We start from the raw sequence: 72089 nt of genomic DNA, 5'->3' as shown, positions 1-72089 counted from the left end.
AAATCACAGTCTATGTTAACAATGTTGTCAAAATTAGAGATTCTTAGAAGGTATATGTAAAATGTATTTATACTGGTATTACAATTCTTGATGCAAAATAAAGTTCACAGATTACCTAATTTAATCTTTGCATTTGTATTATTTTCAGAAATAACTATTTTTACTACCTACTGATTGCAGAAGGAACGGCCAAGCTGATCTCTCTCAATGAGCCTTATTCTTTGGCGGGTAAGTTACAAAAAGATTATTCTTTCAATGCTATATGTAAATATTTGTATGACCATGTTCCACTGACCCATCAGTCCACCCTCAGATTTGGAGAAGAGAATAAACACATGTATCACTTAGCTAAGAGAAACATGCTGAAAAATATTTTCATTACAATGTGGACCAGCATATCTAGAGAAACATCTTGCTGCCCTTGAACAGAGTAACCGACCGACATTGGCCCAGATAAGTGTTTACAGCTTTTCCTCAGTTTACAAGTGTGAAGTTTATAATTTAAAAAATTCTAATAAGCTGAAGTCCCAGTTCTGCCTGGGTTTCAGGAACATTTTGTTTCAGGCCTAAACAATGTGCGGGCAAGTGTCTATGAAAACATGTTCTCCACAGATTTTGGTGTTTAAAGCCTTCCAATCATTCCAGTGATGCAGTTGGACTACACAGTGTGTTAACTTTTGTGCACATACCCATTTAGATGTAGCTCTAGATATATAAAAAGTCTTTGCCAGATTAAAACTTCTAATCAATAAAAGCATCAATCCAGCCTCTATTTCTAGCTAAACCTTACTAATTTTTTTTAAGACATTGCTACTGAGCAAATTGATGCAGAGGAAGTTCTCAGACAAGTGAGATGAGGAAAGCAAAGGTATATTACGTATTTTTAATTCTTTACATGGATTAGACAAGAAAGACCAGATTTTAAAGTGTTTTTGTTGGATCCAGAAGTGGGATTTCACCTATCTCTGTGTGTTTGTTGAGGCAGGAAAGAAAACCCTACTTGAAAAAGTACTTTTTTTTTCCTTATGTCTCCAAAGGTATTTTGTAGTCACCTAAAGTCTCCATTTTAGACCATTGTTCCTTATCTAAAGTATATTCACAGTTCTTAGTATGAATTCTCTTAGCTGAAAATATTGTTTATATCATTGTCTGAAATAGCATTAATTATGAATTAAGTATTTAAACCTTCTTCAGGTTGCCAAATTGTTGAGGAGTCAAAGAGTAGAAATTTAGAGGTGAGCTTTTTTACGCTACATGTAAAAAAGTACACAGCATTCTGTCTTATGAATGTGCTTTGAATTGAAAGTCAAAGAAATACTTCTGATACCAAACTGAGGGAAAGAAAAGTTTTGAGATTCACTCATTCAAGAGTCAGTCAATTTTTTCTAAGACTACCCGAATTTGGATATATTGGGTAATGGAAATTCCAAATACAGTGTAAATATGATGATTAGTTTTAGTCATCTGGCATATTATGGTCAAATCTTTGGAGCCTAGTGTCTGGGACTTTACAATGTGCTAGATGAGGGACTTGAAGGAGAACAAATGTGTCTATGGTAGTTTGGAATGTCTTGATCCTGGTATTTCTTAGATGTTGGTTAGACTTCAGGCATAACCAGACATGAACAGGTTCTTTATTTGAAATATTAATGTGAATACTGACAAAACTGGGCCTTAAATTATTAATAACCCATTGAGTTAATGTGTTAAGTGATTCAAAATTTTTAACATAAGGCCATATCATATTTGTAATTTGGCTTACTAAAGGTTAATTAAAGTTTCTATTGAGGAAAATATTGAGATATGTAAAAATAACAAATCCTTTGTTAGATTCTTCTGAGACATCTTGGAAATTTGGCATGGGTTTAGTCATTTTCTGATAGAAAAGAAATTTTTGAGAAAGAAGAAACTCACAAGAAACAAACTCATCAAAGATGGAAGTGGTCATTTCATGTATTTTTGACAGACTCTTAAGCGTAATAAAAGAAAGCAACTGCTAAAGAAAGTATCTTTATAAAATGGAGTCACCAGCAAGTGAATGCCTCTATTGTAAAATATTTTTAAAATTTTACTTCAGAAAAAATTTGGTTGTGTTTGAAATAGTATTTTCTCATTGGAGCAGCTATTTAACACAAAGGGAACTTAATAATTAGCTTTAGTTGCTAAATGTTTTTCTTTTCTTTTTAGACCTGTAACTACCCTGGTTCCAAGGTGAAACAACTTTCAGAATTACCAAGACATTTGGAAGCTCCAGAACTTTGGGACTTAGTTATAAAAGCTCAGCATTCCCAAGTATGTACTCTTTCTTCCACTATCCTAAACAGAAGCTGCTGATATGGAGTATTGCAAATATTTTGACACATCTGTCTTTGCATTCCATTTTCATGCTCCTTTTAGCACTATTAGCACTTCTTGAAGCTACAAAATTGAAAAATCTAGTAGTCATTTATTATTAGGAGCCACTGTTGTTGAAAGATTCTTCTTGCTGCCCTGTCCTTAGGTCCCAGAGTTGACCAATAATTAAAGTACTGAAATAAATAATGTTAAAATAGTATTAAACTTCAAAAAGAATTTCAAAAGTGATGTAAACCCAGAATTAGAATGTAGAGTATGTAATTATATTGCAGTCCCTTTTGGCATATATATTACACATCATCTGAAATTACATGATTAGTTTTTTTAATGTATCGTGTACACAAATCTGACAATGCTCAGGGAGTGATTTAAGATTATGCAGTGAGATGATTATCTGTAACACCTACATCTGATTCACTGCAGGAATTGTAGGATTGGTAAAGTAGAAGTTTGCAATAAGTATGTGAAACACTTGAATGCTATCATGCAAATTAATTTCAAATTAATTTCTTCCGTGGGTGATCATTCAGTTTTACTCCACAGCTGGTAAGCATGAACCTCAAGGTTGTGAAACTGATCTTGTAGCAGCAGTGTCAGCAACAGTATGTACATACTCAGATACATACTCATGCCTCTCACCTGAGGGCATAAAAAGTGAAAACATTCCTTATTTCTTTCGTATGACCAACAGCAGCAAAATGAAGCCCTTAGAGTGTCCAGCTGCTTCTATGTGCTATTAATAATGCTAGTTAACAGCTCTTTTTTGTCAGCCAAGACAAGATTTATTTGATGATATGTTAATTCCCCCGGTGTGCATGCACCCATCTTTTATGCGACTGATGTGGTGTACTAATTAGATGTAAAGATAAAGCTTTTCCACCTGCCCCTTGACTGAATTAGTCATGAAAATTTTAAATGACAATTTAGAGTATTATTGCAATGCTAACCTTTCTGTTTTGATTTTTCACTCACTTCAGTGGGAATTAGCTATGGCCTCAAATACTTAGTTACTTCACTAGCAGACAAATGAGAAGTCATAGTCTTTCCATGTGAATTCAGAATTTTAAGTAACAGTTGCAAAAACAGGGCTGTTTTAGAGCTATGTGTCTCCTGTCTTTGTGATCTGCTTCAGACAGTGATCCCTATTCTTGTGGCCAGTTAGTTGACTGGTAGGTCATGGTAGCTTTCTCTTTGGGAAAGTCAGTTTGGGGCAGAGTCAGAATTCATGGCACTGTGAAACGCCAAGATACAGTACATTAGATTTTTTTATAACTTCCACTTGAAGTGGAAATGTGTAAGCCTTCATTAATATTTATCTTTAAAATGTAAATGCTTAATGTAATAAGATACAGATTAGATAAGTATACATACTTAGAGCATAAATGAAACCATAAGGAAAAAGTGATTTATTTTACGAACAAATTTGAATTCTCACTATAGAAACATTTTAAAAATTTGATAAGTGGCTACCCCAAATTACTTCCTTTATGCTGTTGAATCAATAGGATTGCATTGGTACAGAAATATATAGAAACGAGTGGAACAGATTCCTAATAGTCATGTGATCATAGTTACCACCAACATAAAACAATCACTAATTTGTTACTAGTATCAGATACTCTGAAATCCTGACTTTTGATCCATTTTGCATATTAAGGTGTTATTATTAATCAAAATAAAAAATATTTTTATAACTTTTTTGCAAATTAACCTATCATTAAATACTATTACACAGACTGAATTTCACAATCTATGTTAAAATAGTTACTAACTGATAAGACTGAAGGATATTGTAAATGTTATGTCCCTTACCTACTGCATTTTTCTGAATGAATTCTGACTGCTTCAAATTTATAAATGAAGGAAACTGTTAATTCCTGTCGTTTGTCCAAGTCCAAATACTGTCAAGCTGATAAAAACAAGTTGTGCAGAATGAAGGTTAGATTTAAAATTCAGATTGTTAAGCAGCCTTGACAAACTCTATGTCTAAATAGTGACCTGTTGATAGTACTTGCTGCAAAACATATGTGTGCATGAATGTAACATTTTTGAGAAAAAGTGTTTAAATACAAACAGAAGCATGCTTGTTGAAGTTGACAGTGAAATATCAATATGCAGAAGTAAGGACTAGTCCTACAAAATATGAAAATTCATAAATTTTTTGCATAAAACCTAATATCTTGGCACTCAAAGAATGGCTGTAGACCTTACTATTTGCACTGGATAAAAATATCATATGGGTTTATAATCTACAGCTATTCCTATTGAGGCATTTGTAATACACTGCCAGAACCTGATGTAGCTTTCTGAAACGCCACACCTGTGTTTTAAAAAAACCCCAACTTTGGAGGACTGATTTTAAAATTTTGTTTATTTGTGTTTAAATATGGACAAATGTACCCAGATAAGCAAGATGCAAGGAATACAGAAATCCTGTTAGCACTTCTGCACACAGTTCTGGCACAGTTTGCAATCAATGCTTGCCTCCTAATGTAAAAGGAAATAAATTAATCCAGTGTCTTCATCTGCTTTGTTGTTATGGTTATTTACAAAATTTCTGTTCTTACATATTTTTAAACTATGTAATAAATGTAATGCCACAAGTGTGACTTGCTGTCTTACTAATTTTTTATACCTTCATGTTGTGTTTTAAACTTTAGGTATTTAGACTTTCAGTCTTAGGTTTACTGAAAATTTAAAAAAACAGTAAAATGCTGAGAACGTTGTGGGTATCTGGCAAATGCAGATCAGTCCTTATATTTTGATGAACAAATGTTGAGGTACCCAAAGAAGCTGCTTTTGTTCTCAGTAACAGTTAAGCATTTCCCCTGCAAGTTTTTTTCCTTTCGGTACTTCCTTAAACTGAAAGAAGTTCCTATTTGCTTGTGGAATTTGTTCCAAATTGAAATCCTTGTACTTTTTGCCTTTGTCTAGTTTTGGTTTGTTTTGTGGTTTTAGAATTTTTTAAATCTCTGCATTCAGTGTAATTAATATTTTATTGTTGTTTTGACAGAAAAATGTTCTCAAAGTTTGGAAAAGTTTGTTTCTCTCAAAATCATCTATTGCAGTGTTTCAGCATTCTTTTTGATGGTGGTTTCTCCAAAAGTTTAATGTATAAATTAATTTGAAGCATTCTTAGATCTGTTATTATCAAACAAATAAGCTGCACATTCTGCAAGTACAAAAATGCAAGTGTTTTACTGATTTAAGCTCCACTGCATCAAGTGTAGGCCCAATACTTAACTTTTCATGTAACTTTAAAGAGCAGTAGTTGAACATATGAAGAACTAATTTAGTTAGCAGGTTTATGCCATGAAGCTTAAAATAAACTTTTATATCAAATTGACTATTTATTTTACTTTGCTTACTTTGTGTAATGGTGTTAGGGTTTATAAAAGGTATGAGTTTGGAATATTTAGGTTAAGAACGTAAATCAAGTGTATGGATTCTGTTACCTTAGGTGATCACTATGTTCTTTATTAAGAAGAGAAAGAAAATATTGATGTGGCAGGAGATTGTGATTATGTACACTGGCTTTGATTCAGTACGGTGCTTAGATTCCGTCTTTAATTGTTAGCTGATAGACTTAACATATGCTTCAAATAATGCATGTTCTTAAGTGCTATTCTGAATCAGGAACTACTGCAATATACTAAAAAAAAATCTGTTAATATATTTAGAAAAACAACATATTGGAGTAAGAGGTGGAACTAATTTAAGAATATGTGTTTCAGTGGTATTCCTTTGTATTGTCAATACCTCACATGATAGTATAGATAACCATGAACTTATGTCATGCATCAGTATATTAGCACACAACTATACCTGAATTTATGCTGATACCTTCTTCCTGATTTTTTTTCCCCTTTGAAGCCTAACCAAGAAGATCAATACCACTTATCAATACCACTTGTTTGACAGAATTGCAGAGTTTGTGGCACATTTTATTTTTGTTCCCGGGGATGCTAAAGATGCTTTTTTTCAGGCAACAGTACAATTCGCATTTTCAGTGATATATGGGTAGATGCTGTATTTCAGCTTATAAAAGTATTAATGTGTCACATAAACCAGTTTTCATGTATCCAGATTGGCACTGTTTGGCTCCAAAAGAGAGCTGGAAGCACACACATGTAAGTACCAGAGAGAGAACAATCAGAAATGGTGAGGAAAAGCTAGAAATTATCATGGGCAATCAGAAGTTAGGTTTTTTGGCTCATATAATGTGTGAATAGTAAAATGTAATGATAATATTAAAAGATGCAATTTTTTTAAAAACATCTTGTTTTTCATTAAATATAATGATTAGTAAAATATTAACAAATAGTACTTTATTCTGCATCCTAATTTTAACCCTAAGTGACTTGTTCAAAGTATGTAATTAGTTGAAATCAGCATCCTCCAGTTCAGGCTTAACTGGGAACTTAGACTTATACATTGATTAAGCAAATTTTTGAGAAGTGAATTCCCCTGTTGGTGATACAGTTGCCTAATGTTTCACACAAATAATAAAAGGTTGTACTATTTTTGTTTTTAGCAGAATGGCTTTGCAATTACTACGGTTCACTTAAATATTTTTACATTAACTAAGAAAATTGTAATGTGAAATATCTTTTGTAGCCTTTTTAGATACAGTATTATTCTTATGTTGGCAGTTATTTCCTGATTGTTTGTCACAAGTCATTTGTGTCACTTTCTATGAAGCATTTCCTGAATCTATTACATGTTTTGATAATTATTTTAACGATAGATTGGTAGACTTAATTTTTCAGTGGACATCAGGTACTGGTAGGTTTTTTTCCTTCTCCCTGAGGCATATTTTGTCCAGACCACCAAGTCTACGTTTCAGTGAGAATCCATTGCTTTTTCCCCTAGTAATTATATACATATATAAACATACATAGAAAATTGAGTACTAGGAATATTATTGTCAAAGCTGGCTTTCTCTGCACAATAATAATGATGATGATGATATCTTAATTCTGATTATTGGTATATAAATATGGATAAATAGTTTAAAACTAGCCTGGAAAGGAGACAAAGAATCTGAGCTGACTGTCCATGGCCTTATTTCTCTTTAAGGAAAGGTAAAACTGGATCGGACATTTCAAAATGTTTTTGGCAAAAGCATGTCAAACACAGTATGTAACCTGCATTAACTGTTAAACTATGCCGTATAAATCTGTCCTGACAACCTGTTTAGTATCCCACAGCTGACACAGTGGAAGCATACTGCATTCTAATTATTTATTTGTGTAGCAAGATTAGCTGGACTGGACATCCCCGTGTTTACTAATGATAAAGTCTTACTGCAAATATGAGACATTACTGACATTTCTGACAACCTGCTTGTGTTTCTATCTTTCTATCGTGATACATGTTAGATCCAGTTTTGGAACTGTTCCTGTGTAAGATGACTAAGGATGAAGCTAGACTGGCATTTTTCAGTTGAATTGAATTAGATATTTTTCCCCATTAAATTAAGCTCTGATGTCACAAATGTAAAAGCTTGTATGCCTCAGAGTTTGAGTGGATGGGAACTGATTAATCTCTTTAGAGTTGGTATCAGGATGATACTGAATAGGAAGTATTGTATTTTTAAGACTATGTGTAGGCTCTAATCCAGTCCAATCATTGCCTTATTGCAGTGACTCCGTTCTGTAGTAGCTCTATTAGCTGTAAAAGTGCTTGTCTATTTTGGAATTACCCAGCAAGTATATAATCATACCCAGAGACAACTTATAATTGAACTGATGAATGCAGATTTCGTTTCACTGCTTTCTTTGTGCTACTGTGTAGGAGAAGTATTCTGGAAGAATCTATGGTAAGCACATAAATGCAGTCAGGAAGGAAGTCTTACAATTCAAGCCCTAAGAAAAACTATACTAGTTCCTGGAGAAGCTGCTGAACATAGTGAGGTTGGGTTTTTTTGATTAAAACAGAAGACTAGGAGATCTTCCCCAGTAACTATTTGTAGGTGGCCTTGAAGATCTCTCTCTATAAAATATGGTCACTTTGTATAAATATTCTTGCAGGATTTAGACTGAACCTGTCCTAGAAGTTTCTATTGGAAGTAGTATTATATTACCATTAAATATCTGCATGTTTTAACAGTAACAGTTTATGATTTTTAGATTGTATATGTCATTTAATATCCATTTTAAAACTTAGTTTTAGAGCATATTTCTATCTTTAGTGTTCATTTACTTAGATTTCATGACAATGTGGATTTCATTATGTTGTATGTTGAAGCTGATTGACAAATGCAATAGAAATATGTTTTTGAAGTAGATATAAAATACAGAAATATTTCCTCAAAACCTTTCTCTGTGTCAGTCACTTTTGTTGGGCAGAATTTTCTTTTTAGTTCCAGAGAAAATTGTATGTAGAAAAATCACCCTGAAAAATTTAATTTAGAGAAGGTTTACATACTTCAAAGTTATATATGCACCAAACTCCAAATGGGCCTTTAACTTGGAAGAGCTGGGTAAACCCACAGTCCACAGTATACTCTGTAATGTGTAGCCGCTATAAATAGATAATGGATAGAATTAACTGAAATTTAGTCAGACCAGAAAAAAAATCCCAAGAAACTAGGAGACCACTGCTATGGCATAGATTCTGTATCTGCATGAAATTTATGGTGTGAGAGCTGTGCAAAATTCTACTGGAATGAATATTGAAAACCACTGAATAAAGTAAATTATGTATTGCTGCCAGAATAATTCACAACCTCAACAAACATATGCAAATCTATTAAATTACCAGTATTGGAAGAACCACAAAGTAAGGATATTCATCCATGTGCAAAACCAAGCAGAAGCAGGAAGGGAGATAGTGAAAACTGTCTTGGTTGACTTTAAGTATATGAATATAATTATTTCAGTTAACAGGCTTGGATCCCAAGCCTAAAGTTGACCATGGGCATAAAAATCTGCACATTGGAGACAGGAAATAAAACAATTTTTATTTCATTTGGGAATATTCATAGGGTGATCTTCAAAATTAACATAAACATTTTTCTAAATTAAATTTTTTATTTTCAGGTCTAAACCCAAGGAAATGTGTATGGAAGAAATGGAATCTCAAAAACTTTAAGGCTGCCACAGTAAATCATACTAGTAAAGATGCTACTGCTAACATATAAGCTAGTGCATCTGCCAGTTCTACAGCAGCCAGTAAGTCTTGTAAATATTTTTAAACATATAATGCACATTACTTTATGCATTTTGGAATGAAACTTATAGTACGTTGCAAAATCTAATTGTCAACATAAATTATTAGTAATATTTTCAGTTTGTTTTGCACAAAATCAAAATGTTATAGCAATTAAAAATGAATTGTGGATTTTGATCAGATAATTCCATTTGATTAAGCTATAACAATATTACAAGGTATTTAAAGAAGCTACTGATACTCTATCTCATAAAATCTGATGGTTTTGATTTGTCAGTTCCTCTAATACTAAAGACAGCTACTCTTTTTTCTATTCCTTTCTCTGGCACCTGGCTCCTGCTTTCAGTATGTCTTGCATTCTGGCCTCTAACTTCTACCCCTTTGTCTTCTCTGTCCTGATGGATCAGATCTTGACTTTTATTCTTTCATACTAGCCTACTGTTCTTTCTCATTGCCGCTATTTTAACATCTTTTCTCAAACTTTTTGGGCTGATGTTGCTTCTAGCCTCTTCCTTTTCTGAACATTATCCAACGTTTTGTTTCTTCACCAATATTTTGTTTCTTCACCAATATTTTGTTTCTTCAGGCTAGCCAGCTACTTCTCTCTTCTCCCTGCCTGAAATTTACTGTTCTCCTTCTAACAACTACAGCCATAGTTTTGTGCCACCAATCTTCTCTTACTCCTTTTTATATTCCTTCTGCCCCAACCATAACCAACTTTTCCCATCCTTGCCTTTTTTTCCCCATACTTTTTTCCATGGACTTACATGCTTTTTCTGGGTTTAGATCATTCCCCATTCAGCAAGGTAGGAAAACCTTATTTTTGTTGCGAAATAATTCAGAGTAAAACATCTGGGAGAAAACTTATAAATTTGCATCATAGGTGTCATTTAAGGCAGTGAAGTCTGTGATTCTTTGATTTTCCATTTTCTAGTGTATAACTGGTTATATAAAATAGGGATAGTCATTGCCAGTCTTAAAGATAAGCTGAAGAATGATTTTTGAAATTCTTTAGTGATGGAATCCACCTGAAAGGGAAAAGATATCTCTGTGCAGATTTTCAAGGCTACTCACCCCACTCTGCTGATAACAGTCTTCCCACTCCCCAGCCCCTACCATTTTCAATGATACCACTCTGACACGTTTTCTCTACAGTTATGTTAATGCTTAGGAAAAGATAGAGGGTTGTCTCTTTTATCTGTTAATGTTAAGGAGAGAAGGTTTGGAACATGCTGTACTCAGGAAATCCTGACTTACTGTGAGTACTGCAGACATGTCAGAGGAATGGAGGTGTTCTGGCATGTGCCATGATTCCCACAAAGCCTTCTCTTGTAATGTGGATGTGAGAGAACTGCGTGAGGTTTTCCCAGTGGAACAGGATATCTAAGCAAAGAGGAGAGTTGCTCTTGAGACCTAGCTGAAGGATTTGGTCTCTACAAATGAATACAGCTTTGTAGAATCTTTGTATGGATTAGCTATGCACATCTGTGGCTTAATAAAGTGAACTATGTTACTGTCCTTATGTATTGCCTGTTAGCTTTCCTGAATAATTTTCCTTTTTAACTTTAGTATTTCTTTTCAAGTACAATTAAAAAAATGAAATATGGGTTTTTTTAAAGTTGAAAGTCAGTGTTAATTTCATCAGGTTGCAGTCTTGAAAGGAAATTCTTGTTTCCAGAATCCATTTTTTTGTGTGTTGCTCAGTTTGCGGTACAGTTTTTAGAAACAGAAATGTATCTATGTTTTTGAACAGAGGAACATTTGGGTTTAAGAAATAATACAGTTTTACAAAACCTAAAACCAGTGGAAACATTTGCATGATTTTTATAAATTCCAATGGTTTTGTTGTGGTATAATCGTATTTCCTTTTGGATCTTGGCCATTGTATTACTTTACTAGTACATGAAAACAAGAATATGAAACTGAGTAGAAAGTGATTATTTGTGAAGCAGGTTCAGTAAATCACCTCAGCTGTTGATTATAATAACACTTCTGACCTAAGGGAGTCTGGTTTAATGACAGTAATTTCTGAAGTCACTGAAGCTATTGTTATCTTGATGTTTCACTCCAAGATATAATGACTTGCTTTTTCATATGACAATAAAATAAAAGGGAGAAGCCTTACTATTTTAGATCTTCCTGTTAATATCTTATTCTGTGAGCTAGTTTATTGCTTTAGGCTTGCAGGATGCTCACAGTTCTGTTCAATAATCACTTGTTCTCTTTTATGACTACTGAGAAGTTAGTTGCTTGTCCAGATCCAGTTTGGTGCGTAGCTTTTGGTGAAATCAATAGGAATAGGGTGTATAGGCAAGTTAGCTGTCATATTAATGTGTCGTTTCTCACAGAAGAATTGAGTGTCCATGGTTTCCAAATGTTCCCTTTCCTCTAAAGGGTCTCATCTGGTGTTCCTGTACTGTGCAATAATATCACAGCAACTCATATAGACATAAACAAGCTAACCTTCTTAGCTAGCTTGAACAGAGATAACAATCTAACTGTGACAGTATGGAGTCCTGTGTAGCAACAGAAGTCACCATGAGTATGGGTAGAAACAGCTATATCTCCTCTGCTGACCTGTGCCCTGTTGTGGTTAGTCCGGTAATTTAAAGCTAGTGTGGGTGTACATTTAATGTTTCAGCAGCATGTACCAGACTTGGACTTCTTTTTCTTACTTATTGAATAGGACGTTGAAAGTGGCTTGCTTAAAGTTATATAAGAAATCTGTAGCAGAACCAGGCTTCAAAGGCCAGTAGATGAACCATGAAAACTCAGCAGTCACCAGCTAATGACTTGACTCTTGTTCATCAAAACTGGTGCTGTCCAAGGTAACAGTAAATTGTGTTTACGCTTAGACAGCCAGCCAGTTGTAATTGTAAAGAGAGTCAGTCCTGAATTCTGATTAAAATTATACTACATAACACTATTATTATAAAAACATTTCTAGTGGTAATAAAGATATTGCTGAATTAGTTGGTAGAATAGGGGGGTGATTCTTCCCCTCTACTCAGCACTGGTAATGCCACACCTGGAGTACTGTGTTCAGTTCTGCGCTCCTTAGTACAAGAGACACATGGACATACTGGAGAGAATCCAATGAAGGGCCACGAAGGTGATTAAGGGACTGGTGCATCTCTCCTGTGAGGAAAGGCTGAGAGAGCTGGGACTGTTTAGCCTGGAGAAGAGAAGGCTCAGGCGGGATCTTATCAATGTATATAAATACCTGAAGGGAGGGTGCAAAGAGGACTGAGCCAGGTTCTTTCCAGTGGTGCCAAGTGACAGGACAAGAGGCAATGGGCACCAGCTGCAAGACAGGAGGTTCCATCTGAACATCAGGAAATGCTTTTTTACTGTGAGGGTGACTGAGCACTGTCACAGGTTATGCAAAGAGGCTGTGGAGTCTCTCTCCTTGGAGATATTAAAAAAAATGTCTGGACATGGTCTTGGCAACTGGCTTCAGGTGGCCCTGCCTGAGCAGGGGAGTTGAACCAGATAGCCTTCAGAGGTCCCTTCCAACCTCAACCATTCTGTGATTCTGTGAATAAAGTGAGACAGAGATTCTTTTAAATAAAGGTGGAACAATGAAACATCTTTGATTGGGGTTCTTCCCTTCAGGAAGAGGGATATAGGCTAGAAATAGTGCCTTTGCTGCTGTATAAAACCAGAAATATATAAATAAGACATTACATAAAGATTCACATGAGTTGTTCAGTTAGCATCACACCATATCTCAGTCCATTGTTGGCACATGGTCAGAAAACAGAGGTGCATACCAATGAAGACAGGTCTGTAGAATGAGCTGTTTTCAGTGTTTACCTTGCAAAGCTAGAAAAAGATTTTTTGTGTTTTAGTCTTACAAAATTCTGAACATCCAAGTGACACAAATGCTTCCTAATTTCACCGACTCTGTTAGCTCCAGAAAGCGCTTAGTCTGCAGAGGACTCGGCTTAAACTTGACCAGCCTAACTCCACAAAGGTGGGGAAGCTGTTGATATATGTAAAGTGAACTTGTAGTGAGTTTCACAAAGCTATCTGGGTACTAGATGAGGCAGATACCTACTTTCCTTATGTAGCTGAGCACACTAGATATCAACTTCCTTTTGAAATCCATTGAACTTTGGCAGCCTACTTAACCTGACAACTTCAAGTTCTCACTAGGTACCCATATCCACCTTTTAGGTACCTGGTATCCTTTAAGATCTGTATTTCATTGAAGAATGCTCAGTGTTCAGATCTTTAACCATCTTCACTAAAACACTATTTTAGAAATCATCTTAAAAGAAAGGATTCTTATCTGATGTTGGACTTCAGTCTGAAAACACTGTAACCTTTATGTGACAAGTTTATGCATCTTCATTCTAATTCCTTCAGCTTTTCTGGTTAGCACTGAAGGAAAATAGTTTATTCTCATGAAGTAATTTCCTCTGAACTGAGTTCTTTTTTTCCCCTCTGTGTCAATCTTTTCAAGTGCCAGACCTCTAAATAAAAGAGTTTTCGTAATGAAACAACCAATCTTGGTAAGCCAGCATCTGCCTTCCAAACAGAATTGAAGAAAATTTCCCTTTTTAGGTCTGGAATGTAAGCAGTTACAGAATTTCAGTGTCTGGAATGCTTGAGATTTACAAGCTAGCTTTCCTCAGCCAGGTATTGTAAAGTTATTTACAGAGTTCAAGTTTTAACACTTGGTAGTTTTAATACTATATGTTTGGGTTTTTTTAATTTTTTATAATTAAATTTGCAGTTGTATTTTAGCTAAGACTATGAATTTAAATGTATGGTGTTAAAAAGCTTTTTTAGAAATTTTGCTGTGTGAATATCATTAAAGTGAATATAAATGTCATGTTAAAAACCTCATGCAACTCCTTGAATATTTTCCCGTCTGAGTTTCTGCTTTAAAGACAGTTCTAATCTTCAGAATTATTCTACTAACAGCACAGAGAAGTTAGCTTTTTTTTCAGCTAATAAATTCACCTTCTCCCCTATTTTAAGTAAACATGTGATTTAAATAACTGTTACCTTTTAAACTTATCCAGTGATGTAAACAGTTGAATTTTTTTGTTGTTGTTGTTATTAAATGTTAGTTAAAAAAAAGTATAATATTAGTTCTAAGTATAGATCTCACCTCTCATGATGACTGTTGGGGAAAACCATCTAAACTGTCACTTTCATTTTCTACATATGTTAAATGTTATGAAATTACTATGTGTTTTAAAAAGTTAGTATTGAGGAGTTAGATTGCATAGGCTTATGAAGTATTTAGACTACTCGGATACTGGTCATTGAGTCCAGTGAAATACTGTTGTTGTCTTATTAACTTTATTGATTTAATGTTAACTTACATTTTGCTTCAGCTCATTCAAAAAGAATATACATCTTTTCTTCAAAAAGTAATTTAAAACACAGACAAGTGTATTTTAATAATTACTCAATTGATTAATCATTTAGTAATCTGATTATTACAGATGCTATGCACAGTGGTGTTTTAAAGTACTTGCAACAGAACTAAAAGTGAGACCATATTGTACCATATCATATCTTTTAAAGGTCATGGAAATTGTCTAATTGGCTTTTTTTTATTGTGTTATGGGATGTATTTACACCATTTTGCATACCTTTAATGACATACAAGTTATTATAGATAAACTGAGGCAAATGTGTAATTATCCCCCTAACATGGAAAACGTGTTTGTGTAGTTGTTCAAAGAGGTTAAACTGCACTCTAAATGGCTGTTTTAAGAAAAATAACTTGCATATGGAATCCTAGACTCGTTTGGGTTGGAAGGGTGCTGCAGGTCTCTTGTCCAATGTGCTGCTCAAAGTAGGGCCCACACTGATTTTAGACTAATTTGCTTAGGGCTTTGTCCAGCCAGGTCTTGAAAACCTCTGAGAATGGAGATTCTGCAGTGTTCTATGAGATTCTCCAGATGAGATTAGCTCATTTCTGTGTCACAGAGTATTTATCAGCACTAATACAAAAGATAAGTAAGTAGAACCTTGTTAATTAAATTTAAAGAGCCTGCGTAATGGAGCAGTTTCTGGGAAATGTGAATGGTTGTTGAAGGTGGCTAAATAGAATGGCTATTTAAACCACCATATTTCAGTTCTAAACCACAGTCTATTTACATTTTGTAGTATCTGTGGTAAACAAAGAAAAAAGCTATATGAAAGCCAATGCATCTGAAGGAAAAACAAAGAAATTACAACTGAGAGTGGCTTTTATAGCCCACTTTGTTTGGGTTTTCTTGAACTTTTGGTATTATAAAGGTTAGTAATGAGCCATATCCAGACAGATGTATCTGTTTCTTTTCATATGAACATGTTTTCCTCCCACATGATGTATTGCATGATTGATGTTAAGATTGGATTGTGATGTAATTGATCTAAAAGGCTTTTGTGAGGATTTCCGACATCTATTTGAATAACACCTGTTAAAATCTAATAGATTCTCTTTTTTCATCCTTTTAATAGTTTGCTACTGTAGATCGTCACTGTAAATTTTCTTATTATTATTCTCTGGTTTTAGCACTAAACTGTTTTTTTTTTGAGACAGCTGAAAAGAAATATATTTTATTTCATTTCTAAGTTAAAGATACATTGAAAATTGCTCAACTGGGTCGATCTGATCTTGCTTTTCTGTTCACCTTTTTCATTATGTACTGGAATAGAACAACCCAGGATATATTCTAACATTTAAGTCTGTCTGGCTATTAAAATGCCAGAAGAAATGAAAGAGAAAGCATGAAAGAAAGGCACAATACTGATTTTTCTCAAATACAGTGCCTCCCCTGCTAAGTCAACATAAGGAAGGTATTGCAACATGTAAGGCCATATGACTGTGCTATTGAAGGACTGTATCATTTGCACTCAGGTGTCTTTTTGTGAACCATTCACTCATAGGATGCATTTCAGATATGACAGCTGCAAAACGTAAAGCAGCCTTGGCTTACCTGATAATGATGGTAATATAGTGATCCATTAGATAAAGCATATAGCAGGAAGGGCTAATTACTGTTGGGGTTCAGGAATTGTTTGACTAAGTTTCTGTATTCTTGAATTACATAATCAAAATATCTTTAGAAGAGCTTGTCTGTATCTGGATTGTTCTCTTAATTTTTATTCCAAAGCTTCAACTAACCTAGTTTATATCTAGAAACTTTTGCTAGTATCTTAATGTTGATTGTGAGTGTGAACTTTGTTTCAGTGTTTATATATTCACAGAAAGTAGTGCAGACAGCTATCAGTGAAAAAGCTTCTTTGATAGTAGTCTATTGTGTTCAGTGAACAGTAATAGATAAACTAGCAAAAGCACTGATATGCTGATATAGCTGTATTGACAAATTTTTCTGCATAGACCCATTTATATCTACACTTTGATGTTGGATATTAGCAAGTCAAAAATCATAAACTATTTCCAAATTATAGTATTTGTTAAAAAAGTATTTTTTTAAAAAAACATTTGTTAAAGACCATTGTTGCCATTTTCTGTGAGTGTTGTTATAAAGAAAGTGTCTCATGTAGGAGAAAATTATTGATTCTAGGCACTTGTAATGAAAAGTAGAGAGCATTTAGGACCATTAGTAATTAACTTGACTCCATCCCAGTCATCTAGCAGCTGTTTTAGCTAATTTTTTGGTGATTTTTATCTAAGCACAATTATCACAATACTGAGAAAACTTGTAGGCAAACTGAACAGAATGAAATGGTACGATGCATTAGTCATGTAGGGCTTAGTTGAACACTTTAATAGCTAGAAAATTAAGATGTCTTTTCTTCATCAGGTCACATTGGCTTTAGTTGAAGTTTCAGACTAGTCATATAGACTCTGACATATTTCTGTATCTCCGAGTATAGGTTCTACCATCTGAGGATTAGTTCCAGTACCTGCTGGAACTGTAACCTTCTTTTACCTGGTGTAATTCCAAGCATGCTAGTAATTCAATTAGCAAGAGTATGGGGCAAAGATTTTTTACATTTTTGCATTGTTTCTTTTGAGATGTCCATTGTGCGATTTGCTGCAGGCTGTCATTTTTGTCTGCCATCCAATGTATGTTGGCAAGAGGGTTGTGTACTAGTCTTTGTGTCTGGTCACAGAAAAAAATTCATGCGTCTCAGCCAGACCATTTTGTTATTCCTTTAGAATTAAAAGCATATGAAACAGATGCAGCTTAATAAGTTTTTTGGTTTTTGTTTTTTTTTTTTTTATAAATAACATTTAAATAACTTAGAACAATAAAGTTCAAATACAACTTAAAATAAAGTTTAATGCTGTAACAACAGAAGAAGCATGTATAAGGATGGAAAAACAATATTGAAAGCTGTATGCCCTAACAGGAATTATACAAAAGATAGGATATGTTACATAAAAAACCTTAATATGTCTGAATTTTTGCTTCATCACTATATAAAATGTTAATTTGTGAAAAGTGAGATGAAGTACATTATTTATTCCTATTCTTATTTTACATACACTATTTGAAACATCTCTTAGAGCAGCATTAGGTATTTGTTTCATTAATAGATAGGAACATTTTGTAGTAGAGTAAACTTAATTTTTCCAAACTAACTCTTTTATCTGAATACAAACAATAAACATTTACAAGATTATATTTTTTTTTTCTGATCATATAGTTTATGTATAGGATATCAGTTTCTCAGGGGAAGTATTTAAAATACTGCTCAGCCTCCACATTTACTATTGACTTGATAATCTGACAACTCATTCCAGCAGCCTTAAAGTCTGACATATTTTACACAACATTATCATCTGCTTATTATTATTATAGCAGCCATATTTAAGAAGCAGATAGGATTTTTTAAATAAAATATTATCAGATAATCAAGTAATGACTTATTCTTCAGGGTAAATTAATTTAAGAAACTACCCAGTTACAATGACTAAGATAATGATTGTACAACTCTTTAGAATTTTTTACAACTTTTAGTTAGTAAATCTGGTTTTGTGTATATTTTCAAATCTTTTTCATGTAGTCTCTTAAAAATAAACATAAATGCGCAAGTCCAGCTTGTTCAGTTTCTCAGTAGTATTCCAGCCTCTCTTGATATCTTGTCAAATAGTCTTCTTAAAAATAATCTTCCTGCTGGAACTAGTTCTTTATAGATCATTTGTGATTAGGATATTGCCAGAGGAAGAAAGTGGGATGCTCTATGTTCTTTCTTTGTTTTTTTACCTTTCATGGGGACCCCTTTGTGGTTTAATGTAACAAACATCTCCTTTCCTTTGTGTGTCCATTTTGCAGAAGCATATGTATTATAATGATTTTCTTCAATCAGTTCTATGAAGTTGCAGTCCTCATTGCATACTTTCTGTTGAGAGTAAATAATAAAATAGAGTAAAATAAGTGCAAGTGTTCTTTTAAATACTTAGATTAGGGAAGATGGGAGAAGAATATGCATTATAAACCCCATATAATATTATTAATATTTTTAAGGAATAAATTGGACTTTTGAAATCTGAGTATTGAATATTTTAGTTTTGTCTATTCCCCCTTAGTATTCCACATTTTTAAAAGGTATATAAACTCTAATCACTGAATTTATTAAATGGACTTAAAAGTCTACTATGGGATGTATGGGATAAGTACAGGATATATTTTAATTTGTTAGGAATCTATGTTATACAAACTATACAGATGCTACATCTAAAAATACGTATCTTTAAGATTGTATGTGATGATTGTACACACAAGAGAAGTTTGCATCCATACCTTTCCATAGAGTCTTCCCGATTTGTTCATTGCCAGAAAGTATTCACTTTCCACTCCTTTGATTGCCACTATTCCAACTGCCACTGTTCGGATTTCTAGAATACCTGCAAAGGCACACAGTAGGGCTGTAAAATGGTTGTTTGTTCTCCTGTCAACTTAGAAGGTTTAGTTGAACTAATATTCTGTAATACTTCTGTGTTTATTGAAAATCTGCAGCAATCATTCTTAAAAAACAGAAAAATTATGTATTTATACATGTGAAGAAAGGGCTAGACTTTAAAAATCATCTGTATGTGATCATGTCTGCACACAGCCCCTTAAAAAATTGTATGGTGATAATTTTTAAGTCTATACTGAAGTTGCTATGTTAGTACAAGTAACTTTTCTGTTTTCAAAGGATCAGCATATCTTAGAATTTATCAGGCTCAGGATTTAATTTGGAAGAATTATATACATAGCCATCAAGGTTCGCAGAATCTGTGTAAAGCCTTGATTTTGAAGGCTTGTGTAGCAGTATCATCTTCTTGAAAGAGTGTTAGAACTTGCGAGTGATAGAAAACAGACCACAGTGTCTTAAATAAGATAAAGTATTTGCTTGACCTTTGTGTGCTTTTATGACTGATTGGAGCTGTAAAGATACGTGTATTTGAAAATCATTAAAAGCTGCTCTGAGAACTTATTTATTCAAAACCAGAAAACACTTAGAGTTGTTTTCTATAATTACTTTGTTTTCATCTCACTGATATATATCTGCAATAGCTTTCTGTAGTTGCTATGATACATTTAAATTATCTGCAACATAAAAAATATTCTCATGTTAATAAAAAAACCACTGAGTAAAGGCAGGAGGATGGTGCGAGTTATTAAGGAACACCAGATTGTTTTCAAGCTTAAATATTATTGGTTTTAAGTAATATTTTAGAGTTATACTTCTGAGTTGGAGCAGTTTTCTTCCATATTGAGTCACCTACAGAACTGTGTGTGGCAGCATCTGTACTGTGACTTGTTCTGCAAAATGGGGTCTTTCAAAGCCAGCCAACTCTAGGCAAATTCCAATAGCTAAGCATGGGGGAGACAAGTGAAGGAGGGGGAGAGAGAGGCTTGTGTTAGATTGTCACCTGAAAGATGACCTTCCTCTTGAACAAAACATTTCCTTCTTTTCCTCTTTCAAGTTTGTATTGACTCTTCACAGCCACCACACATGATAATTGTTTTTCATTAATTAGTTTTTTTAGAAAGGCATTAAATATCTATGGTATTTCTCCTTCCCTATACTTTTTTTAATATCCTGATGTCCTTTGCTTTCTTCACTGTTCTCTTTTGCTTTCTTCCCTGATATTACTGATGTATCCATCCTAGCCTGTATTGCTTACTTTTTTCTTCCTATTTTCTCTACCAGTAGATCAGTTACCTCTTCTCATGGTACGTGCCCTGCTGGGCGTTCATCTCTGAGCACTTACACTTCTGTACTTCTCTATAATGCTAAGCCAACTTTACTTAAAGCTTTTAGAATTCTCTGACAAGTTCCACTCTGCTGCAGGCCTAGCAACAATTCTTACAAAGGGTAATTTCTAACTGAAACTTACAAAAATTTTATTAACTTTCATTTAAATTTCACTTTAGAAAAACCACAGTGAGTCTGAAAAACAGATGAACATCTGCATCTAGCCAAACAAAGAACATAACAGTGGAAGGGATCTCTGGGTCATCAAGTCCAGTGCTCTGCTAGCCTGGGAATTGCATCAGATAATTCTCTTTTCATAAACTTTGCCAATACTAAATTGGAGTTGTTATTTCTTTGCCCCCAGTGTTTCCGCCAAAGGCTGTTCCAGAGTTTGATTTATTTTAATGGCTAGAGACTCTGTAGTAATTTGCAATCTGCATTTTTTCAGCGACAGCTTATATCCATTTGTTCTTTTGCCTGTGCTGGCCATTAACTTAAGGAGAGGGTTTTTTTTTAAATCTGTGTTTGAGTTTTCTATTTATACAGAATTTAAAAAATGAAAGATTCAAAATGACTTTTTAAAACAAGTCATGCTAATAGGAATTGAGATTTCCTTGAGTAAGCTGATGTTGGCTGAAGTTACAGTAACTACTACTTTTAAAGAGGAAATGCCGAAAGCTTTTGTCCAAGGCAATATTATTATTAGAATTTTTACATTATTTTTCAGCTTGGGGTTTTTTTTGAAGTAGATGGTGACATTCATACTAACTTGTAGGAATTATTTTACATGTGATAGATTTATAATAATAATTTATAATTCTAATTTATACTAATATTCAGATCTTTACATGGTTTTTCATCTTATTTGTTAAAATCCCATTATGCATAAAAAGCAATGCATTTTAATTAAAGACAGATAATTGGAGATTCATAGACTGTTATGCATATTCGGTACTATTTGCTATATTATTATGTGCTTTTCATGATTTTAAGCCATTATGTACCCCCAGAATTAGGGCTAGCTCTCACATAAATAACATTTGACACCCTGACTCAGAGGTGATATGAAATCCAAAGAATATTTTAGGTCTTTGAATGGCACTTTTCTAAACATACTGTGTCTGTGCATCTCTCCATAAAGTTTAGTGAGGGAACACCACATAAACTCTCCAATAACTATGTCACATTAATAATGTTGTATTAGCAATGTTAAAGAGGAAGAAAAAAGACCACAGAGAGTTCAGTGGAAATAGAACTTGTGTATTCTTTATTCCCTGCTCAGAACATGTCTATCTCAGAATTAAATGGCCTATCATAGACTGCATGTGCTGGTTTTTCTATTCCCAGTTTTAGATCGTGTCTCATCTGTTCTGAAGTGTCTTAACGTATCCCTGAAAGAGAAACAAAGCATGAATTTTCCCCTTTTCAGCAAAGCATTTATGTAATTTTGGTCTCTGAGGCAGCATCTCACATGTACTTTTGTATTTGATGTGCAAGTGATTCATCACTGAGTTTCTCTATTTTAAGGCATATACACAAGTTCCTTTAAGCAATAAGACAGCATACTGTAAGCTCCCTTTTCTTTTTCTGGAGGCTGTTCGTCAGTAATTCTTCTTTATTTTAATTTCAGAAATGTATGTTTGCTGCAATTCATTACATATTTTTTTCTTTAAATGAAATAAATTACATAGGAAATGGAAACACGATTTTTAGCAAACCGGGGAAATTAAGACTTTACCGTGTAGTTGGAACTGTGATAGCTGATTTTAGCCACAAATTGGATTTATGATATTTCAGTATATAGTCTTTTGTATGGAACTCACTTGTTAGTACATATATGAATTTAAAATTTCTTCCTTTATGTACAGAACCTATGGAAAGAGACTATTAAGGTTGAGAAGTCATACACTGAAAGTTTATTAGTTTATCAGTGTCAGCATTGCAGTTGTATCACATGCTTACATTTGGTATCCAATATCAGAGGCCTCTCACAGACCAGGAAGAATGATTTTTGAGTAGTATTCAATTTAATACAGAGATTTCGGTACTTTAACTGTTTTACAAGGTGCTTCTGAACATAGAAGATTTATAAGGTGAACAGCTTTTTCCTGCACACCTATTATGCGCTGCTTAATTCTCAAAGCACAAGTTCTTTGATGAACTAGTTAATGGAATCTTTAACACTTATAAACTACATAATCTTACTGTGAAAACATCTAAACTACTTTTCTATTTTTTTAATACTCAGCTTGATATACAAAAACTCAACACAAACTTTGAGATTAAAGAGACGTGTTGATAATGGAAATCACTGTCTCTTCCAATCATAATTTATAACATATTTAAATATAAAAATGAGGTTTTATATTATACTTGCAGCACCAAAGCAGGAAATTCCTAAAGGATATACCAAAAAAATTAAATAATAAATCCATAAAATAGAGAAAGTAAGTTGTATTTTTCCCTCTTTGTATCATTTCCTTTCAGTATCTCTATTAAATCAAGATATCACATTATGTTACACTATATGACATTATAGTCATATTGGTCCGTCTTTATTTTGTATGTGTTCCTGGTACTCAATTGCTGTAAGAGAAATTACATAATGGTAAACAGACATTAGGATGTGTTGTTGCAGATGGGAACCTAATCCATCAGTAGGTGTCAAGAGGTGATAAAACTGTTCAACCAAAATTTTGGCCAACTGCAGATATTTCCTGTTTCTTCTATACTTTCTGTAATCATCTGATACTGACGATTCTTGCCAACAGGAAGCTGGGCTAAATTAAATTTGGATCTGAGCTGATATGGTTATCCTTATGCTCTTAGTGTATATGGTTTGTTACACAGTTGTGACAGTTGCATTCAGCCATGTCTGTGAATGTCGTCTTTTTAGTTAGTTTGGTTTTGGTTGTTTGTTTTTTGTTTTTTTTTAAAAAAACTCTTATTTTTTCTCTTCTCTTTCATTTTGAAATTCTGCATCACTGCAATGTCTTTAATAACACTAGCCAGGAACAACATTTGGTGTACTGGAAAGTAACCCAATAATCTCATTTTTCTATAAATGCAGGAAGAGCTTTGCTTCTGAGTAATTGGTGGTATTAAAATCAACAACAAAAGAGTAATTTACTCTAAAGATTAGCTTTATAAGGATGGTAACCTGATTTAAGCAAAACTCACCAAAGCTAAAGAATGTCTTTTCTAGTATACCATTTTTGACTGCATTTAAGACATGAACTGAATTAAAATGTACTAGTTTCGTTACTCCTCTACTGTGAACCTAAGTGTACCTGAGCTTCAGTGTTCATGCTAATTCTTGTTAGCTGGTTCACTGGAAGGAGGTAAATCTCTATATCCATAGAAAAATGGTAATAGAAGTAAACGTACTATGTTGTGTTATGTTTGTAGGCTATTTTATACATAAAGGCAAAAATTCTGTCCTCATTAAAGTGAATAGTAAGATTTCATCTAACTCAGTAGAGCCAGGATTTTATCCCTATGGTATTTCCTTCAGTGAGGCAGGAGAGGTATATTAAGCTAAAATCTTTTCAGAAAAAAACCCACACAGAAATAGAGAAAAATGCTGAACGGGCACACATGTGAGATTTGTCTTTGCCAGTTTCTAAGTGTTAGTTTATGTAGCACCAGATACTTCAGAGAAATGATAAAGAACTAAAATCTACAGTCAGAAATTCCACTAAGGAAAGCCTCTTCTCCTCAGTCTAATACTATACCATTCCTTGTCTTATATTAGCAAGTCCATTCTTTTGTGCTTCCTTTTGAAGTAGAAAGTTCTAATCCTTTCAATATCTATTCATGAAAAGGAAAAAGTCACCAAGCTAGGATGGGAAAAAGAAATTTCTTATATGTAGATTGTTTCATTTAAATACTCTTTTAATACTCTAATAACCAAAATTACTTTAAAGACATGCTTAAATTGATAAGATGTTGATGATGAGAAGTTCAGAAGGCCAAACTTCAACAAGGTCTTAAATATCCTTGGTTTAAAAATGAAAATGTAAACTATGTTTTTCAGTTACTTTATCTAAAGCATCCACATAAAATTTCAGAAGAGGTTTAAGAGAAGACTTGAATATACCACAAAGTAACTGGAAAAGAAATTGGATTAAAGCCAGAAAGTGAAAAAAAAAAAAAACAACCTGAAAATGGGCATACAAAATTGAAAACAACTGTAATTTCTATAAAATCAGCATGAAATTCCAAACAATTTTATATGGTTGCATGGTCAGTGTATCAAATGTAGCTTAGAATTCCTGTAGTGAATAAAGTTTCCTACAGAGCTGAAATTCTGTCCGGTGTACGTAAAAGACACTCAGCTGAGATGGGCTATAGTTTCTCATTAGAAGATGACGACTATGGATGCTGGCAGCAGTCTTTTTAACCACTTGGTTCAAATTAAATAACAGACAGTTGATATAAAATCCAGTAGAAAAATACCAAAGAAACAAAACAACCCTTTAGGTTGACACAACAGTTTCAGTGGGTGAAATATATATCAGTTTTTGGAGACAATTTACATAATAAATGAGATGAGTTTCCTGGCATTCTGGTCTAGAATGACAGTTGCTCAGTACTTTACAAGTAGACACTTTTATGTCTGGACTTATTCTGTAACTGTGGCCTGGAAGACAGGACAGTACTTCAGGCTCGAAATTTATGTAGAAAAATTGTCATTTAGCTACATCATTGATATAAAATTGAGCATTCTCATGTGAGATAATTCTTTCCTGGCAAGTGGTATTTGATAATTTTGTTTTTAATCACCTGATATTAAGTATCTTTTTCTGATTTAATTAATATTTTGCATTAACAATTTTCATCTTCTTTTTATTTATTAAACTTTTTTTGCTTTTACAACACAATAATACTGTGACATTTTATTTGTTTTAACAAATCTTTGCTTTTATTGCTATACAATCTGTTTACAGATTATATTAAACTGATTTCTAACTGTATGCAGCCATAGCTGAATAGGCAGAGTTTCTTTGTGTTTGCCCCGATATCCTCAGATAACAATATCCTATCTATAACAAAGTAGTGAGACCCTTGTGATTTAGCAAAATTGGGGCATTTTGTCTTTAATCATTTTGCAGGCAAGAGGCTGAAAGAGCAATTGCAATTCTTGCTTCTAAGAGCTGTAAGGAAACCAGTAAGTGCAGTACATTACTGAAGATCCAGCAGGTGGTAACAACCTGTCCAATGGGTCTTTGGAAGAGAAGAGAGAGTGGAACCACTGGGCTAGCGATCTTCTCACATGCTAGGAAACTGCCCCAATGTGTCAGGTAATAAGACTGCTCAGAAAGATTTTGGAAGAGGTTTTAAAGTACACATTGTGTTCAGTCCCTCATCAGCTGGCTCTTTTTCCAAACATTTCATACATTGCCAACATCCCCTCAATATCTGTCACATAATGTTTCTGGTCACTGCTCCTCGATTTGTTAGTATCAGAGTTTCTGTAGACATGAATTAAAAGAGAAATTTTGGCATCCATTATATTTTTCAGCAAGGCTGACAGCAATTTCATCCCAGTATTTTTCTGTTCTGTCAGGTACACGTGTTATAAGAAAATGTTTAAGGGTAAGATGAAAACTGCTAAGAAGACTTCTGTAGTCTTCTAAATGCTGGGAAGAAAGGAAGAGGAAGAAAAAAAGGAGAAGTATGGTTTTTAAGGAAAGAAAAGTAAAAGCAAATGTCCAGAAGCTAGTTGATATTTTACATTCTTATTTCCTTTTAAAACAATAGCTAACATAATATATCTAATGCTGATTTTAAAAATATTCTAAATTATTTACAATACCAAATTTTGCATGATATTTACAGCACTTTATTTCTCGTGGGCTCTCTGTGCACTGAAATTGAAAAAAACAGTCTGCTGCTGATTTTTAAGGGTAGGGAGGCTGGCACTGACAGTTAAGCACTTGTGAGGAACGTGTTTGTGAAACACCCTTTCCAAGGCAGACTTGTCTCATCGTAGAGTATGTGGAATCTCAAATAGGGAAAGAGGGGGCAGAAAAGACTTGGATGGAAAATAAGTCAAAACAAAATGAAACTTCTAAATTTCATTAACTTGTGTTTCTAATTAATTAAATTTGGAGGACATATTTATGAATTCAAGTGACCTTTGCAGATGATTCAAGGCCAAGAAAAATGCTCTTGTCATTGCTTACAAGACAGTGTTTAATGGTATTTAATGTAATTTGTTCTTTTGTTCTGGGATTTAATAAGTTAATGTTTGTGCCTCTTAAAGCAAGAAAATACAAATTACAATCGTCAATCATACAGTATTCTGGAAAACTTTCATAGTGTTATTAGTGCATGCATGTATTTGTGAGCCAGCACAGTAAATACATTCATTAGCTGGCTTATTACACTTGAAATGTTTTTCCAGAGGAGTCTATCAGTATTTGCTTTCTGAAAGTAAATTAATACTTTCATTGGTTAGTTTTGTAAGTCACTGGTTTCAGGAAACATTACCCCTCTCTATCTCTTTTTAAAGAATAGCGTGTATATTGTGAAGTATTTGTTTGTGCTTAAGTTATTTTGATTCTTAATAATATTTTTTAATGGACACGTCCTAAAGTTCATTTTTAGGTAGAGCAATATGTGTGCTCATTGTCTCTCAAATATAAAATCTAATGGTAAAAAATTTACTGCAAAGAAAGGTACTAATTTAAAAGATATTATATTATGATTTAATTCCTTTTTTACCCTTCCCCATTACTAAATTACAGTTGATAGAAAGTAGAATTTGCATTTGTAGTTTGTACTTTTCTTATCAAGAGAGTGAAAGAGTTTCCCAGATGGTACCTCATAGAACTTATGTTCATAAGCTTTGTAAGTAGAAATATACAAGTATATGGTTGTATGTTATAATGGCTTTCAAAGCAGAGATGGGATTGTCTCCACCCCAGAAATTTTCTGTCTATGGACATGATTTTAATAAACAGTTAATTACGGTAACGGAAAACAAGTTGGTACATACATTCACTATCACTTTCTTTTTTTAACTGTCATATATTTCTTTCTCCTTGTGATGCTCAGAATTTGGATTTATGGCATAAACACATATAAAATATATTGTTATTTACAGTGTGGACCAATATGAAAGGCTAAAAAAGCTTTTATTTAGAAGCTTTTTGCTGTATCTATGCATGCATTTGCTGTGCATGTGTAGACTATCTGAAGCACTCTAGATATGAATATGACTGTAAAAATGATCTGCACATAAACAATGGATCTGTCAAGGATTTTTGGTAGAACAGTTGAAGCTACTGCTTCAGTGAGGTGCCAGACATCTGGATATCATGGACAAATATTCAAAGCACTCAAAACTCCTGGTTTTGTCCAGTGTGTAATTTCCAAGCAGAAAAAATTGTAGTTGTCTGAGGAAACATGATTAACAATAGAGAGATATTCCTTGAGGACTTGATGCAGCATATTTTTCAAGCATCCTCAAGTAGCAGAATTTGCTTATAAGATTTAGTCTGTGTGCAGAACACGTTTGATTAAGCATAGGTAGCTGATGTTTAATCACCTTCTTGCAATTCATTGGCAGAAAAACAGTAAGCATACTGTATTAAAAAAAATCAACTAACTGCTAAACAAAAGTCCATCAAAGTATTTTTTGTACTTCAGTGGATTTTCATTTATTTTTCATTTATTGATCATTTAAACATTTCTTACTTGACATTACATTATCCATAGATTTCTCCACTGTTTGCCAATCCTACGAACTGATTAATACATGCATTGCTAGATAGAACAGCTTTATAATAAACTGTTGTCCTGGTGGTATTCAACAGTCGACAGATAAGTTAGTTATGGAATTTGAGCCATGTCAAGGTTTCTGAAACAAACTGCTAACTTGATAACTCTGTGAAGACAGTATAAAGAAACGCAAGATGATAACTAACCAGAAGAGAGAAGATACGACAGAGAACTAAAATGACTGTTTAGAAGTGCTGTTATTTTACTTACAAGATCTGTTCTTTGCATGTGTACTTGGACTTGTGGGTGTTTACCTTTATGACAGAAAAGGAAGGAGTAAGCCGCATTCCACCCTTAAGCCTGCATTGTTCAAAGTATTTACACACATTTCACATGCATCATTAAATGTATTATCTGGCCTTCTGAATATGTATTACTGGGACAACATCATGAAAAGAAGAGTCTGGTTTGAACTTCCAGATTGATGTTTAGGAAATACACCTTCCTTTTTACTTACAAGCTTACCACATTTGATCTGCAGTAGGAAATTTTAAAAGCCATAATACCTTTTCAAGTTATTTTTCAAAGTGAATAAATGTAAAGCAGTGCTTATCAGTTTACAACACCCAGTGAAGCCTACCTCCACTAATTACTGTAGTGAGGGTTTCAGTGACCATTTTGCAATGAATTACTGCTGAGGAGAAATAGCTTAGAATTTCCAAGTATTTTTCCTTATTGTACAACCATTTTGGCCTCAGTTTTATATTAACTCTCTGCTGATATTGATGAGTTAGATAGTTTTGTAAATCAAATGCTTCATTCTTCATTGAAAATGGTAGTGTAATAGGAATTGGTCTAGGATATTCTGACTCTAAATTGCCTTCTCTCCTGTGTATGTCTCTTTGGAACATGAGCACTTTGGACCACTGTCTTTCCCATATTTCTCTTGATTTGAACTTCAAAACCAGAAGGATGTGACATTTTTCACTGAAGTAGATTGTAAAACTATGGAACTTTCTAGTTTAGAGGTCTGACTTGTGAATAGCAATATAGAGTAATGACTGAATAATACTGCCCCAGGCAGTCATTCACTTGTGAATTTCTCATTAAGCTTATTAGAACCCTTCACTTTGCTGATCTCCACTGTGCATTTCATATAAATATTTTCTTGATCCGCCTCTTATACAGCATGTAGGCATTTCTCATTTTTGCAGGAAACTACATTTCCCTCCAATAAAAATAGCCTTGGAGCTAAACATATGGTTATAATGAAAACTAATATTATTTTTCAGAACTAATAGTGTCATGTAAAATCCAAGTCTTAATCCTCAGTCTGAAGAAGTGCTCTCTTATTACAGCATTAATAATTTACTGATATTAAAAATGGAAAAAAAGCATGGAATGACTATTTACAAAATATAATTATTTCCAAGCGGTAAGAAAATTAATGATTTAATAGTTTAGAGCTAAACTTGTCCAACAAACACTTTCCCTACAGCTCAGATGAAAGATATTTCTAGTATTTAAATCTTCTGTGCCATCTTCACTAGAATAAATTGTGTTTTCAAGCTTTGCAGACTTCCAGCATCTAGCTTCAAAATAGCAAAAGTAAATGTAAAACGCTGCTAATTAACCTTTTCACAGCAAAATAAGATACATCCATTTAGTGGTACAAAACTTCCCAAATTTAGAGTTTCAGTGCCTACGGCCATTTTGATTACCTGAAACTTGGAAAATTCTACATAGGACCAGAGCCTCCTGTGTCTCCTAGTTCTTTCATAATGCAAAAGTCTTTAAATATATTAATTTGTTCTTTGATATTTGTTACTACACTATTTTGTGTTTTGATCTAGTAAAGAGCTGGTGTTTTGGTGTCTTGCCCCAGCACCATGGCTGATTAAATTTCCTTCCCCCTTTCCTGGGTAGAATTAGCGATCATAGTTGACATAAAATTAGTCATGTCATTTCTATGGAAGGCTTTGTCTTCTGTTTTTCTAAGGAAAACAGGAGTGCATATTCACATACCTTTTCTGTGTATAAGAAATTGGCTGATTCATTATCTGAACTGTGTTCTGAAGAACTTCAGTTCCAGGTGCATTTCATGTGCTATTATGGCTTATCACCTGTATAAACTGACTGCAGGCAGTTGCAAAGATGGCATAAATATAACACGGCACTGTGTGCCAGACTTAATGGGGGCAAAAATACATCTAAGGCAGAACCTGTTCTTTTCTATATGAGGTATTCCCTCACCCTCAAGGTCTAGCTGTTTTGTTCTGCATATTGTACTGTCTCCAGCCATTCCTGTGGCAGCTTCTCTGGTCCCTGAAACAGGCTTGACAGAAGGAATAGCAGAGCCGTATTCTGGGGACAAACTGAACCTACGAACTGCCTTCCTGTTCTTTCAGGGTAATTTAGAATTACACATTGTTGACAAACATTACTAAAAGGTATTGTTAAATGCTCATAGAATGATCATAATTACATTCTCAGTGCTGAAAACTGTATTATCAGTTTAAATATAAAGTAAAATGCATTTTTAATAGTGAAAATGTTCCCAGATGTAGCTATTAACCCTATTTATTATTTAAAATAAGTAAAACTCAGAAAGTAGATGCATAAGAAAGAAGGTGGCTGCAGTATTCCAGAGCTTGAATGTATACTTAAGGGCCTCTGGCATAGGAGCAAATAGTTTTAAGTACTTTGAAATTTTGGACAGTAAAATTTTGTTTCACACAGTTAAGAGAGCATTTTGTTCATGAACACTGCAATCCCTATTGCAAGAGATAGACATGTTTTCCCTCTCTAAGTAGTTACGTAAAATGTAGGGCAAGCACTACCCAACTGAATATGCTTTAGTTCAATTTCCAAATCAGATCCGCTACTTGGTGCAGGAACAGTTGAAGGCAGACATCTAAATATACCAGTTACAGCATCTACAAGAACACAAGCAGGCAGGACGTAATTCCTTTCAAGGTACAAAATGCAAGAAGCTGCTAAGAGAATCATACTAACCCCTTGCTGCACCACGGAGTGGGAATTGATAGAAACCATCTGGCTCACTCTTTCTGCCTTCAAAACACTACTGGACATATATTTATATGATATGGTCTTTCAAATTGTTCTGGTTTGCTGCCGACAAATAATTTAGATTTAGTTAAACTTTCAAAATCTGTATTAGACCAAACACTGAAATGTAAATTCATAGAAGGAGAAAATTAAAAACCCCTCAAAATCAAACCCAATCTAATTATTTAATCCAATTCTGATAAATAAATTAGGATTTTTTTTACCTGATGTTTTTCATGTCTTGCTCAGTATATGGATCAAAATGTGTGTCAATTATCTAACAATCTTTTTTTTTTAATGTCTTAATAATTCCTTGTCTTAATTTTGCCTAATGTCATTAATTTATTTCTAGTTACACACTGTTTTTACCAGACTAAAAATTTTGTCCAAGATGAAAGCCTGACTTTAGGGAAATCAGTAGAATATTTGCCATTACACACAGGCAGCACTTTGAAACCTCTCTCTTTGTTTACATGATCAGGTATTTATAAATGTGTTACTGTCATCCGGTTAATCTTTAGTTCTCTTCTAGCTTTACAATTCCATATCAAAACTGAGAAAAACAGCAGCATCAGCAGCAGTGGAGAAAATTTTTCCTCTGATTCAGGACCAATTGCTATTACTAGAGCAAATATACTATGGGAACTGTAGCCAAATTTCTCTTTTATTTTGTATTTATTTCTGTGATTTTTGATCTGCCTTTTTTAATTCAGCTGAATTATCCAGTTTGAAAATCAGGGGGAGTTTTTCAGTTTTGACTTCAAATGCTAGGATGTAGGGGAGGTCGGGTGTTAATGATTTTGAGTTTGATGATACAAATTTTCGTGCACACAGTTTTGCCCATGTGCATAATATCAGAAAGTCAGTGAGAAAACTATTGCAACTAGTGTCATGTAAATCTTTTCTAGAGTCCACAGATTTTCTGTGCTTTCCTTTTCTCAAGTGTTACATAGAAATAGTGTCCTAGCTTTTTAGTGAAAGCTACTTGTACCCTAAAAGTAGAAAGAAGGAGTCTAGAACTAAGGGATGCACACATTCCAGTGTGTTGTGTTAGAATAGTATGATGTTATCTTCTGAAGAGAAGTTATCAGTCATAGCTAAAATGTAAAAAGTCATGGAATAAAGATAACAGTACTGAACAGTTAACAGAGCATAGGATTAGCCAAATTATGTGAAAAGTTTCTTAAACTTTTTTAAGTTTAACACATTTTTATTATTTGTCATTGGTTTGTACACAACCCAGTTTCCTATTGCTTTTGTTCTAATTTTTATATCCCCATGTGTGAGTCAGTGCAGTTATGTTTATTTCAATTAAGTTATCATTGTTTATATCAGATAAAGGTATGTAAAGGGGACATATAAAAGGGAAACTATAAAGTTAGAAAGCTGCTTTGGGTTGTTATCCACTGTTCTTCTGCATTATCACCAATAACCCCAACTACAAGCTAGTTTAAAAGGAGGATTTTCATATATATCTAATGCTGCTCAAGTCCACCTTTAGTTACTGAAACATTCTTAAAAACCTAGCCTTTAGTGACTTAGAAGATCCAGTCTCTTAAAAAGATTCTTTAAACATTTTGACAGAAATTGTGCTAAAACAATTAAATTTAAAAACAGTAATAAAATCAGTATGCCATAACAGTCATCTCTCAATTAACCAGAGGCAAGTATTTACAATGTGATAGAAACTACTATACTTTCTCTAACAACTAAGGAAAGTTTCCTGTGGCCCCGAACTGCATAAGGAAGGACACAAGGTCTCCTGTGCCTGTCAACTGCAGTAGATAGTTTTCTTGGCTGTCAGAGCACACAGGTACTACTAAATCACTACATGGTGACTGTTTATAATGAAGTTATCTGTGACCAGTCTGTTAAAGGATTTAATATCTTAAATTCAGATCCATCCTGGCAGCCATATTATATATTGGCAGAATTCCAGATTTCTATCTCTGACAATAATCGAACAACCTGTTTGATAGACTGCAGTGCAGTGCACTGGCATAAGCATAAAGACATACTTTTCTCTTGATCTTGAGACAAATGGAAGATTTCATACCACTCAAGCATTTGATAACAGCTTCAGACAGGGGCCTTTGGGAATGCTTCACTTTTCGATTTCTTTGCTACAATTCACGTAATTCTTATTTTGCTTTTATATGTATTGGTGACCTGAAGTTTTGATGAGCTCTATAGAAGTAATACATAAGCAGTCTGTAGCAGAAGATATGGACCCCCTTAAAATCTGGAAAACAGCTGGTCTATGATTCGTAGATGTTTGAAAACATGTATTTCAGCTAATGGGCTTAAACAAGGACCTTGTTCAAGCAGAGAAGAGTAAACTGTTCTCTGTTAAGGAAGCAGAGTAACATGGTAGAGATTTCTTCCATAGGTTCATAGAGCTAGAGGACTCAGATAAAGGTTAATGGGGTTTTAATATTAGACTACGGGCTGGGCAGCAGAAGCTATATGTGCAAATAAAGGGTTTGCAGCTCTTACATTTCTATTTTGTGGAGGATTTGAATTAAGCTTGTATAATTTTGTGTTTGGCAGACTCAGCATGCAGGCCTTTTTTTGATTCTGCATTGTATTTATGATCATTTCTATTCCTTATGGTACTGTTCTCTCCTAGTATTTGTAACATAAAAGTAAAAGAAAAGTTACTGTGTAACACTAAACTATTTTAGAGCTGCCTTGAAGACCGTAAAGTTACAACAGCACAGAGCTTGGCTGTTCCCATAATGGTATGTTCTAAAATATATACAAAAAACCTGTTCTTGGTAAAGAATTTGCTATGCTTTTTGCTCTGACTGAAACAATTATGGCTATTCCAAGCACTTAAAGTGGTGAAGAAACCTTTTCTTTCTTTGCGTAAAATATTCATGACTTCAGCTGTATTGCAAAAAGGAGCTGGAGAAAAAGTACCAAAGTTGATTGAAAAGACGATTGTTTTTTACCATACAAAACAAAACAAAGTACTTTTCTTGTTCTTAACTTGGTCTTTTAGTGCCACAGTAATTCCTCTATGACTATCAATGTATTCTTGATTCATATGTGAATGCAAACGTTATATGGTAGAAAAAAGTTTACAAAAGTAGATTATATTTCTACTATTAAATATATATTCAGTATAAATAATGAAATCAGTTTCTACTCAGTATAGAAATGTGGATCTGTGGTTTTAATATAGCTCCAAAAAACTTAGAATAAACTTCCATTTATCTCTTTCATAGAGCAATATAAATTTGCAAATGTATTTGAAAAGTAATAGCTAACTATTTTTCAAGTTGAATATCCTAAATTGGGTATATTCTGGTGTATTGTGCTCTTAAGCCTGTATCTTGAGTAGAATAAATAGACATAGCAACATTACTCCTAGATAGATGTTGGTAAGATACAGAAAAGTCATTCTGACTTGAAAGTCAGGAAGAGATTAATGCTGGAACAGGAATTTCATTTTTCTTTATGCCCAGTCTGTATTACCAATGTTATGAAACCATATCTTAAAGTAAAAGCACATGGATTTGCAGAAGCAATAGTTACTATTTGGCATCTTTTTAAATTAACTCTTCAAGCCATTGATAGGCATCAGTAACAAAACTCTTACTGATTTCAGTAGAGCCAGGCTTTTACAAACGGCATATATTTGTCTCTTTCCTAATGTGGGTCTTTCAACTCTTGAGCAAACTTTTCCTAATGAATCATAGGGTTAGATAGCTTTTCCACTAGTCAGTAACTTAACTCCTCCACAGCTGTGCAATATTTTTTACTCTCAACAGCAGCTATTTAGACTAGTTCTCTATAGTTCATCAGTAAGTCAATATGAATAGAACAGCCATATTTTGACTGTATGTTGAAAACAGAGCTAATGCTGTACTTCTCAATGATTACTTTCTCATGTTGATTACATCTCTGTGTTTTTGAGTATGTATTTCAATCAAATACCATGCACACAGAGAAGGAAGTTTTTTTTCATGTAGAAATCTATGTTAATGAAATAAATATGGCACTGTCTGCCAGGGTTCAAATTGGACTTCTTTGTACAATACCACCTGTGAGGTAAATTGCAGCACATGTGATTACAATAGATGATGTGTACATAATTCTTTAGGGATATATTAACAGAGGCTAGTTTGGGATGCAGCTGCCAGATAGCTGTTAAGAGGAAAACAAAGAAACCATCCCACTGTGATGGGTCTGGAGCTGGAAAAGAGTGAACTCATGAAATGGGAGCTGTAACTAGCAATTCTGCTTTGCTGAGTTCAACTGAAAGTACCCATAACTGTGTTGTTGAAGTATGAATGAGAAGACAATATAATAAGTTGTGATCCAAAATCTTCAATATTTACAGTGCTGTATACAGGCAGAAATATCCTGCATTTTCCTGCATCACCTACATTCTAGTTTTGGAATTCATGTAGTTAATTGTTTGGGGAAATAAGCATGATTACTTCCATGTACAATTTGTACAAAACTAATGTTTGTTAAATTTTGTCATATGGATAAGAACATCCCAAACAAAATGGTATCACAGACAGAAAACAGTGAACAGCTAATGTGAAGAGGGAGAAGGGGAAAAAAGATTATTGTAATGGCAGTCATATATTTTAACTTAGCCCTAGCAGGGGACAAAAATTGTGTATCTTATGGATACAAGACAATCACTTGCAAATGATTAGCAGAAAGTCAGGAAATATGGGTTCTATTATTTATTTTGTCTCACACCGTTGCATAACAGTGGCTACTTGCACATTTTTTAAAATATCTGAAGTGATTAAGAAATGCAAGTATCATATATATGCTGTGGGGTTTAGGCTTAAGTATTGCTTTTTGAAATGTAACTTGAAATGTCCCTTGAGTACTTGTCAGCACTTTTAGAAAATTGTCTCTGGGATGTCTACAGATCCTATCTGAAAAGGGCAATGTACAGAATACCTACTCATGTTTTTGAAATATTTTGTTATATAAGAAGAAAAAGTGGGATTAGTATTTAGACTTATTTTGGCAAAGATAGGTATTTATTACATTCAAAATGTTTAACAGTTCTGAATACTTTCTCCAATAATTTCTCACAATAATTATGATAAATATATCTTTTATTACTAGATCATTTTCTGCTTAAATGATATAGCCATTGGAACTCATCACATTCTCTTAAATAATCTGGTTGGATCAGAGCTAGGCTATTAACCACCTTACTAAATTAGAGGGTTTATGCCTCATATGTTATGAATCACCTGAAAAATTCTGCGTTTGGACTAATGCTAGTTTTATGATTTTGGTATAGACCGATGTTGCCTCCAGTATTCCTTCTGGATGAAAGTGCCATTTCAGAAATTCTCATTAAGTCATTCAGAATGTGTCCTAGAACAATATGGTTAAAATAGATTAATTCAAATTCAAAACACTGAATTACTTAGCTAAAAAAATTAACAGAACATGATTTCCTTGAAAGATGTGGTAATAGCTTCCTAGAAAGATGTGGTAATCTTTTTTTGTTTTTTTCCTCCTCGTTTAATTTTGTTGCATGACAGTTGTGTTCAGTAATATAGACTGAATTTCCCAAGTCACACAAAGATGCAGTCAGAAATGAAGGCATATTAAGTAATTTTAGTTTGGTAATTATAATCAAGTAGCCTGAGCACCAGTTTGCTAATTTGAACATTCTAATTGAAATTGGGGTATAATAATTTAAAAGAATGGTTTTATTAATAGTTGTATTATTTTCATTGCTCAACTTAAGAGGTGTTTAAAGGGACAAGTATAAGTGGCCTAGGACTCTTGCTGTTTACTTTATAATTTGAACAGACTCTCCTAAGGCTACTCTCAAAATTCATGTAACATTTGGTTTCCTTTGAACTAATAAATATTAACTACAAACTCCAATATCAATTCACCCAATTATGTGGCTGTTACACTGTTAGTAAGGTAGGAAAACATGCCAGACTGTCTTTTACAGCCTCAATAAGAAAACTTCCCTCCTGACTGCTGAAACATGCTCAGACACAGTGCTTGGTGCTCTAAAACATAGTACCGATACAGTAGGGATGGCAGGATGCAAAAAAGAGCAAGAGGCTTGAAACACCTGTGTAGCTGATTACTTTAGTAAGTGGGAGGAAGGAGGGCACAGTCAGCCCCTTGTAGCTGGCCAGCAGTGAGAAAGGAGGATTCCTTACAGGGAAGAGGCCCTCCATGTGTTTCCAGCTGTGGTTTTCTCTACATTTTTTATGTTGTCTCTTGCCTGATGAGGTAGTATTTGTTTCCTGAGTGGATGAATGGAATCATAATTTGGACATAAGGTATAATATAGTTTCTTTTTTCTGACTTGTATACAGTGTTTTAGAGTGCTCTAAAGAAGAACTTGCTTGCCCTGGAAATTATGTACCTTTTTATTTGGTTTTGGTTTTCAGTCTTGGAAATATTGACCAGGATCTCCATGCTTAGTAAAAAATGTAAAAGGTTTAGTTAGAAGAATGAAGCTTACTTTAATTGGAAGAATGGCTTTTTGTCACCAGTTAGTTTGAAAATAGCCGCTTGAAGTTGTATCCAAAATAGTTTTTGAATAGTAACAACATTTGTAGGGAGAGTACTGTTTGAGTATTTGTCATGCTTGCAGTTCATATGTTGTCAGAAGTGTGTTTAGTAAAGTCTCACCTAAGCTGCATAGGCTATTCCAAGGAAATCAATTAGCATGGCGGAGTTGAAGTTGCTTTTGCTGGTGAAAGTTGCACTTTCCAATTGTACTAGTACTGGCTGCACTCTCTAGGATTCAGTTGTCCTTTCTATTTTATTTAAGAGCTTCTGTCCGGGTATACAACTCTTGTTTTCACAAGGTCTTTGCTGCAGAAGCTACACAAGCACTGGATGGAATCAGTCTACTCCCCGCTCTGTGCTGCCTTCTTCCCTTGACTTAGCTAGATCCATGTTTTCTCCCAAATCCATCTGCTTAGTGGCTAGCTAAAGAGCCTGAACATTGCCACCCTTAGAGTTCATGTAGACCCCTTAAAGGGCAAATATATCATCATAATGCAATGTTGTGCATGTGTTATGCAAGAAGCCAGAAAGCTCTTGTAGTGAGCATTTCCACACACCTGACAAGCATCTAAAACTTCACATTTGCCACTACAGTGCTTACAGCTGTGCATACAAACAGCCCACAGAATTATGGTTCCAGTTCACCTGAGCAGCTCTGGGACTTCTGCACAGATTCACATGCAACCTTTTCAAAATTTGATGTTGATTGTGATTGTCTTTTCCCCTAATATCTTCAGCTCTAGATAGTATGTATGTTCATCTGTAATAATTTTTGTCTTTAACAATCATGAAGTTCTCTATTTGCTTTTTTTTTTTTCCTGTAAACAGTTACTTTGATTGAAATATCAAATCCCACTTGACATTTAGAGGTCATAATAAAAACTTATAAAATTAGCACAGGTTATTAATGAAAATATGCCTCATGTTAGCAGGTGGGTTTTTTCCTGTTTCGAAATACATTGCCTTCTAATTAGACAAATATCAAAAGTCCAAGGTATCAAAATGGCCAGGGACAAGTCTGATCAGCTTCTTTTTATAGTCTATAGCACCTCTCAGTGTCTATTAAAATGTTTAAAAGAAAGCAAGCCAGCTTACCAAAAATGGAAGTAAGGTAAGGCATGTATGTTATTAAAGGTTGAAGTACTAACACTAGGAAATTCTTTCAAAAAAACCCACAGGTAATGGGTGTATTCAAAAAGTGTTTTGATTGAAGGAGATGAGTGGTGTTTGTTACTCCCTGTTGAAGTTATTGTGGTTATAAATGCTACGAAATGGTCGTATTTTCTGTGGTTTTGTTTATAGTTTTGCATTGATCTAATGATGTTCTGACTGTGCTTAATTTTGAAAGATTGCATACTGAAGGAAAATTTCAGTGTTTTTAACATAATATCTAGACTTTTTAATAATTTCATCCTGGTTTTGAATTGTCAGATTCCCACTATAACTTTAAAGACCAAATGCTCTGTTGGAATAAATTGACATAGCTTTGCTGATGTTAACTGGGATTTACCCATCTGATCATCTGATTCAACCTGTTTAGAATATTGTAGTCTTCTGTTGATAAACTGTGCAGGTACTAGAATCATGTCATAGGCAGTGTGTGAATACTGGAAAAAAAAAATTTCCATTACAATTTAATCCTCGTTTTGTCCTTTGTTTCAAAAGCTAAATAATAGTCAAGAGAGCGTATTGATTGCATTGGTATTTTTATTGCTTTTTTGGTGTGTTTTCATGAAGTTGTAGCCCACTTCTGTGAATATCCACTTCCAACTTTTCAGCACCAATTGTTGTAAAGAATTTTTTCCATTTGTATAAATGATGTCATGTGTTATGAAAGTTTTAAAGTGTGACAATTCAGTGCTATGATTGTTAACCTCTATTATGTTATTACTATAGGAATTTTCACTGTTAACTGTTTCTTAATAATGTTTCTGAATAACATACACCAGAAGGCTAACTTGACCTTTCCATCAGCTCATATCCAGAATTAAAAATTAAAAATAAAGTCAAAGGTCAAAAAAGACAATTGAAATACAGTTGCCAAATATAGACAGTCAATTATGCAATGAAAGCAGTGTACCACCCAAGAAGAGTAACAACCTTCGTTGTCTAAACTTATTTTGTTTTGATGAGGAAAGTGTTCCAAAATATACTACTAGTTGATACATCCTGTGGTGTGGAACAGTATAATGATATGCTTTAGGATGTCTTGGGTCTTTCTGAGCTTTAAGGAAGATGGAGGGGAAAACCAGCTTTGTTCTGTACTCCGGGATCCTAGAAATCTAAAAAAAATCACTTTCAGATACTCAAACAATATAGAAAGCTGGAAGCTGTGAAGGGAGATATCTGGATTTTGGTTTTGTTTTGCAAGACTGACTGTATAAGGAATTAAATTTCCTACCAAATTCTATTTGCCATATGGAAAATTGCTTCCTTAAGATTCATCTGAGCTCTGTGTTTTTCTGTCTAGCTACCGACTTCAGTTATTTTAGTTAATATTCTATTAGTCAATTAATATCCTATAATAGAAGTATTTAATATCTATAACATTTACACACAATTCTTTTGTAGGTTTGGAAGTTTTTTCACTAATAATTTTTAAAGCTCTTTACACAGAGGTGAATAATTCTTTTTCATAGAGGCACAGTTTGAAGAATTTTCTCAAAGTGTGTAAGCATATAGCTTAAAAGTTTGGATTAGCCTCAAGTCTCTTGAGTCTCAGGTCAGGGCCACTTCAGCATATTTTCTTTAGGATGGAGCAATAACATGCTTAATGATACAATACTGAATTTTTTGTACATTCAGAAATTGTAAACAATGGGGGAAAAAAGCTGTGAGGGAGAAGGGGCTGCAATTTATCTTTTTCAATGTATCCTGTAACTGCATCTGCAGTTGGCTGCTAAACTTGATTGATGGTTCCATAAAAATATAACATTTCTCATTTCTGATAAATCTCAATATTGAGAGATTCAGAAAAACTGCCAGGTCACAGCTGAATTAACAAAGGTGTATCAAGGTCAAAAGAATCAGTTTAAGCACAATGTGTATAGATTCAGCTTCAGTGTTTTTCACTGCTCATACTGATTTTAGCTCATACCCCAGTTTTGAAACACACACAGGCAGACATAGCCCTGTTGGTGTATGTTAGCTTGTGAAGCTGCTGCCTGTGCATGAGCCCGGAGGTTTGATTCTCCCCTCAGAGCTTATGCAATCATTTTGTGTTCAGAGAAGAAAGTGAGTATAAACTGCTGCTGTTCTGACTTTACACATATTTTTCAGCTGGTAAATACCATGGAATAAAGAAGGTGGTGAAGATTCAGGAGGTAAATTCGGAAGTGATTAACAGTTTTAACTGTGTTTTGTGGCACCCCTGTTTACTGTGTCAGCTGAGCACTGATCTCAACACAGATACATGAGATCTGAAGAATCTTGCTGCAATGGCTCAAGATTGTACTCCCTCCTTTCTTCTCCTCACTTCCCCGAAAGTGTACTCTTATCGAAAAAGTCAATAGAAGCTGTAAGACAGGCATAACTCAGCTGCTTCTGTTATCTGCATCTTTGCTAAAACCCATCTTCATCAGCAGTTGATGGTGAAAAGCTGGGATTTGTGATAAGGTATAGGGTAACGTATAGGCATAGAGTCTCTTCTGCTGGTTGAAACTTGAGGGGTGGTATATACCACCAGTGCTAGACAAAGAGCTAAAGAGAGCAGGGAAATCTGTTATATTTAGATCTGATTAATCACTGTAGGAGAGAAAGTCATCCTTGGCACTGTAGGCAAAGTTTTGAGAGGATACACATATATTGCCATTTGAATTAAATCTCTCTCTGTTATAACCAAGAAGATTAGCAGACTGCTAATGCGAAGCAAAGGCACTTTCACATTAGTGAAGATTTTTCTCTTGATGCCAATGTATTGGTGGGACCGACAACCTCTGAAAAATCAAGAATGCAGTTGCAAAGACAGGCTTTCTGTTTGGTTGGAACACACATAACCATTAACTGAATCTGGTACATCAATATCTGCCTTGATGTATCTGATTTTCAGATACTGAATCTTCTTGCTCCTCTATGTAATATGTATTTAAGAAACAGAAATAAAATTTATATAGTGGCACATCATACATAGTCCAACATTTGTTTTACCCTAAGAAGCATATATATAAAATGCTATTGGAAATAATTTTGATTCCTAAGCAAGTTTGAGTATTTAACCACTAACATGCATATAAAGTATATTTTGTCATCAGTTAGGGTTTAGGTTTGAACAAAACCAAGTTAGAGTTCATTTAATATTGCTGAAAACTGTGACTTGTTGGATTTTGATCACAATAGAAGTAGTTTTCCAAGATAAAAATTTTAATCAAGATTTCAGCCATTTTGTGCCAAGATCTCACTAGACTATCTTTTCTTTTTTTACTTTTTTTCGTTGGCTTTATCCACTGAAAAGAAGAGGAAATAGGCACTTTCTGGGTTTAGAGCACACATGGAATATGATAGGATCAGACATCTTAGGATTCAGGTTCCGGGAAGGCTTTTCTAGTAACTAAGAGACCCTTTGAAGTCTTTAAAATGAGATTCCAAAGGCAACAGAGCATGGAAAGTCCTAAAGCATCATCCAGCCGTAGTTGTAAATCTTCTTGGGTAGAGTCAAAATAAACTCTGATTTTTGCTGCCTTTTTTTCTGAACAAAATTGAATAAAATCTGGCAAAATTCATAAACATGAACTGAAATGGAAGGAGGAGTAAGCAGTAATAAGGAGACATTTATTTTCCATCAAAGATAAAGAGTTAACAAATTGTCGTGTTATCTCCAAGATTTGTTCAGTCACTCTCACTTTTTACAATCATGAATTCAAAAAGTCTGTTTTGTGTGCCCACTTAGATTATTTTACACGAACAAGATACAAAGTTTATTTTTTTAATAAAAAGCATATAGTTTAGGCTTGGACAAGGTATAGTAAGTGATTGGAAAAATGTTTATGAATAATGACAGATTTTTCTGGGTGACCTCATCTCTTGGCTGCTTCCTAATTCTTGCTTTAGTGTTTCAGTATGTGACTCTCAGTTCTCACTCTGCCTTTTAGTTTTCAGAATGAAAGCAAAGCTGTCAGGTGCAAAATTATTTCCTCTGCTTAATGAAGATCACTGTCCTCTGATCTGCTTAGTTTACTCTTGAGTTATCACCTTTATGTCCACCAGAAGGCTCTGCTGCTTTCTGAAATGTGTACAGAGTAATATTCTTCAGGTGCCTAACAAGGTCGTCATTGTTGTAAACAGGATTCAACAATGTGCTTTCACTGAAAACAGTACACACACATTTCTTGGACTAAGCAGTTAACTTCTAATGCGTTTTGAAACAAGTGAATGATAAATATAGATTAATTATAATTGGTGAGTGAGGATTTGGTTCAGTATTTAATTTTGTCATGGAATTTCAATCTACATACATTTAATACAGTGGCTTTTGAACTAAAATCTTAGGAAATTTTAACACTTCCATTATTTTTGCTGTTACTTTCATAGGATGTGTATATGTATTTTATTCTGTAACTTACTAGAGAAGTTTGAAATACAAAGACCCTAATTCCTCACCATCTTGGCATTCTAACGTTTATAGCCCCAACTGATGAGAGAAGCTCTGTGAATTTTGGCACTTGCCAGAGTTACGATGAAGTTATTCTACAGACATTTCTCAGTGTGAAGATTGCTCTTCACATTATTCATGCTTCACAATTCATGGGCTGAAAACAAGCAGTTGACTGTCTGCAAAACTGTCAATGCAGCTTCCTTTATGAAGCTAAGTTATGATAGTTAAAAATATGACCTTTTTTCTTGTTTTCACTTCAGTAGCACATGTTAGTGATTCAAAAGGGAAAAGGATGCCCTTTATTTATTATGGAAGTGGAAAATTAGGATAAAATAGATACCTCTCAGAGCAACACTCTTCATACCCATTGATTAATTTGACTGCAACTGTTCTGGGATTCCATCCTGAGAAACAGATTTGATTTACCTTTTACTAACTTTCAGAACTGGAAATTATGGAACAAGAATATTTGAACACCCAGATTGATACATCTTTGTAATGGGTATGATTTAAAATGATACTTTTCAGAGACCCTGGATAAAAATAGCCTCTTCAGTCTTCTAATGTTAAAAATTTTGCTTAGGGAAAGTGTATTAATCCAGGTGAGGGTTTTGAGGGTTTTTTTTGGTCTGTCGTGTCCCCCCATCCCCGTCCCCCCCCCATATGATAGTATTTTCTTTATGGGTATTTTAGTAGAAAGCCATAAACACATCTTCAAAAAGCCTTCTTACATATTCTGTTCAATAGAGGATGTGACCAAAAAAAGTTTTTCACAATAATTTTTTTAGTTTCTCAGAAAATCCAAGTTATCAGTGTTTACATTTTTCCAGTCCTCTTTGTCTATATTTCCCTATTCTACTTGTCCAACAAAAGCATTTGGATATTATTTCCTAGTATACAACAGATAAATTACAGCAAGAGACTTAAACTTAAGATGGTGGGAGACTTCCCACCTACTTTAGTTAAATTTAGTGGAGACAGTTCATCATAGCGCACATCAGTTACCAGATAAACCATTCAAGTATTGATTGTTTTTTCTCCTGATACTTGTTGCATTTACCAGAAAAAGAATTCAAAATTTTTTTTCACTGCAATATAAATGTAAGGGTTTAATGACTCGAGGTTGCCTTTCTGTAATTTGTAATAGTTACCATCACTAAATATTCATAAAGTGTTCAGAAAACTACAAGAAAATGGGTTTTCTGTGCCTTTAGCACAGAATGATCTGATATTCTCTAATGGTTTCACTACAGAACATTTCAGGGTGTCAGTGTGCTTCAGCAGCATGGGCTCCTGCAGAGAATTGAGAACCTGTACTTGAACTTGAAATAATGCTAAATTACTAACAAAGATTTTATTTAAGCATCATGGAACAAAAAAAGTGCAAATTTCTATAATTATTCAGCTCTATATGCTGTCATAATCTCTTTAAAGTGTTTGTAAATAATAACCAAAAAAATGGGTACTGTGGATATTCACTTATCTGCAAAAATTTAGAAGAAACTATTTCAACAGTCAGTACTTTTTTTTCCAGTGATTTTTATGGGAGCAACATTTCACTCCAAAACTAGCCCTATGGATCTGTATTGTAGCAACGTCCTCCTGAAATTCAATGGGAGTCTTCTTGAATATGGACCAAATAATGTATTTGGCTGCTGGCCACGTGTTGTCTTTCAGAGGAGTATGCTTATTTGCTATGTAATAGTGTAGGAAGAAAGGAGACATATGGAAACAAATTTTAAAAGAAGCAGTAACATTAGTCAATGATGTTTTAGCCACGCAAGTTGCCAAGCTCTTAATGTAGTCATGAAGCAAAGAAATAAATTATGAAGCCCACTAGCCAGGCGCTTAGCTTGCAAAAGTGCTGTTCTTATAGAAAATAAGCAGTCAACTTCGGTTGAAAGCTGAATCACAGTTCTTGAAGTTGGATTTATTGATTTCTTTTGCTGCTGCTCTTATAAAAAGCACAATAATACATACAACCTACATTAAAACTGTATTTAATACCATCCTTGAATATATATTTGTCCTTTCAGTTGACGATAAACACTAGACCAGCATGTCTCTGCCCCCCTTTCCTTATAATTTCATTTTGAAACATGCAATATAACCCTATGTATTTTCCTGTTATATCTTAATAAAGTAATGTCTTTTCAAATAAGTGTCATGTTTCTCTAAATAAACAATATATTTGTAATAACATGAAAGCTAAAGTGGCAAAAATAGTGACTGTAAAATTGATTCCTTCAAGTCTAAATGGAAGATACATAAGTATTTGTGTGAAAAATACAGATTAGTACAACAATTCTTTTGCCAGTTCAAAAATTGTATTTGGTACAGCTTTGCAAAATATTATAGGTCCATTCTCTCTAGATGAGTCACATTTTTGGAATAAAGGGGAGAGAATATTTTTTCAGCATCATGATCATTGTAATAATGAACTGCAGAAACTATAATAGATTTTGTTCCTGGCTTGGCAGACTATCTAAAAGATTTTGCAAGAGAGTTTACATAATTCTTTCCATTGAACTTTCTAGTATTGCATATGTTTTAATTGTTAACTCAAACACACCAAACTTTTAGGTAGTTTGTGGACTATATAAATGTGGTTTAATGTTTCATAAGTATTTTATGAGCAGAGTTTGTGGTTATACATTTTCATACTTACAACCTTAATTCACTTGTTAAAATAGGCTCTCTGTTTGCTAATAGCTACCAGCTGTAACTAATGCATTAGTAGATCTACAATGTAGTATTTAAAATGACGCATTTCAAAATCAATAACAAATGTCCTGCTGTAGGATTAATTGGAAAACTTGTCTTATACAATGGTCAATACCCTACACAAAATTCTTCTGAAATTACGATAAATCAAGGAATAAGAAACAATGATGTATAAATTTCTAAAAACTTTGAAATAGGAAAAGCAAAAGTATTACTTACTGTAGTTGTTGTTTGCTTCTCTTGTCCCCTTTACTTTGCCTCGTTTATCAATCCTCATATACCACTGAGTTCGACAGAAAAGTCTTCTCACTCTTACATCCCCCCCTTCCATATAATCATAGCTTCTGGTATGTCGCTCAGGGCTGGAACAGTTCACATTTGTAGCCATTTGCTCTGGAGTCATGTCATTGCAAGCTAAAGATATAGTGCCCATTAGAAAGATAATGTAAAAGTATGATCTGTAGAGCAAAATTGGCAGGATCCATGTCAGTATCCATTTGTGCATTATAGTGCAGTGTTCTGGGTGTTCATGAACAACATAATGAAAATTAAATCTCAAGTAGACTGTTGCTCTTAGGTCACCGACCTGCCTTCTGTCTTTACGAGTTACAGATTCATTTAAATGAGATTGTTCCCTCTTCTAGAATTCTGATCGTTATTCCTTAATAGTTAATGGCGAAATAGAAGAGCTTCTTAAATATCTCTTCAGTCAGAATATCCTTTAAAGACACAAGTTATAAAAACCTTTGTTGTCATGACCTTCTGTACTACTTGAATTTGCTGCTTGCACTGAAAGTAAAAGATCTGTGAGAAAAGGTGCATGTGTAAGTTTTTATGCTCAACTGTTACAAACGTGCAAGGATACATTATGCTATTGAAAAGTACTATACATAAATGTATGACATGCTAAGCTGATTTTTAAAAATATGCAAAGGTATATACAATAGATGTCTCTCACACAACTTTTTACATAAACAGACATTTAAACTGATTGTAAACATAGTTCTGTCTTCAGTTTTAAGTCCTTCCAAAAATCCCCTATTGATTCTGTTGAACTACTTTCTCATGCATGGTAAAATTCTGCTGATTACTTCATACCCATATATTCACTATTAGCACAGTCTATCAGATAACTTTTCTCTAGTTCAAATTTCAAAACAGACCTCATAGTCTTAGCCCTGTATTTTTATTCCCACCCTTTTCAGTTTGTTAATAGAAATAGTTTTCTTAATGCTTTTTTAGCATCTAGCATATACAAATGAAGATAAAAGTTATTAGCTATTAGAAACTGTTGAATGTTCTTGTAAAGTACAGATAACTTACTTGTTCCTGTTGATAAGAGCTGAATACCCAAGTACTCCATTTCTGTTGTCTGCTTTTTGCAACATGAGACACTCTACTGTAGCTACAAACTTCTCAGCTCAGAAAGACTCCACCAGAATTATAATTGTTTCCATAAATCAACACGCTGGAGAGATGGTGTGTATGTGCTTATGCGTGCGCGTGCATGTGTGTGTTGAGCCTGTTGTTCAGTCCTTTTCGATAAATACCTTTGCTGACCTCACTTGGAAGCAATTAGAATTTAACCAGTCAGCTGTCAGTTGAATGCACGAACGAAAATAAAAGACTTGCATTGTATCGTGTCCAGTGGTCATCAGAGGGAGCTATGTACATAGTTTACACTTTAAATCTCCAAGAATCTGCTTTCTAAAAACATATATTCTGTGGTGTGTGGATAGAAATTGCTTCGTATGCTAGCTAGTGTTTCTGTGCTTTGATTTAGGTCAGTATTTTTCTGTCCTTAAAAAAGTCTTCCTTCTCTCTTTTGTACTCACATATTTATCTCAGTTTGCTTTCAGATCTCTTCTGCAGTTTGGTGGATTCGTAGTCTGCTTAGTGCCTTTCTGATGGATATATGAAACATGTGGGTCCATTATGTTCTGTGGAGAAGGGTGTACTGTGGCCATTATAGATGATGCAGTGTATTTTTATATCATGGATTTGAAAAGAGAAACAACTGCACTGATATTTTTACTTGATCACCCACTAGATGAAGATGAGAATGTATATTTGGATGTTTCAAAGTCTGACATTTAAACACAACCTTTATCAGCATGAAGAAGAAATTACTACTAGGGAACAGCCTTCCTTAGTGTACATAGTTACTGGTTCTCCAAACTCACACCACAAGAATGAAAAGTGGCAGCAATGCAAGAAAAACCCGTATACCGCATACCAACCAATGGGTGACCAGCAGGCGTAAAATACAGAGAATCAAAATAATGGGTAGATATGCCTGGTTTTCTGCTTCTGTATGCTTATTTCCATCTTTGGCACCAGTCTGCTATCCAAAGTCCACGTTCCATTTTACCCTTAAATTCTGTTGAGTTTCTGGTGAATGTATTTGTAAAACATACCAAAGCCAAGTTTTCAGTAGCCCCTTATCCTGTTTAATTTCCACACCGTTGATGTGAGTATACGTCAGACCCTTTAGTAAATAATAGTAACAAGGAAAGCTTGGAACTAATCCACATATTAAGAATAGTTTACTTACCTTTAGTTGTCTATACTTGATAATATAATGCAGTTTATCATTCTCTGCTTTTATTCCACCCTCACTCCTTCCTCTCTGAGAAATGGATAACAGTTACTTCTTAAAAATTGAGTAAATTGTAGAGGCAGTTAAAAATCATAGGGAGTACATATGTGCCACCTTGTGGTGAGGGGGACATAAGTAAATTGGGGTTTTTCACTGGAGTGATCCAAAATGAGCATAAAGGTGTATGGCACCAGGCAACCTTACTCAGTCTTTCCTATACACAAACACAGGGAATGAGTCATTTCCTTCCTTAACATCCTCAACTTCCTTCTTAGTGCTCACTTGGATTAATCCCATTTGTCACTCTCTTTGCTTTCTTTTTTTAACCTTTTTCATTCGAAATCCAAAGTTGATCAACTTTTCTTATCAATATCTCCATTTCAGCATAGTGAGCTGTTCCCCATATTCTGTGGCTCAGCCTAATTTTCCTAGGTCAGCAAAAGGCTTAATATATGCACCTTTGTGATATGAAAGGTATGGCGCTTAGGGATTTCAAAGGCTGGATGCCTGCACTAGATACACAAAGTGGCTTTCATTAAGCCTTGTAAACTGTGATTCCAGCTATTTCCAGTTTGACTTGCATCTTGTCAACCCGTGACCACCCTTCTGACAAGAAGTGGGGACTGAAGTGATTTATCCCAGTTGCGTTTTTTGCCAGTACATTTGCTGGATTTATATCAGTATGTTCTCTGATCCATTCCACAGTCTGAATTCAGAATGATAGCAATGAAAAAAATTTGTGGTATTCAAAAGGCTTATCTGTTGTGTATTATAAAGAAAGCAATCGAGGATAAAAGGTAATCTGTGTTTTACTCAGCAAAGCAGGATGCAAGTAGAAATGTTTTTGTAAATACTCTGGGTCTTTTATGTGCAATACTAACTTTCACTTCTGGATCCATACTGTTTTTAATTTTCCCTATTCCTTGCTAACTTACTGTTTCTGACAGTAAGAGGAGAAAAAAAATACATACCTGAGGTTTTAGTTCCAGAAAGCTGGAGCTACTCACAGTCCAGGCATAAGCATGTATTTCTCTCAGCTCTGAAAAAATAAATTACTTACTGTAAGTGTATTTTTAAAGTGGTGCTTCAGTTCAGATCTTTATGAAGTTTTGTATTTAGAATAAATGAAAAGCAGTTTAAATAAGGTACTAGCTCTAAGTTTAGTCAGTGAAAAATGCAGTTAATCTTTAATTATTGCTGATAACATTCGTATCCTCACATTTTCTAATTATAGAATAACTTTTTTCCACAATGCTTTAACTGCAGTTTTACTTAATCATACAGTTTCGTGTCTTGCTATACAAGTACAACTGCATATTTTTAATGAAAGGATGCCATCTTGATCTGCGTATACAAGTCAGGTTTCTTTACATAAATCTCTGATCCCTTGAATGATCCAACCCCCTTCTGTTTAAACCAAGCATAACTAGTATCTCTCTCAAATTGAACTGTCTTCATTTTATGGAAGACTTAGCTCAACTGGCACTTCTTCCTCTATGTTCTTACAAATGTGCTTGCCCAGGGCTTTGCAAATCCAATTCCAAGCAATTCCTTAATTATATATAGAAATTGTCCACCTAAAATGCTAGTGATTTTGCATTTCTTTGGCGAGACTGTATTTGAAGAAATGTGTTAAGGTATCAGGACCACAGGAAACATGAAAATGTGCAAAATACACATGCTGTAAGCCATACTTTAATATATAAACCTGCCCCCTTTATGTTAACCTATGCATTGGTTCCTGCTTCCTAGTTGATAGATGGTTATCCACAGCATTGCTACAGTGCACATGCTGAAAAGAAAAAGTGGAAATGAATTGCAAGAACTTTGCTTCCAATTATGAAGATTGTGCCTTCAGTTCAAATAGAAACAGCTTAATAAAGTCTATTTCCTTTTCCCTCACATAGGAAATTACTTTTTGTCCTTTTAGATGAAAACATGACTATAGGGATCCGTGCTTTCCTCATCTCCAGGCTGACCTGTTGTAATATGTACCACCCAGGTTTGGCATTGGGTCATGAATGTGACTTTTTTAAAAAACCTCCATTTTGTCCAGCTTGCCCTCAGGGCAACACATACCTGCTAAGAAACTATCATTCTGCTGTTTCTTGTTCCCCGAACCATTTCAAATTTGCTTTAGAACATCTTCCAGAACTTTCAGAATTTAAGACAGTAGGAAGATAAAAGTCTCTGTATCAGACTTTAAACCTAAGATGTTGGGTTTTAATGCCCTGCAGCAATAGCTAAAACGGGATTGGAACGTCCTATGGAAAAAATTCCGCAGATGTGAAGGTGCTAAATGTTCTCATGGTTAAATCGTTATCCTTAGTTCCCTCATCTCAGAAATCAGGATTAGATCAAGGTTAACTTTTTTTACATGCAAAAGATATAAGTGCTACTGTTTGTGCAAATCTTCCATCAACATTGATATCTGAAAAACATTGCAATATGCATGCAAAATAAACTCATTTAATGAGGCAGTAAAAAAAAAAAGACAGATAAGGAATATGGCACTTCAGTTTGGATTTATCTTTTCAGGATGTAAACTTAAGTGTAAACTTAAGATTAAAACCCATAATTATGAATCCTTTGCCTGCCTGACTGTAAGAATGTCTTTTTGGTTTTGGTAACTGGTATGGGTTATTAAAATCATATTGAAATGACAACAATAAATTTTTCCTAGCAATTCTCAAAACAGATCCCTTAAACATCATTCATTTCTTTGTTTCCTCCTATTCAGCCAGATCATATTGAGCTGATTTAAATCTACAGGAAAATTGGAATGGGATGCAGTAGATACTAATACAACAACAACAACAGACCCCAAAACCCCCACCAAAACAAAACCAAACTATCAAATAGTTGACAACTATAGAACAACTTCCTTTTTTTGTTAATTAACTACAGCAGATGTTTTTTATCTAGCTTATTTTAGGGAAAACAAAGGCTGGGAATACCTTAGCGCAGTCAGTAATAAACTTGAAAGGTAAAGACATCCAGGCTTTTTTCACGAGGACAATGGAGTATGATGATACTGATTTTTGAAGGAGATGGAATGAAAAAATAATGCAATGGCAGTCAGATGACTCCTTCCTTTCTGAATGGAGTTTGCACAGTATATAGTTATGACAGGTCTCCTTGTTATTCATAGCTTGATAACCCTCAACTTCAGGGAATCCTACTTGTGATGACATCAGGACGCTCAGACTGTGATTATCGTAACCTAAGATGTTGTCACAGAATTAAATTGTAACAGTACGTTTTTGGTGGAGGTACAAAAAATATAGAACTGATATGAGAAAATACTGAGGAGAACCATTTAGTTTATCTTATTTATTACCAGGTGTGAAGTTCAAAAGTCTCTCTTTCTGAAGTGATCCATACATTTGTATTCAAATTTTACTTTTACCAAAATACTTACCACGTAGTGATTTCTTCTGCCTGATTTTAAATATATTCTTTTAAAAAATAAAAAAAAGTGTGGCACCTTTTTATATACACAGATGGTTGGATAAGAATCAGCTTTAAGACGTAGATTTGTGGAACTTTGCTGAAGTATCGTCTTAAAAACTTGCAGAAAACTATTGTTCCTATGACTTTACATGTAATAATTAAATTTTACATTTGTAGCAATGAATATAAAATAATGTATTCATGTTTAGCTTTTAACTCAGCTTGTAGCTATACATAGGTATGAATATTACATATAATTCAAGACTGGATTATGCAAATTCTTCTGTGCTTTTTTCTTTTCTTATTAAGTGGTCAAACAAGCTAGCCATTTTTAACCCTTCACATAGGTCCATATATAGCATAACTATTATTGTAATTTACTTGGTGGTTAAACATTTTTTGGACCATATAAAAAATAAGTTATGAATAACATCTAAAGCAAGAATAAAGTTTTGTTGCCATGATAATATATATCCATTTTTACCCTATCTATTTGCTTCTCTTTTAATCTTAGAAAACATTTTTAGTTCCTTCTAATTGGAGCCCACCTTAAGGCAGATTTTGGAGAACATTTTTCAGCCTTTTTTTTTTTTTTTTTTTTTTTAATAATTTTGAAGCTGTGGCTTATTGATCTGCTGATGCTACCTATATACCTCATTGAACAAAGGTTGGCTGAGAATGGAAAATTATCCCCTTATTCAATCATTTCTTTATATCTTTAATTAAAATCTAGTAATGGAAAAGAACTAGATTGTGCAAATTATATGGTCCTCTCTATGATTTGCACCACAAGTTGCGCTTCTTGATTAAACCACAATAATGCTGAAATTATTAGTAGACTTCCAGTAACTACCTGTTGGCACCTAGTTAGATGGTAGTGCACGAAGCACTGCATTTTCTGATGTAAAGATGCTACCAGTTAAAGTTAGAATGTTAAAAGGATTAGTAAAAATGTACAGCAAATATAATGGCACATCACTTAACGGCTTACATAGATATATACCTGTACATAATGAAAGGACTTGCAATATCACTTAGTAGTAGGTAACCTTACAAGTATATGTGTAAGGTAGTCTGTAACTCATCTGAAAGCGAGCTGGATGTGCAAAGAGAAGAGATAGTGATTGGTCAGAATTTGGGGAAAAAATGCTTTGGGTGGGAATGTGCAGAGGAAGAGAGAGGCCAGCACTGAAGAGAGAAAGTTCAGAAAGGGAACTGGGGAAATCTGAGGAAGGGACAGGGACCTAAGTATGGAGGTTGTGAGTCAGCAGACAAGGAAAATAAAACAAGAACATTTCCAAAATCCTAAAGTGAAATGAAACTTTACAGAGAAGCAATTTCTTCAGCATGCCCTACATGGCAAATCTTTTGCCATGGCCCAAAACATTAGGTGCCTCTGTGGGCTCACAGCTGCCTTCTACAGCTGTGAGTTTCTCTAGTTAAATAGGCATGATAGATCCAATACGTACTGTCCCTATTGCGTATTGTAAGTGCAAAAACGCTCCTGTGATGGAATTTTAAAAAGCCAGGCTCACATATATACACACTCTACACTGAAACATTATTAATGCTGTGAAGTAAAATATTCAAAAGGCACAAAATGTTAGTCGTCCATCTTGTGCATTAAATCAGGGAGGGAACTTGTGAAGAAAAGTATGATGATGAAAATTAAAGTCTGTACCATAGTATGTACTCACAGACACAACCAAACCAATGTTATCAAAGTAAGCTCTTAGCATCTCCATATACTTCAGCAAGTCCAGGATTTCACCTGAGGTTTAACGTGGATTCCTTCTTTAGGATTCTATGTCATTTGCAAGTGTCTTGAGATTTAACCAGATGTTTTTTCAGTGGCTTGCTCTTTTCTTTACAAAGTAGGTACTAAAGCAGGTTGGTATAATCGGTAAAAACAAATGCAAAATAACAACACATGAGACTGTATATGGCAGAAATGCTACTGGATTACTACTGTGTATTTAATATTTGCTTTTAGGAAACAGTTGGAGTAAGAACTTTCCTAACCTTCAGCTAGTCATATGGCCTATTGTTACATGTGTTCTAAAAGCAAAATAATGTAGGGAAAAAGTGCCCTGTTCCCCTGCAAAGCTGTGCTGTTTGCAGAGAGTTAAAAACTTGCCAGTAGATTCAGAATGAGAGCAATTCTCTGTAATGACTGCATTATTTATTACCTGTCATTCGGAGACAGGGACACCACTTGGTGACAAAACTGTAACGTTTTCCAGCTGTTTACCATTTGAATGGTAGATAAGCATTTGCTGAACTGAGGGAATCTAATAAAAGGGTGTCTTTACTAGAGAATTTGTGTTAGTAGTCGGTTTACAGAGTGAGCTCCACCACATTTCCTCACTCTTTCCATTCCCTCACTTACTGATAATGAAGTCCATGGTACCCTACTAAATCTATGTAAATTCAGGCCAAAATAGTCATTTGGTAATCTAGTAAGGGTGTGAAAGGAGGATGTAAAGTGCTAGCAATCTGAGTGCAGTTTACCATATCAAGTGCAGGGTTAGAAGCATGTCGGCATCATTCGTGAGGCATCTAGTGTAGGCATGGACTGGTGAGCCAGTTTTTCTAATTATAAAAGGAAGAAAAGAAAGTGTCAAAATACCTGTGCATTCAAAGTAGCAGGGCAAATTGAGACTATGTCAAAACTGCAGAATTTCTTTCAGAGCTCCTGCAAGAGAGTTAGGCAAGATGGGACACTTGATTTCAAACTGACTGTAATTAAAAGATGCATAGACTGAGGATTACCAGATAGTTTATGCTGCAAGTAAATAGCACCATCCTGCTCCTCCTCTCTGTACATGTAGTTCTGTAGATTGAAGGAGTGATCCCTTCTATTTGTGAACAGCTGTACTTTCAAGAGTTTAAATGTCTCCCGCTGCAGCTGTTGCTCTGTTAGATAGTTATTTGCCTGGCTTGTGGCATCAGCAAGGATTGAATTTTGTCAGCAACTGATGAAGGTCAGGCTTTGAAACAGATCTTAATCAGAATTTATGTTGTTCTGATCTGCCTCTTTACTCCTGGCTTACTCTGCTTATCATAACTATCACATTACTGAAATAATTTCTACCCTTTTAACATTAATTCCAGTTGCTAGTTTTTCACACTTACTTTTGACAAAGACTGTCTGTTGCAACTAAAATATTCTCCACCCAAACCTAAATATTACTGTTATGTGAAGCTGGAATGCAGAACACTTGTGGGGGGGAGTTAGGACTAAAGGACCTGTGTGTTGTTCCCTTCTCCCCCATGGCAGACAACTTTGTAATCCTATAAAAGAGGAGGGAAAACTTGGTTCCCTGATAGGAATTTGTAGTGGCAACTTCTCCTTATCAGCTTTCTATGATACTGGGTTGAGTGCATCTGCAGCATCTGTCTAGTTTGTACCTCTTGTATCTCTGTTGGCTCTGCCATACTTGACAGTGTGTTGTTGCAAGAGACCTTTTCTGTAGTAGAAAACTTTTTTTGACCTGACTTTGTCAGCAGACTGTATGAATACAACCCTTTTGCTTCAAGGACTTAAATGGTACAGGTTACCTTGCCCTGTGCATCACGGGTGAGAAACTGTAGCATATGTGTGAAAAACAAGTTTGAGGAATAGCTGTTCCTAAGAATGCTAGTTATTCACTTAGGCAGTAGAAATAATTTTATTTTGGAGGCTATTGACGACAAATAGCAAGTCCATAAAACAATTCATAAATAACCAATACCCTGAAAATTGCTTTTCATATCTATTCCGTAAATATACATACACCAGGTTGATTTTCCCAGATACTTTCTAAATAAAACAAAATAAAAACAAAACCCCAAACCCCTCTTCCCCCCCCCCCCCCCAAACAAAAGGGTTTGTGAAAACCTTTTTCACAGTGAATAGGTGTATCAGCTCCAGTGCTGAACTTACTGTGCTGAACTACATCATGCTGAGGTACAGAATGTGGCAGTCCCTTGACATGGCAGTCAACTGAACAAGCGGGTTTTTTTTATAATCCAGTTGACTGAAAAACACAGAATAAGAAGATATAAATATTTAAGAAAAGTTACTGAAAAGCTTTTTTTAAAAAGAATTTTGACGAGCAGTTTTTTGCTAGTTAACCACATTTCAATAAAATTCCTCTCTGAAGATCATGCCGTTGTTTATTTGTTTCATAGCATTGTTAGACAGGAACAATACTTTGGCAGTGCCTGGTATGAATTCTTGGTCTCTAAAAAGTCTCTGGTGAATAGTTTATCAAATTTAACATGTATTCTATAATCTTGGGTTACAGATTAGTTTTTCTGCTTGAGTAAATGGGCTGTGCCCTTCCTGATTGTTCCTGTTGGTGACTAAAACTTTTTATATCTCTTCTTCTTGATTGAGAAGCCTGTGGAAAAAAAGCCAGTTGTCTTAAAGTATCCTAAAATCTGGGGGCTTGTTACAATTCTTAGACTCTTCTATGAGGACTGTGAGGTTTTATCAGTAATCCCCACCACCAACATGATTTTGATAGCCATTACTTCAACAGCAATAAGATGATATCTTTTATAGGAGTCTCTAGTTGTACACCTGTGGAAAAAAAAATGTGATAATGTAAAGAAAGATCACCTTTATACACAGAAAAGTTGAAGTAAGGTTACATGAACAATATTAATTCTGGTATTTCCCTAATTCAGAGTGCTTGACTTTGCAATATTAATTTTCTTCTGATATTGGAGTAGTTGATAGTTATAATTGTTGATTTACACAGTTTGTAGTGTGAGGAGGAGGAATTTTACTTAATACTCTTCTAACCATCCCTGTAATAGTTATAGGCACTGGTATCTCAAACATAGCAGAAGATGTCTCAAAGAATGGAACTTTGATCCAATACCAGTCTTTCAACATCCACAAATACTGCTTCTCATGCAGGTTATTGTCTGTGTACGCAAGCTTGGTAAACTTTTGCATGAGGGCAGTGGTGGGTGTCCTCAAGTATCCCAAGGGGCCTGTTAATGTACAAACAGGTGCTGGCCTGTGGAAGAGAATTGAGACCCAGCTATAAGAAGAGGGAAATTAGGAGCATTAAAAACAGTGGAAGAGAAGAAATAATGGAACAAAACTCGGGGAACTCCCAGAAAGAGGGAGAAAGATGTGAGACCTGGGAAGGAACAGAGGAAAAGTAATGTGGTCCCAGTGTATGCAGTATGTCAGAAGAAATAGGAGCTAGAAAATAGGGAACCCCTGGAGGTAAACTCTAGTATTCTGGGGTCATTTTAAGAAGGTGTGGGGAGAGATCAAGGAATTTCTCATATAAATCCCCTCTTCTTCTGTTTGATGCTTTTTCAAAACATATCTAAGAGAAATAGCATCATTTGGCAAATCAAATGTCTATTAGGCTGTACTGCATGGAATCTTTCCTTTGTAAGTTTTGTGAAAATATATTTAATATTCAATGTATTTTGGCTGTAGTAATCCGCAGCGAAGGACTTGTAGGGATGGACTAATTATGGTACCACATGGTGGCAAAACTTTTTTCGCACGAAAAGTAAGATACTGATACCCAAAAGCATTTGTTCATGAAAACTGAAAATAAGTTATCTCTTCTGCCTTTATATGGTGTGCTACTTCAAGCCAAATTTTGCAGGCCTGATTGTGTGGCCTATGCTTTTCCTGCTGGAAGCGACTCTCAGCTGCAGCAAAATGATCTGGTGCAACTGGGATGGTAGTCATTAGAGTTGATGCTGAGCAGGGCCTGGTCTCTCTTCTAGCTCTTCTGAAATTAAGGTACATAAGTGAGACAGACATTCTTTTTATTTATTAATTTATTTTTGAATATTTTTTTTTTCTACCCAAGTGAAGAAATCCATTCTTCTCCATGCTTGTCAAAGGGCACTGCCGCTCTCTTCAGTGGTGTCTGGTTCCTGACCTAGATGTAAAGGTGCAGGGGAAAAAAAAAAAATGGCTTCAGTAGGGCCACACTGATATCTGCAGTAGACGCTGTGGCATTGACAATATTGGTCCTGTAATTTCCTTTGTGATTTGTGATCCCTGTTCCTTTGTGAAGGGAAATGTTGCTCTTTTCTAATGCATGTGAAGGAACAGCTGGTCTACTCTGCAAAACGGCACCATTAAGTCATACTCTGTCTTTAAGATTGCAGGTACTGGCCTGCATTTAGCACAGAAAGAGCTCCCATCAAGATTGGCATGAAGGCTTCCATTTAGTGGCTCTCTGGAGTTGAAGATAATTTTTCTGGAACCTTTGTATCATACTTACAGGCCAGTAAACTAAAGTGGTATTCCTGTAAAACACTGAGGTTTAAATGTAAATTAGTCTTTTTTTCCTATGAGCTTTATTTCTTGTGGATTTATGACCAAAACTGAAAATACTGATTTTTCTTTGTTTTAGTGTTGGCTGGTGCACCCAATTTTAAGATAATGGTGCACTGGAGTAATCAAAATAGGTGTCTGAAGAACTAGATTGTTTCATGTTTCTTAGGGATTTTTTTTGTGAAAGAGGAGAGTTCTGGTTTTGAGTGTTTTTCAGTTCCTACCCCGCCCTTCTAAAAGATACATACGCTCTCCCTCTTCAGTTTTGAGAAACACCCCCAGGGCATCCTTTTTATTTGAATTGATTTTCTGGTTGTTTATCTTTTTCAATCTGGTCATGAAAAGCACATCTGGTTCCTATTTTAATCAGTATTCCAGTGGGAGCAACATCATATTATAGAAGGCTAACAATGCTAAAATAATAATCCATAATGATGCAACTTCTGGTAATTTAAAACTGTTTTATCCACTGTTTGTAGAAGTGCGTTAATGATGTCGGCCAACTGATCTCTTTGTAGATTAAACTCACCCCGGGTCCTAATAACAGAGAAGTATCTGACATCCACATAGACAAACCCTTCGAACTGTCAGGAATTCCTGTTTTCTCTGAAGTGTCTGAGCATTTTGGTACTTATGGAAAGTGCAAAACTGACAGTTGTGGAAACTAAAGCAATCAGTTGACAAAGAGATTGAGTAAAGCAGCACCAGTGCTAGTTTACATGTAAAGTTGTCCTGCCTTTTTTTTTTTTTTTTTTTTGATGCACTTCTGTGTCTAGAGGTGATAGGGTTGGAGGTCTTTGTCTTGTTTTTCTTTACTTTGTTAGTTGATTCAGTATTTGGCATTTATGGTAAGACTGCCAGAAAGCGACAGTGGTTATTTTATTACAAAACTCTGTGCTAGCAGCTAAACTGAGACCTGCTGTTTCAAATAGGTTGCCAAACAACCTTCAAGTGGTAGGAGTTGTTTTCTATATTTCTTATCTTGGTTTGAGCCAGCAACAAAGAGGAGAGACTGCTATCATTTCTCTGACTAATGCATACATACGTACTTTAGCAATTATGTAAAACTGAAACATGATATCCCTGCAATTTTCACATGAGTTTGCAATAGTCCAGCAAAGCAGCAGACTCCAATACCTTATGTGACAAGGCAAGGCTTTGTTGAAGGGTGGACCTGTCTCAGTTACATTCATATTTGCATTGCCACTTTAAAGTATATCCATTCTGATACCATCTCCAGACTAGGTTTTCACAAAATTGCAGAATAATCTGAAGAAGGTCTCCTTTAGACATAATTTTGAGAGGTGGGGAGAACATACTCTTATTTATTGAGAAAGCTCTGATAACAGCGTACTCTATCTAAACCTTTCATTCAGCCTTCAAATTATTTCTTGGAACTGTCACTAATATATACCTGCTTCTCCCTTGACTCTGGTTCAGCAAAGTTTCTCACTGAAGCAGGGTGTAGCATATTTTAAGTTGGAAGGTCAAATTTAATACCAGTATGATCAAATCAGGAGTGACATTCTTGGCAGGATGACAGTGTTATACATTAATTATTTTAGAGAATAAACTTCCAAATGAAAGTTGGAGTTCATGACCTCTACTTCTTTCTGCTCTAACCTGGTTTTAGGAAAAGCTAAAGCCTGAAATAAGAAGAAAAATTAAAATTTTGCAAATTCAGTTTTTAGACAGGAGTGGTTATGCTTTAGAGCACTGTAACTGCAGTCACCATTAGTGGAATTCTCCTAAAGGTCTGTGTTCTTGGTAGGAGAGCAAGAGGGAGGTATAGAAATTAAACTCAGCAGTAGTTTTCTCTAGTTCTCTAAGAAGCACTGCTCTTAATTTGTTTTATCAGCTCACTTTCCTATCTTGAGACAACTGATTAATGGATTAATATCTTAGCACTTCCATTATTTCATTCTTTGGAGCAAAATAAGCTATTTTTTCTTGCAGTTCTAAAAGAGTGAATTATGTAAAACATCAGAGGAAAGCAACGCAAATTTTAGAGGAGCTAAGCTGTTGAAATGCTGTGTCTGAACTTCTGTAAATAATCTGTGCTGGAGGTCAGAATACCAGGTCAGGGATATCCAGTGACTACACATTAAAGCAGGGGAGCCACAATATCTCTCATCACTAAAGTTTTTGGTTTGCATTTTTAAATAAACCAGGAACAAGTGCAGGGTATATATAGTATTGCAGCACTATGTTGGCAGAGGAAATGTCTTGAATAGTTTCGTTCCGTCATCTCAAAACACAGAGTCAGTTAAACTGGTGAAATGTTAAATTTTCAGCTACGCATTTACAAGAGAGAATCTCTATAAGATTGTCAAGTGCTAGTCATAGCTCTCATTTGAACAGATGCTATGTTCCTGGTAGACACATGCATTTCAGCGGTAGATAAATGGAAATATTACTACCTACTACGTGCAAAAGTGCTTTGGAACCCTCATCGTACTGTGGAGCTATTCTATTTCTCTGCCAAATGTTATAAAAAACTTTAAGAAATACTTTGCTTAGGGGGGAATTATAGAACTGAAAAGAATGGAAAGATGGGAGATTCTCTGAAATGTTACGTTGGTGAACTGGATTTTATTATTTGTTTGACTTTTATTCCTGTTTTGACACTATATAATTTCAGAATTTCAGCTGTACTTTATAAACTATTCTCATCTTTAGAATGTTCCATTTTGAAAGGACTTTCATGAGTCAAAAAACATTTTTGTTTCTACTGAAGAAGGGAGTGGAGAATCACTCTGCTGTCTGTTTGGCACTTTTAGATTTCCCTAGTAGCCAATTTCAAGCTGTGGGTACTGCAACAAGTTTCCAACCTGGGATGCTTTTCAAGTCATAGATGGTGTGCATTGGCTAATGTTTCTGGTCTTCAAATTATACCCTGAATACAAACCAGATTTGTCTTTCCAGATCTGTGGTTTAATTTCTATATCCTTGTGGTCTAACTTCAAGTGCCTTCCTCTAGTATTTTTCTTATATGTATCACAATTTAACTTCTACATGAGTTGCATAAATGCTTTCAGGATACTTGGGCATAACTGTGTAAATAATAAAAAGGAAAAAAAGCTTCCCAATATGTAAATGTATGGTTTCTGAAATCTGGCAGTTTTCTTCAGAAAAAAGTTTACAAACTCCATACCAAGAGGCATAGGCCAACAGCAGTCATTCTGAGGAAATAATAACGTCCTTGTAATTTGGGATTATAGCTGGGGAAAGTGAGGTATAAAGAAGAAATGTACATTTTCCACGGCTATGAAATGAGGTAGCCATAGATCATGGAGTTAAGTTCAGGTGGCCTCACTGCAGGACCTTTCAGAATGAGAGCAAACACTTAGGCTGTATCTTGGAGTGTGCATTTTACTTCTAGTCTTCCCCTCTTGTCATTATATTGTTCCCTTTTTTTGTGCTATTTACAAAAGAATAAAGATGTTCACAGTTTTCTGTGTACATGTATTTAGGAACAGTATATATGTTGTCAAACAAAACACATTCCCACAGTGGGATAAACGCTCAGTAAATGATGAGAAGTCATGGAACTTCTGTGACTTGAGAACTACTTTTTCGCTGCCCCACCCCCACCCCCCAACATATTGCTCAGCTAGTTGCAGCACAAGCATGTAGTTTTTCACAACTGTCTCCTTGACTTCAGTACCAGAACAGATGCTCTTTTTTGCCAAATTTTATCAGAACACTTCCCCTGCCTCTCTCCCCACTAAAACTCATTAGCTCCACCTTCTATTTTGGAAGATGCTACTGTCTTGTTTATGGAAGCCAGTTCAATTTTTCCTTTGGCTCAAGAAACAGCTGGTTGGCTAAAAATGTTCTTTCTGTGTGCCTAATGCCCATTTGGAATTTTGCTGAATAAGTGAGTAAATAAGATGCAGGGTGGGTAGGAGAGAGGCTGATGATAGAAATATTTGATGTGAACCTCACTTTCTCCAAGTAGTTAGTCAAGCAAGTTAATAAATTTTAAGAAATCTACGATAGAATGAAATATAAATTTAGATATAGTTTATGAAGTAAAATTTCTCATTTTTTCAATGGGCAAACTATTTATAAATGAGTGGCAGGCTTTTCTGTTTCGTTTTATACAGTTATGCATCATGAATTTTCTTTCACTTTCTCACTACAAGTAAGATGATACTGGGTCATATCATTCCTCTGTTCTGGAACAGAAAACCCACCTGACTTCAATGATTTTGCTTAAAAACTGATGGCGTGATAAAGTCATTCTGTTTAACATCCAATATTATAAGATAAGAATATTAAGAGCAGCTTTATTGTACAAAATGAAAGCAGATAAATTATCTCTGCTCTATCAAAGCTTTACACATTCTAGAAACAGATGCCGTTTCAAACCAATACAAAATTCCTAGATATTAACTTTTCAAACAATAACAGCTGTCAGAAATCAGTCCCTTCTGATTAACTACTCTTGGAGTAGGCCAGATTTGTTTTAAAATTAAACACTATCACAGAATGAGTTTCTACAATCAATATATTGTTTTCATGCTTGGTCCCAGGAAATTCAAGCTCATTCAGAATTCATTGTATATTTCATCCCATATTTCATAATATGGGAAATCTTTTGTAACCTATGTTAAAATGTTACTTTTGTCTTTGCTCACGGTTTAAAAACTATGCAATGCAGCTTTTCTATTTAATTTTTTCTGGTTGTTTTAATTGAATCACAAGAGTCACAAACGAATTAGGGCTGGTATGGGTTCAGTCAAGTTATATTGCTTGCCAGGATAAATTATTCTGGCACCTTCTTGAAGAGATGAGTCAGGTCGGGAGTTTGACCTAGTCTCTTTTTCTTAATTGCAAACAGATAAATGTGTAAGTTAAATATTTGGAGATAAAGTTTCAAATCGTAGGAGAGTGCCTGATGTCATAGAGCTGGACTCCTGCTAGATCCTCTGCCACATGCCTGTGTACACATGCAATTCCCTGCCCGACTGCACCTGTTCAAGCTTTTTGCTATTCTGAGGATACATCTGTGTGTGTGGCAACTAGTCTGCTTTTTAAATGGAGATGCATTTCTAGTGCCTTCTGGGCAACAGTAACCAGTGTATTCAGAGACTCAGATAGCATGGTGCTTTCTCAGTCATGATTAAATTAAAAAAAAAAAAAAAAAAAAAAAATTCTTTCTTTCGCTACTGTTACTGCAATTTTAGACTAAAAGGTTTTGGGAATTCAGATGTTCTAATCTATAAATTGATGGTACAGTTTAGTGAGCAGTAGTAGAGATAAGGAGCAAAGCTCAACTGATTTCTCAGTCATACTCCTCATTTGAGACATTAATTTTTATTAACCAAAACCAACTTTGTGTATTTTATGTGATTAAAAGCAAGATGCAGTTTTACATGAAAAAAAAGGTGATCTGTCTATCTTTGGAAGGATGTAGTTCCAACTTTCCACTCAATTTAGAAGCAGCAATAACTGCATAACTGCACTAATGAAGCTGTTAATTGTCACAGCCAGAGATACTATCATCTCCAGGAATGTAAATCTTTGCTGATTAACTTTATCACAATGCTTTTCCTTTACTTTGACACTGAAGACAAGTACAATCAATATTTTATTTAACACCTAATGCTATTTTCAAGCATGAGACCCAGTAATGTAGGTACAGAAGTACCTGTTATCTTTGCTTAAATGTTGATATCTGTATTCAAAAATTAATTACATATGAACTTAAGTGTCAGACACTCAAAATAATATGAGTAAATTTGTAGTGTTCAACTTGGATGCATCCTAAGAGTACATATTTTTAATAAACTCTTCCTCTGATGGTGATCTTCTAAAAGCACTCAGATTGCTGTATAAGTGGCAATAATTAATTAATGAAGGATTAGGAATTGTAAGCTATCTTCTGGTACTCAAGCAGACAGGGACAAAAAAAAGAGCAGGCTTTCCATTACTGTGAAAGAGAAAATGATATATAGGACCAAATTTTCTAGATATTTATAAACTCTTTCAGGCAAGAAACAGTTTAAGTATTTACACTAAGAAAAATAGACCTTACAGAGTTCCACCTATGGCACCAGTTCTTTTCTGCTTCCACCTTTGAAAATCAGGGAACACATTAAAGTGCTACGAGGTCCTCATCGCCCGATAGTTGTTCATTCAAAATTACCATAATAATTAGAACCAGAATCTTAGCTCCTTCCTCTTTTGAAGCCTCAAATAGCTTCAGAGAATAGAAAGGCCTTGCAGTGTTTCATCATTTATTGAAAAAATGGAAGCAGGATGTATTCCTAAAGCCTCTTGGAAGTTGCTCTTTCAGTCAAAAGTATCTTGATATCTGCATGGCAGTAATGGGGAACAGAATTTCTGTACCTGTTTTTTGGGGTGGTGTTTTTTGCATGCATGCATATTTGAATGAACAAGATACCTCTAACCATTTTCCAAGATTCATGTATAAAAAAAGTTTGCCACCACGTTAAAAGTGCATCAGCTTTTTCTTGCCGATACTGTTCCTACTGTTAGTCACAGGGTTACATGTAGTATTTAATCAGAAAGAAAGAATATACATATTTTCTACCCCCTTATTCTTCTACCGTGCAAAAATACGCAAAACACTTTATATGGATTATTTGCTGGCTAATAAAAAAAAAAGAGAGCAAATTTATTTTCATTGTGGACTGAGTCCACTTCTGTGCCTTAAAATCTGCTGCTCTAGATTGTTGAAATATTTTGCTAGTATCTCCCTAGCTGAAAATAAAGAGAGGTTTTTTTCTTCCAGCATGCAATTACTGCTCAAAAAGGTTCTGGAAGCATTCATCCACCATGTAATCTCTCTGACAGTGCACATACTACTAGTGGAATTTCCTAAATATGCATGCAACAGTTATTTGCCTCATCTCACAAAATGGGGGTGGGGGTGGGACACACCAAAATTATGTCTTACTTTTTTTACTAGGTACTTATAAATAAAGCCTCACTCTCAGTTGTTAATAGTTCTTAATTTCTTACTTTCTTTTGTGGGTATTTTATGGCATGCTACGATAACTAATTACAGTCTAGATACTCTGTTTTTTAAATCAAAATAATCAAAAACATTTTTTAAGAGTCAAATGCTTTAATTTAAGCTGGAAAAACTCATCAGAGTAAAAGCTTATATAGTACAATTTATGCATGATACTAGAGCAGGCTTGGAGTTAGACATTCTAAGTTTCTGCATGCTAAGCATCTACTGAAATCCACAGCAGCTGCACATGAAGAGGTATTGCAGAACCCATTCACAGCTCAATGATTACTGAATAGTAGATATGAGATAATCTGACTCTACTTCATTTTAATTGAGAGAATTTGGATTCAGAGTTTGGGATAAAATTGTACCTGGACTTCCATATGAGTTTATAAGGTGTCAATTTACTTCTGAATATGTCCTGTATAACCTGATTAGGTACTCATCTTGAGCAGTTTGCTCATGTGGCTTTTCCTCTACACACCTTCAATTTCTAAGTCTACTTTCTAAATCAGCTCTTTGTAGAGATGAGATATTTTCAGCAAATTCCTCTGAAAATTTATTGTAGAAAATGTGATATTGTTTCCAGTTGTTTCTACCCAGAACTGATATTAAATACTGCAAGATAACGCAACCAGATCACTTTCTCTATCAGACTTTGACACTAGGTCATGGGAATTAATAATGTTCAAAATGTATCTCAGATTGAAGCTGGAAAAGCCAGTCAGAGATCTCAACCAGCAGCAGATGTTACAGACAAACTCTGATCCAATTATTACCTTGCACTGCAAAAGACGAAAAATATTCTGGAGGCCAGTCATGACATTTGGTCTTTCTGGGTGGCCTGCTTGTCTTTTCTTCAACTGATCTATTCTGAATATTACTCAAGACACTTTCAGATCATTCAGCTAGCAAGACAACATTTCATTCCTTCCCACCGCACATTAAGATATTGGCGAGATAAGATGTGGGTAAGATATCAAGAAAGACAGTATCTGAGCTAATACAATCAGATTTGTTTGAAGTTTTTACTGTTACTGCCGCATTTTGTTAGGGCATAATATAGCTGTTTGGCAAGTTTCCATACTATTTCCTAACTGTGTATGGGAGATAACACTAAAGGTGATATAAAAGTAATAATATTGAAAGCACAGGCACCCCCAATCGCTTGTTCACCAGAAGCAGCTAATTCAAAATACTGGATGCTAACCACAAACTTTATATGGACTTCTAGTTATTGCTGATATTTCTGGTGTGATGAAAGGACTGACAGCCACTAATATGTGGCTACTTAAACATTCATTCATGAGGTAAGGAGTACATACTGCTCATGTGATATAATTTGCTTATATGCAGCACATAATTTGCAGTGGTCTCTGAAGACTTTAGACTTAATGGAATCCTGTTCCTGAAACCACTCTCCACTTGGGAGCAGTGCAGTAGCTCTGCCACTATGATGTGGCATATCTAACATAACCTAGTATGAAAGATTTCCCATACTTGCAGGGAGGCAGAATTTTTTTCAAGGATCAAGGGGATCACTTAACTGCAAGTCTTTTTATTAATTCATTATGTCTTGCATAGTAAAATTTGGCTTCTAAGAAACAAAGTAATCAAGGAAAAAAAAAGGAAAAAGGGAATAAATCCCTCTACCGATAGCAACAATATTGGTTCTGTAGAAGCAGAAGTCTGGGCAGCAGTGCTAGCAGCAAGTAGATAGTATAATGTGCTAGTTGGCTTGCACCAGAACATTCTAATGTTATTTGTTTGCTAGTTGATTGATCCTACCTGCATGCCAGGTAACACATTGATTATGTCTGTACACCTTGGGCAACAGACTAGTTTGTCACTCCATTAAGTGGCCTTTGTTTTCAGGACGATGCATTTCTGCATAATTTATTCTCTAGTTTTCCTAGACAGAATTGTGAATGTCTAACGTTTTGTTGAAAGAACGTCTGCATAAAGCTAAAAATCCAAATAAAGGCATAGTTCTGCTAGGAACAGGTCTAGGTGAATGCTGAAAAATGGTTGTGGTTCAGAGCTGCTCTGCTCTTCTGATCCAGTTTATTTGCTATTTCTGCCTCTTTTCCTCCCACAAGGGCTACTGAGAAGAGTAGAATTTAAATTGCTGTATACTGACAGTGCCTCAGAGTGAATAGCTACTGAGAAAAGCTGTTTCCTTGAACCTCTAAGCTATTTGTTTTGCTTAAGGACTGAGTTTAGGGAGGTGTGATTGCTTTATTTAAGGACGGAGATAATTGAGGTGCACTTTAACAATTGTGCACCTTGGTATCTTGGTCTGCAGACAAGCTCATTTTTACAGTGATTTATAAAAAGGTAGGGAGAACAGCTGATCTTCATCTGGCTAAATAGTGTTGTAAAATTGTCTCAGAAAAATATAGTCTAACATTAAAATATTTGACAAAACTGCTATTAAAAGTTTTTGGTTATAGTATAAGAACTTGAAAATACTGAATCCAGAAAAGATAAATTCATATCCAGTAGTTTGGGAATATTACAAGAGCAGAATCAGGAAAAGGATCTCAGTTCCTTCTGCCAGAGGACATTTTGGGAGAAGAGCTTTCTGTTTTCAAGTTGTCTTAATACACAAAAGTCTTCAGCTGTCTATTGCAAGGTTTTATATGGTACGAGAAGTTCTCCGATTGTTTCCTAATTTTAAAGCAAACAAGAGTAGCAGAATATCAGATTAAACTAAAATAAAATAGAAATGGCTCCTCATACAAAGTTGTTAAGCACCAAAGGACACAGTAGATACTAAATTTTTTAAAGTTTCAAAGATTACTGAACTAGTCAGAAAAAACTCGTACAGAGCTATTAAATAGAGTGACTACCTCTGGTTCCTGAGCCACAAAATGCTTGTGGCCAAGAGAGATTTCTGTGGAAATAATTACTATGTACTTGCCATTTCTTAGTCTTCCTTAGGCATCTGATTTGGTCAGAACTGGAAATGGGATACTGCGCTCTGTGTACCTTTGGTTTGACCAAGTACAGCTATTCTTGTATTCTTCTGTTATAACAGGAAACAATCCAGATATGTCTTATTTTTTTCTACTGAGAGAAGTCAGATTTTCAAGTATAGTAAAGCAGATGCAGCATTTAGCTCTCTGGTGACTTTTAGTCATACAAGCTTTCAACATCTTCATTTTGATTTTTAAAGTTTTCTCATCCAGTGATGAGCAGACAACCTAATCTATAGATTCTATATTTAAATAAGAAGGAACCGGTAGCAAATATTCTTGATTTTTTTAAATTACCTAATTCCACTCTTACTCAGAGCCTGCACACCTTAGCTCTGCAGGCTTGCTTAGAAAGCCATATTTTTTTCTTTTTTTTTCCTCAAAATTTTGAGAAGATTCAGAGGAATTGAGTGGTATCTGATGGTTGTCAAAGTTGTTCTTTTGCATTGATGTTAGAATGATGTGTTGGCCACATTTTGAAATATCCTTCTATCATTGACCTCTTCTTGAACATACAATTTTGAATGTCCAGCCTCTCTCTGACATCTTGTTTTGTGGTTTACTTATCCGGCACTTAGTCCCTTCAATACTGACCGTCTTTCCCTTTCATCTTCCTTGGGTCACCAATCCTTATTTCGTTTAACAAATCCATTTTTCTCCAAGGTTCATAAGAGCAGTAATGTATGTAATTTAAAATTCGAGAAGCAGGTGACATGATGTTGCACCATGTCTAATTTTGAGTCCCTTACACAGTGAGGGAAGGAAGAGGATAAACTGTTCACCTCCCTTCAATGACAAAATAAAAGCTCGTAGATCTTAATGTGGTAAACCAGGTTCTCCTCCATTGAAACCTTACCCCATGTCTCTGGACCAGGATGGCAATAGCACTACTCCTATAAAGATCTCCTGTTTCTTTCCTTTTAAATTGAGGTCATGTTTTGAAAAGCATTTTTGTAATTCTTGTGTATCTGGAAAAGAAAACTTCAAAAGTTAGAAGTTGCGGCACTTTATACAACAATGCTTTTGTTTGTTCAGGTAATTAGAGGCAGTGTTTCTCATTTTAATGACAAAGGTTGGTCTAGTTTTTCACATGTTGCCATGGCTGTAAAGAATGTGTACAAATTTGAGACACTAAATTAGGTTTCTTGTAGCAGTTAACAGAATAATTATTTTTAATTATATATTTTTAAATTTCAATTGTATTTATATGATATGTTTAATTAGCCCACTAGTAGATGCTGTTTTCAAACTATTTATTTCTATATTTGGAAAACAAGGAGTAAAAAAAGGTGCATCTCCAAGCTTATTCTGATGATAGTGCGTGGCTCACAAAATCCGTTGCCAGTCATGATCCAGAAAAACAGATTACAACTTAGTTTACAAGGCTGTAATGTAAAATAAGCCAGTTGCTTCTGAACACAAAAAGGATGCAAATACTTCATGTGACAAGTATAGTTTAAAATCTCTAAAGCTATTTCTAAAGATTTCTTGAAGAAATGGTCTCGGGAGAAGTAGTGGCTGGTCTCTTCACTTACCGTTGAGTCTATTAGATAATGCGCTAGCTATATTGGGTATCTGTGTGAGGCTGATTGTTGCAGCACACTTTAAGGTTGACCTGCTGTAATTTTTTGCTTTCTTTTCAGAATGGCTTTTGTCATCCTGAAGAGAATTTAGTAACATATTTCACTAAGGAAGCCAACTTTTCCTTCTTTCACTCCACTTCTTTCTCCTTGTTAGTAACTGCGTCCTGTTGAAGAGAAGGCACTAATTCCTTAGCAGTAAGGGAGAAATCAGTTAAAATGAAAGCCTGTGAGGATCTTCTCTGTAGGATGACATGTTGTAAAAATACAACTGTATTCTGAAAAGTGACTGTAGAGATGGCATCTTGGGAGTGAGCGGGGGAAGGTTATGTTTATTATCTGTTAATGACTTCCAGATCAAGTTTGCTCAGTTTGCAAGTAAAAAAACCAACCCTTTTTCAGCTGCCTTCTCTGCAGACACAATTTGGGATTTAAAAATCATGCTGTGCTAATTCTAATCCAAGTATTACTGTCAGCAATAAAAAGGTTCTTCAGGGTATATTGTGCCTTTAGTTAAACTGTCCATCAGTGGACTGTAAATGAATGTTAATTCTGCTGATGAGAAGCTTGTCAAAATCAGGATTTGTCTAGTCCTCGTTTTTGATTAAGTCTTCCTTAATTAATTCTTATTAACTCTTTTTAAACACTTATGTCTGTTTAAATGGTTTCCAGACTTACCTACTGTGGGGGAATGTAAGAAGAAGAGGAATAAACCTCAGAGCTATTATTTTTGCATTGCTCATAAGGATCGATGGGTGAGGTTATAGGAGTTACAGAAGAAGTCATGTTGACATACTGACCATCCTGTTAAGTTTAAATTTCTCAAGGATTTGAGCATCTAGTGTTCATGTGTAACACACAAAAAAAATGTGGGAAGAAGCAGTATTTTAATTAAACCAAACGATGTAATTTGGAAAACGTCAGCTTTCAGACATGCAGGTCCTTCTTTAGATCCATGTCATGGTTTAATCCCAGTCAGCAACTAAGGACCACGCAGCTGCTCGTTCACCCCCCTCCAGTGGGATGGGGGAGAGAATCCGAAGCGTAAAAGTGAGAAAACTTGTGGGTTGAGATAAAGACAGTTTAATAGGTAAAGCAAAAGCTGCACATGCAGGCAAAGCAAAACAAGGAATTCATTTACCCCTTCCCATGGGCAGGCAGGTGTTCAGCCATCTCCAGGGAAGCAGGGCTCCATCACGTGTTAACGGTTACTTAGGAAGACAAATGCCATAACTCTGAAAGTTCCCCCCTTCCTCCTTCTTCCCCCAGCTTTATATGCTGAGCATGATGTCATATGGTCCGGGATATCCTTTTGGTCAGTTGAGGTCAGCTGTCCCAGCTGTGTCCCCTCCCAACTTCTTGTGCCCCCCCAGCCTCCTCGCTGGTGGGGTGAGAAGCAGAAAAGGCCTCGACTCTGTGTAAGCCCTGCTCAGCAGTAACAAAAACATCTCTGGGTTATCAACACTGTCCTCAGCACAAATCTAAAACATAGCCCCATACTAGCCACCATGAAGAAAATTAACTGTATCCCAGCTGAAACCAGCACAACCCAGTTGTAATCACAATGTTATCAGAGACAAAGTCAGCGATTCAGGAAATGTTGAGATGCATTTACGTATGGCCTCTAGCAGTGCCACTGAGCTCAGCCTAGGACATTGGGATCCTTTGGGGATCAAGGCAGGAGGATAAAGTGTTCGTGTTCTCTGGCATCCTTTTCTCCTTTTATTCCTCTCTGATCACCTGGCATTGTCTTTGATGACAGTAGCTTTTCTTCAGCATCATCTTATTAGTTACCAATCCTGTTCCACTCTGCCCACTTTATTCTTTCCAGGGAGAACACTGCTG

At 34.9% G+C, this 72089-nt stretch overlaps 1 protein-coding gene across 2 annotated transcripts; it reads right to left on the bottom strand.

Annotated features, from left to right (window-relative positions):
• Window positions 1–18086: 18086 nt before the first annotated feature.
• Window positions 18087–47870, bottom strand: FGF7 (fibroblast growth factor 7). Of its 2 annotated transcripts, none has more exons than XM_010571883.1 (4): window positions 47663–47856; window positions 46559–47143; window positions 19254–19357; window positions 18087–18852 (listed from the first exon to the last, which is right to left on the bottom strand). In XM_010571883.1, the coding sequence occupies exons 2-4, from the start codon at window positions 46842–46844 to the stop codon at window positions 18658–18660; spliced, it is 585 nt and encodes a 194-aa protein (XP_010570185.1). In that variant the 5' UTR covers window positions 46845–47143; window positions 47663–47856; the 3' UTR covers window positions 18087–18657. The 2 variants fall into 2 exon arrangements, with proteins under 2 accessions (XP_010570185.1, XP_010570184.1); XM_010571882.1 differs by having other exon boundaries at window positions 18636–18852; window positions 46559–47128; window positions 47663–47870.
• Between the last annotated feature and the right edge of the window lie 24219 nt (window positions 47871–72089).

The sequence above is a fragment of the Haliaeetus leucocephalus genome, unplaced genomic scaffold (assembly GCF_000737465.1).
Source record: "Haliaeetus leucocephalus isolate CR32 unplaced genomic scaffold, Haliaeetus_leucocephalus-4.0 Scaffold339, whole genome shotgun sequence".
Classification (NCBI taxonomy): Eukaryota; Metazoa; Chordata; class Aves; order Accipitriformes; family Accipitridae; genus Haliaeetus; species Haliaeetus leucocephalus.
This window is presented reverse-complemented; position numbering and strand designations above follow the sequence as displayed.

What these genes read in the sequence shown, in the direction of transcription:
- FGF7 (XM_010571882.1), bottom strand. Translation starts at nt 46,844, where the DNA reads ATGCACAAATGGATACTGACATGGATCCTGCCAATTTTGCTCTACAGA. An exon ending in AGAAGCAAACAACAACTACA is followed by an intron (nt 19,358 to 46,558) that starts GTAAGTAATACT and finishes GTGCCTTTGCAG; the next exon opens with GTATTCTAGAAATCCGAACA. An exon ending in CGGGAAGACTCTATGGAAAG is followed by an intron (nt 18,853 to 19,253) that starts GTATGGATGCAA and finishes TACTCTCAACAG; the next exon opens with AAAGTATGCAATGAGGACTG.